Below are 56,028 nucleotides of genomic sequence, written 5' to 3' on the forward strand. Positions count from 1 at the left end.
GGCTCATACCTCGTTTCTGTTCCCTAGTTGGGATTCCCCAGAGCTACTTCCAGGGCTGATTTTAGGGCGATTTGTGAGGGAAAACAGTATGCCATCAGCCAACCCACTCCTCCTCTCTTGGAAACCACCGTCCACTTCCTTGCCCTCGCCCTCTGCGCCCAATCGACACAATCTACATGCAGACGGAATCTCAGATTGCTTGGGAAGGACCCAGGCGAGGAGAGGACATAGACAGCTGTGGGAACACCTTCAGTCTTCACAAATGGCCTCATAGGGGCAAGACCAACCGAAAAAGAGTTGCTGCCCTCATCAGGCCTCCTGTGTAAAGAAGAGTTAACTTCATCTACTTTGTGTGATTTACTGCTGGCTCGCTCATGACACCCTGACTGCTTTCCTAACCAAGATGTACTTGTGGAACATTTTGGTTTCAGTTTGGAGACACTGTCAGACAATGGCCACCTTGCATCTACTTTACTATCACTAATCTCTTTATGAGTTTTGGAGGTGGGGGGGGGGAGGGCAAAACTCAGGAGCTGAATATCTAGTTTGCCAGCTGAATGTCCCCAGTTCAATTTCTGGCACCTCGATCAAAATAGCCCCTGCTGCAGGGATGAAGGAGAAATATGATTCAGTTCGTCAAGTTAAGCCAAATTAACCAGAAGTAACATAACCCCCTGGCTAAATTTGGCATAAACAAAGCACTGATTTGAATCTGGTTTTGTATCAACAGTCTCTCTCTCTCTACAACCACCACCTCACATGTGAATGCAAGATGGAGCATTTGAGGAAATATATGGATCTTGACACTATTGTGTTTGGAATTCGTCTCTCCCCTCCGCTGGTGAAAGGTAAATCAAAGTTAAGTCAAATTGTATTAAATTATTCTCTCAGCAGGATGTAGATGATGGAGTCAAAATGAAGGTGTCTAAATTTCAGGACAGTGTCTTTGAATCCTGAAAATTTGTTTGGTTTTTGGTTTTTTTTATATATAATAATTACTGGAGAGTTTGATATGAGAGGCAAGAATACCATTTCATCATTACCCTGGGAGAAAGGAGTACCAAAAGCCCCACAAGACAGCAAGAAAACTATGTAACTGTTATCCAGTCTTCATTCTTTTTCTTGGATTGCCTGACGTTGTACCCTAAAATGTGTAAAGGTGACCTAAACCTAGAATTTCCCTGAAATATTCTCAAAGTCAGATTTGTAATGGAACTGGAACGTAATAGAAATGGTGATGTGAAAAAAGAGAGGGAAGATTACTGTTAACTAGGGTTGGGGGATTTTTTTCAGCTTGAGGGCAACATTCTGGGGGCCGCAAAGCAGTGGTGGTGGTGGGATAGAGGCAAAAGTGGGCAGAGCAGCAGATGCAGCCTACATTGCAGCCACACAGAAGTCAGAGATGCTCACATCCTTTCTTTACATCCCCACTCCATCTAGATGAGCAAGAAGCATGATCAGAGTTCAAGAACAAATTCCAGCCACGCAAAAATGCTCAAGGGCAACACAGAGCAGGGTTCATGAGGCATGTGGCCCACAGAGTGGGTGTGGCCTGGGAAGAGTCCTAAGGACCAGATAGACAGGCTTGAAGGGCTGCATTTGGCCCCAAGGCCTGAGGTTCCCCACCCCTCTTGGAGTAACTGGATGTAAGAAGGGGTTGATTTCCTTCATAAGCACAAATCACCCCCTGGATGGGCTAATCACAGGTGCAGGGTCAGTCAATCTGGTTGTTATGGTAATGGCCCAGTGCCCCGACTATATCTGTGATTAATGTATGCCAGTTTCCAGGAGTCTGCAGTTGTCTATCTGTTAGTCCGTGTTACTTATCTGGTATTACGTCTTGAATTGCTGAAGGTATTTAGAGTAATATTTGTATAAAAGGTAAAGGGACCCCTGACCATTAGGTCCAGTCGTGGCCGACTCTGGGGCGCTCATCTCGCTTTATTGGCCGAGGGAGCCAGTGTACAGCTTCTGGGTCATGTGGCCAGCATGACTAAGCCGCTTATGGCAAACCAGAGCAGCGCACGGAAACACTGTTTACCTTCCCGCTGGAGCGGGTACCTATCTATCTACTTGCACTTTGATGTGCTTTCGAACTGCTAGGTTGGCAGGAGAATATTTGTATATATCTGTATAAATCTGCATCTGCAGAAGCCTACAAGCTGTATATATATATATATCTGAGCATCTTGAGAGATGAATGCAGGGTCTGCGCTGGTTCATGTGTGGAGAGGCAGTCCTTGAGGTATTGGAATCATGAGTCCCATAAGGCTTTATAGGTTAAAACCAGCACCATGAGTCACAGAATCATAGACTTATAGAGTTATAAGATGCCCTGAGGATCTTCTAGTCCAACCTCCTGCAATGCAGAAATCTCAACTAAAGCATCCATGACAGATGGCCACCCAACCTCTGCTTAAAAACCTCCAAGGAAGGGGAGTCCACCAGCTTTCATGAAAGTCTGGTCTACTGTCGAACAGAAACTATTGAGAAGCCAGTGCAGTCATGCCAGAATTGGTGTTCTATGCTCAGACTACCTTGTCTTGGTCAACAATTTGTCCAGTTGCAGTATCTGAACTGTCTTCAGATACAGCCCAACATAGAGGTTATCTGAATGTAGGCAACAGAAGCTGTCCTATCCAGATAGGGGTACTGAAGCTGATGGATTGCACTCTGTGTTGCAGAGGCCGCTTGGGTCTTAAGCAACAATAATGGATTGAGAACTACCCACAAGCCATGTACCTGCCCCTTCAGGGGGAGGTTAACCCCATCTAGAAGAGGTTGACCCCACCTATGCAATCAAAGAAACCACTCACTAACAGTGCCTCATTCTTATCTGGGTTGAGCTTCAGCTTACTGGCTCTCCTCTGGTCCATTGCTGAGAGAAGACATTGATCTAGCACATCCACTGCCTCACCTGCAGATGTGAAGAAGATATAGAGCTGTGTGTCATCAGCATATTGCTGACAGCATACTCCAAAACTCCAGATGACTCTGCTCAGCAGTTTCATGTGGATGCTTTAACCAAATGTGTGTATACCTGGCCATACTGAGTTAATTTATTGGCCCATCTGCTTCCATTCCTGTAGCTAGCAGGTTGTGGTTTTCCAAGGTCTCAAACAGACATCTTTCCTGGTCCTGCCACTTTTAAAAACAGAGGCAAGGATTTTTAAAGGAAAAGGAAAAAAGGTTCCAAAATCTGAGATCCTCTGGATAAGGAATTCTGTTTTTGATTTACAAAATTTCACGTGTGCACAGTACAAATATGGAAGTACAAAATATATAGCCTGAGCATCATTTCCTCCGACAACAAATGAATTTTCATTGAGTTCTGGGCCATTCAGAGTATATGAGCCAAGCCTGATGATGGTTAAGAAATTATGTCTATCAGCCTGCAACAGAGTGCAATCAGTAGCCTAAAGGTCAGACATTCATAACACATACAATCCCCTGAGCCACTTAATCCTCCAAGAAGGAAGGGCTTTCTATTGGATAACGGAAGGTCTTTGCCAAAATCAGAAAGAAGCTTAAAGAATAGCTTTGAGGATATGAAGAGGGATGATAGATGATGAGGATAAAATGTGTCTGAGAAGGTCTGAGTCTAAAGAGCCATGCTACATTATCAGCACATGTTTATCTGAACTTTCTAGGCTGCAAAAGCTAGTGTAAGGTAATGGCTGAAAGTTGTTGTTCTAACAACAAATCTTAAGATCAATTCTCACTCTCACTGTGAACTCACACAATAACCTTATTATTTCGTACCAACCACGCTATCTGCAATACGTGTACAATAATATTGATCTACCTTAAAGGGTTGTAAATATTTCAGAGACATTATTATCACTGTAATATCACAATCAATGGGGAGCTCTTTGAAAGCTGAGAAAGAACAGTAGAAACCTAAAGTCAATTTGTTCCAGTATGAATCTGCTGCACAACTGAACTCGTTGAAGTTGAGTTCAGTTGCTGTTGTCTGCAAAAGTCAAGTGTCTAGCTACCTGTGAGAGGGCCTTTTCTGGGGTTGTACTCCAACTATGGAACTCCCTCCCCAAAGAGATCTGCCTGACACTTTCATTATGATCCTTTAGGCTGGGAATGAGGACCTATGGCCCTCCAGATGACATTGGACTTTCATGAGCCCCAGGCAGCATGGGCAGAAGTCAGGGACGATGGAAGTCAGATTCCAAAAACATCTTGATGGCCACAGGTCCCCCATTCTTGCTCTGCATGCCAGGCAAAGTCTGCCCTGTTCAGGCAGAGCTTCTGGAAGTTCATGGCTGCTGCTTTCATAGTTATTTATTACACTACGCTTCCAGATTTGATGTCCTTGTTTCCCTGGTTTGCTCTGTGGTTTGGGCTTAGTGTTTCTGCTGGATTTCTTAATTGCTGCTTTTAAGAATAAATAAATGCTTTTATCCTGCTTTTTGCATTTGTTTTGCAATGGTTGTTTTGTTTTTTTGAAAATGTGTTTATGCTATTTTGCTCAACCTCCTTGAAAGGCATGTGTTTGACAGAAAGGGAGCACATAAAGCCCATAAATAGACAGATAGCATTTCCATACTGTCCAACAACAAATACATCATGCGGAGCTTCCGGTGGCGTGTCTCTGCACCTGAGTCACTGCTGTGGTGAAATGGCTGTTTGTTTGTTTGTTTTGCTCCAATGAAGTCTCCACTCAACACCAAGGAAAGTGGCGATACAATTTGCCCTTACCTGTTGGATCGTTCCCTTTGTAGTGAAGAAGAAGTACAGCATATATCCTGGGATCAAGATCATAGATGACAAAGCCATGGTCCAGCCAATCCCTTGGCCCCAAGCAGGATAAACATATTTCCCTAGACTCAGGGGAGTCATTTCAAACACACTGAAGAAGAAAACGCCCTGAACAAAGAGAAGAAGAAAATGTTGCAGCTCAGCAACAGCACAGAAAGCAACAGATTTGTTTGAGGATGTTGACCTTTCTTCTAGACCGGACCATGCCAACCTGCTGTCCTCCTGATGTTTTGAACTACAACTGTCATCAGAGGTAGTCCAAATGTCTAAAGGGCACCAACGTAGCAAAAACTGGTCTAGACTCTCCATACATGACTTCTCCACTGCCCTCAGCCCAGGGAGCTACTCTTAACATGCCCCAGGGGTGGCTGTGTAATAGCACCCATCCAATCTCCTTTCAGTGTAACTTGTGCAGTTCATTAAACAAGTTCACAGAGAAAATTAGTAGTCACATTTCAGATGTAGACAAAGGAACAACTAGCTCTATCTAAAGGCTAAGGCCCCCTTCCCACACCCCATAGTTCCTAGCCAGTTCAATCACTGCTGCAGCTGTTGTTGTTTTAAAAGGAAACACAAACGAAGGACTAATGACACTGGCACTTACCATCTTGTCTAATTTGGCCCTTTAAAAAGAGACCACAGACCTGGAAATGAGATTCTTAGGTTTGACCATCTTACCAAGCAGACAAGTGGAGTGAAGAAGGCCCAGCAGATCTTCCACCATGCACAGGGCTTATAACCAATCATCTCTTCAATGTTACTGTAAAATCTATTCACACCTGAAATCAGAAATATCTGTTAAGCGGATGGAAGGAGAGGTGTACTTTGGATTCAGATGAATCCCTAAGGTGATTGTTGCCACTTTTGGCAGTACAGAAATTGCGTGAGCAGACAGACAGTCAGGCAAACAAGCTGGCCCAGCACAAAGTGCCATGGAAACCCAATTCTGACCCCTGGAGTTTGCAAAGAGGGGCCAACTTACTTACCATAACACCAAGATATGGAGATGGTCTCGAAGAAGACAAGGAAGAGCAGGCACATGCCACTGGCTGAGTAATAATCAAACAGCTTGAAAACATAGATGCCACCCTGTGGGGACACAATATGAGCCCTTAATGCACTTAGAGAGCAAGCAAAGCAAATGAAATTATAAGAATTTCATTTGAAGGGAGGTTTTTGCCTGGAGCTTTGCAATACTGTCTCATGTGCAGGTTTGACAGTTAAGAACAACATTGCAGGACAGAAGTTGTGCATGTTTTTCTTTATTTCTTTAAAAATGGAAATACTAGGCTTGTATTGCAAAATAGGAGAGCAATTAGGGCTTGGACGTCACCATGTGAGAAGGATGCCCCCAACATTGACTCCCTTGCCATGATCTTGATGAAAACCCATCCCCAAGCTTCTAATTTATTATTATTATTATTACTACTACTACTACTACTACTACTACTACTACTAAAATTTGCATACTGCCCTACACCCGCAGAAGCATGCTATGGGGAAGAAAGGGTGGAATCCCTCACTCCTTCTATGGCATGGTCTTGATCCTTGATGTGGGCTCTCCCTAGACGTGCCATTTTGTCTGGAAAAAATGAAACCCATGCAATGCAACCACACATTTCTGGTATCTTCCAGTTTTATTCCAGTCATCATGGATTTCCACAAAGACCTCTGGGATGGTAGTTTGACCAGGGTAGTGAGATTATAGGGCTGCCCACTAGCCCGAAGAAAAGGCCCATGTCTACTCTTTTACAGACATCGGCTATGGACTTCTCTTTTCCAGCTTTTTCTACATGATTACAGTATTTACTGGGATGGAGAGCTAGATACCCACTCTTTTTGCAGGGTCTTTGGCTCAACCCCTCAACCCTCCTTTCCAATTGTAGCTTTATATGTTGCTGTAACTGCAGTTGTCCCAATCAATCCCTTATGACCTTCGCCTTTCTCTTCCTCTCTCTGTTTTCTCCATTGCACTGCACTGGGAGGCCTCCCAGGAGTAACTTTGAAGCAAGCGGGAGACCAACCTGGCCCTACCATTTACCAAAGAAAGAATACCACCAGGGAGCTTCATCTCCCTCTCCCTGCCTGAAAGAGCACTGTGCTCTGACTGCCTGGTGCTGTGGGACCCTGTGTAGAAGCAATGATAAAAGCACACTCTGTCCCCATCCAAGAGTCAAAGAACAGGAGCCACCAGATGCTATTCAAGCAAAAGCTTCAGAACAGAAGGATCACTCTTGACTTGAAATGGATAACAGTTGCCTACTTAGAGCTCCCTACTTTGTTTGGGCCTTGAATAACAGATCTGTCATCAAAAAGAGACTTAGAATATTGGATGCACACCTGAATAAGCACTGAAACTAAGAGATCATCAGCATCTAATAGTAAAAGGGTATGCACCGTTTTTAATACCTGGGTGATGTTGGAGAATCCAATGAGGTAAGAGATGAAACACACCACTGCAATAAAGATTTTCTTCCTTGCTCTCAGCACATGTGGAAACTCATCCATCAGGGCTGTGATGAAGCCTTCCACCGTGCAAAACTGCAGGAAGAAATTAATAGGAATACATCAGCAACCTCCTTGTTGAACCTGTATCTCCTTAGCTTTCCACATCGGCCTTTGAATCCACACAGTAGCTTGGTTCAGACATAACATCAAACCGTGGTTTGATGCTATTAGAAAAAGCGTTCAAAGGGCCACAAATTTTTTATGCTCCCCTTCATTTCTCCTTCCATTACATTTTCATGGCAATTCCCTTCCTTGCTTCCTGGTTTAAGGCAAACCATTGTTACACACCCAGGGCAGAGAGGGAGGGGGTTATTGTTTGGTGGGGTATTTTTATTCGTGCTTTTATTGCCTATTTTGTGTTTATAGCTTGTATTTTTATGTTGTGAACCACCGTGAGATCTACAAATGAAGGGTGGTATACAAATTTAATTTAAAAAATAGCAAACTATAATTTGAATGAGGAGAATTTAGGAAACCTGCATTTTATTTTTATTTACTTATATGGAGATTTCTACCCTACACTTTTAGCATCTTTGCACCACTCAGGGCAAGCCTATAAGAATTTTAAAATCACATTGTCTTAAAATATATATATAAATATATTATAAATACAATAATTTTTTTAAATACACAACATTAAAAATACAGTGGTGACATCCAATGTTAGTCGTGCACAGAGCAGACCCATTGAACTCAATAGGCTCCAGTAACTTCATTGATTTCAGTGGGTCTGCTCTAACTTGGGGTTCATCCACACTGTCACATGATTTCTAGTCACAGGCCCAAGAAGCTTTAGTTTTGTCCCACCGCTTTCTCTGGGAAAATCTACTTTTACTGCCGAATTGCAAACAAAATGTCTGTGAGATAAATTAGCCTCGTATAGCCAACATGCTTAGGTCTAATTGAAGCATGAAGGGGTTAAGACCACAGAATAAACTGTCCTGCCAGGCTTAGCTAGGTCACTTCCCCTCACCATGGGAGGGTCACCAAATACTTTGTTCTCTCCGGTTCCACCATTACCAATAAGGAAATCTAAGATGGATGCTCCAAGCTTAGACTGTATGGCTTAAAGAAAGTTGTTTTTGTGTTTCTATACAAATAATTTAGAAATTTTTACCATTTTGGAACCTAAGTTATACTGCCTGTCTTTTCTTGCTGCTGTATGGGAAAGCACATGAATCTGACATTTGAACAGTTTGTAAGTAAACCATTTTTAACCTACAAAATGTAGGTTACCACCTATATTTAACCACCTATATTTCCATGCTTACTTTGTTGCATGTTTTGTAATTTTAAATCTCTGCTGGGGCTCTGTCACCAGAGAGTACTTGTCCCAAAACTGAACCTAGACATCCAGGAAATTCTCCTTTTATTTTACCTACACTTCCCCTTTTATCAAACACACTGAAATATACTCAGAGTCGCAAAGTGATTTCATGCTCTTTATTCAGCTCATAGTGGTGAGGAGGAATGAATGAAAGTCCCCTCAAGGTATCTGCTTTATATACATTATTTACACAATGGGCTGCACATGATTGGCTAATTCCAGAATTCTACTGTAAGCCAATCAGGTTGTGGATTCACTTCTATCTGGAGCATGATTGGGTGGTTCCTGCCAACCAATCATACTGCTGCATTGTTCTAGGACCAATCAGACTGCTGCATTCTGAATCCTATTGTTCTAGGACCAATCAGACTGCTGCCTTTTGGATCCTATTGTTCTAGGACCAATCAGACTGCTGCAGTTTGGATCCTATTCAACTCAGTACATAACACACACCAACATCTATCTGCAGAAAACGTTCCTTCTGATTCAGCAGTACATAGCAGATTTTCCCAGGGAATGCAATGGAACAAAACTAAAATCTCTCAGATTTTCAGTCATGGAACAAACAGAAGTCTGAATGAGCCCTTAGTTGGATAGCAACCAATAAAGGCAAAGAACACAGGTAAAATATGACAGAATAAAAATGTATTTTCTAATTGGTAAAAGACAGCCAGAGGAGAGACCATCCATACTTCACAGGGCACTGTATTGGGGCAGACACTGAGAAGGCCCTGTTGCTTGTTGCCACCAACTGTGCCTTCAACTTACATAAGACACAGAGAAGGGGCTCTCCATTTAAACTAAGGATTTTCCCATATGGTGTGTCTGTGTTTTACCAACAACAGATGTACAATCCACAGAGAAGATGGCATTAATTTCATTTCGCTTCCATGCTTGTTATATGAACAAATAATTTTTGCAACAATGCTTCATTTGCCCCCACCCGTTGTTTGATTGGCAAGCTGCTTGTCGGAGGAAACCCCCCCCCCTAAATTCTTAACCCGAAAGGCTTCAGGGGTAGGCCTTTGTCATGACATATGTAATACTAATGGGCCTGGTTGAGAGGGGGCAACTCCAGACAGCTCTCAGATGTCACTCTTCAAAAGGACTCTTGAACGCCGCAACCCTGTGGGCCACTTCTGTGTGCAAACTGATTAAGAAGCAACACGAAAAGTCATTAATTTTAGAAGTGTTTGAGAGCTTAGCGAGAGCTGTCACTTTAAAAGAATCCACGAGGCACCTTGGGGAAACAAGCAGCACTCGATAAAATCATGTAAAATTAAATGCTTTAAGAAAAATTGTATTTAGTGGAATAAAAAATATATATAATGAATTAAAGTAGCTGTTCAGTATAATGAATTAAAGTAGCTGTTCAGTTAGCATTTGCGTCATTTTTAAAAGGTCTCTAAATTATGAACTGGGTCAAATTCAGCTACAACTGCAGCTCCTAGGAGTATTAAATTATAAATAGCCAACACAATATATGGAAAAGAAATGGAGTTTGTGGGAAAGCAAGGACACACACACACACACACACACACACACGACTCCTCTTAAAAGGCTGGGATACAATATAAAATTGAAAGCCAATCCATTTGTCATGGATTCCATAATAGCTGCTACTATACACGCCGCAAAAGCCTACCCCATTTAATCATTCAAACTGTGCCTATAAAATTAGAATGTGGAGGAGAAGAGTTGCAAGTTAGCTAAAACAGGTAATTTTCTATATACAAGGATTCCCCCACTCCTCACAGCAGAACATTTGACAAAAGGAGTTTATCCCCCTGCCTCATCTGCAGTGTGAATTGTACAGCCCAGGAGAAGTTGCATCACATGGTTCTGCTGCATGTGTAGATAGGTTCTGAGATGCAGCTACATTTTTATATTTTATATTTCTAGTTGGTGTCTAGGGTTGATTGATTCACAGTTTATACAGGGCGAATAATCTCACCACAAAGCTATGTGAAGCAGTAGCTTGAGGTGGTAGATTCCAAAGGAAGCACCAATTTCATGCCTCCAGCCCGCATCTCTAGAGAACTCAATCTTAGCCTGTCATTGAAAAAAAATGAGTTCCTGTCCAGAGCAAGAATGGAGAGTTATCATGCACTTACATTTCAGGTACATAAGCAACTATGAAGGCCTCACTGATTTTGCATTGCTTATTTATTTTATTTGTCATCAAAGCACTGGAGCTCGAATTTCAGGCAAGCAAATTTAGGAGAAAGATCCTAAATATAAGGGTTCAGCAATGGGATGAGATGGCATGGGAATTAGCAGCAGAAGTACAGAGGTGGGCTGTTGCCGATCAAAGATTCATGATAAGGGAGGCAGGTCCTTGGGATCGGAAGCTTGTGGATTCTGACCGGAAGACCCTGTGGGCCAAAGGAGCTTGACCCATGCAAAGGGGAAGATTCCCCCCCCCCATATTTTATTCTTCCATTTTCTCATTTTACATAAATTTAAACAGAAAAACAATCTTTACATTGTGTTGTCTTCAACTTCCTTCCCCTCCTTTCTGTGATTACTTAGTCTATATCTTTTTTTACTATTGCATATCCCATTTATAAAAAATTATTAACTTCCCTTTTAATTACAGTGGTACCTCGGGTTACAGATACTTCGGGTTACAGATGCTTCAGGTTACAGACTCCACTAACCCAGAAATAGTGCTTCAGGTTAAGAACTTTGCTTCAGGATGAGAACAGAAATCGTGCAGCGGTGGCAGGGCAGCAGCAGGAGGCCCCATTAGCTAAAGTGGTGCCTCAGGTTAAGAACAGTTTCAGGTTAAGAAAGGACCTCCAGAATAAATTAAGTTCTTAACCTGAGGTACCACTGTATCTCTTGCTACACCAGTTTATGTCAACCCTGCTAAGAAGGGGATGATTATAGAGAAGGGAGGGGAATTAGTACAGTCTGTTGCTACAGAACTTCCACCTATAAAAACAGTGGTGATGGCCACCAACTTAGATGGCATAAGACAAGTCCATGGAATATAAGGCTACTCCAGGATCAGAGGCACCATGCCTCTGTTCACATAGTTGCAGGAGGGTGCTATTGCACTCATGACCTGCTTGTGGGCTTCTCAGAGGCACCCAGATGGCCTCTGCGAGAAAAGGATGCTGAACCAGAGAGGCCTTTAATCCAGCAGGGCTCTTCTTACTGCACAGCCATACATGATGTTATTTTTTAACGGGTTATCCTTACCTGGCTGTCAAGGCCAAGCATCATTAGCATTGAAAAGAAGAGGATCGACCAGAGAGGAGACATGGGCAGCTGCGTGACGACCTGCGGGTAGGCAAGGAAAGCCAATCCTGGACCTGTAACCACCAAGGACACAATGAATGGTTATAGTTTTATTTTGTGGTATGATTTAGACACAAGTCACAGCAGGGTGAGCGTGTTATTGCATCTCTTAAGCGGTCACTGAGTTATGGTCAGTTGTACTTTCCACAAGCATTTTCCCTTCTGCCAAAAGGTTCAGTGGTGTGAGATGGAATTGTCGCTTGGAGCAGGGATACTGGCAACAACATCTGGAAGTAACAGATCAGATACTTGGGCTTAACCTTAATTTGGGCTCTCTTTAAGATTTGGACTGATGGGATTCAATCTTCGATAAACATTTCATGTTGTAAACCAGGGGTCAGCAACCTTTTTCAGCCATGGGCCGGTCCACCGTCCCTCAGATCTTGTGGTGGGCCAGACTATATTTTGAGGGGGGAAATGAACGAATTCCTATGCCCCACAAATAACCCAGAGATGCATTTTAAATAAAAGGACACAATCTACTCATGTAAAAACCACGCTGATTCCCGGACCGTCCGTGGGCCGGATTGAGAAGGCGATTGGGCCGTATCCAGTCCATGGGCCTTAGGTTGCCTACCCCTGTTGTAAACTCTTTGATCGCTGCCAATATTATATTAACCAGGTGTCAAGAAAGCTGACAATACCAATTGTGAATCAATGGCTAAGTAGGGTTCTTGTCAAAGTAGATATGCTATCTGACAGTATATGAAGAAAAGATGGCCCTTATTGCATCCGTCTCAGTGCCAGGCAAATGGAGGAACCCTTTTTGTAATAACATCTTTGTAATTTGCTATGGGATCATCTGGTGTAAGTACAAATAATAAATAAATACAAATGCAGCTGCATTTCATCGAAGAAGTTCGTTTTTGCAAGCAAATGATGATAAAAAAACTCTTGCAGGGATGTGAATCTTGGAGCTCCACCAAGATTGTGCCTGATTAACAGGTATAAATATTATACAACGAAGTACCTCTGAACATGCGTATTATGGTGCAAGATGGTCCATGATGGCAAATGGAGCACTGCTTCACCAACCTCAGTCTGCCCTTAACGGACTACCCATCTCAGTTCCTTCCATCCCATCAGTCCCAATGGGAACCAACAGCCACCACTGATGCCTCATGTGCCTTTCCTTCAGCAAAGAACAACTGCAGCCATTACCCCACAAAATAGTCCATTTTTTATAGAAATGCCTGATGTTTAGTTTGTTTTCACAGTGCTGCCAAACTTATGCTCCTTGACTATACCGGCTCACATTCCCTATTGAAGAGATTGTACCTGAGGATGCCAATTCAGCTATTGACTTCTTGGTGATGTGGGCCATGAAGCCGACGATGGAGAAAATAACAAATCCTGCAAATATGCTTGTTGAAGAATTTATGCCACAAACAATTATGGAGTCTCTGGAGGGGGAGAAGAGAGAGGGAGAAAATATATGTATGTATTTTCTGCATTGCTTTTCAGCCTTAGGGTGACTTCTGGATTAAAACACAAAAATGCAATAAAAATAATGAGATGAAACCAAGCACAATATAAGTCAAATCATTAAAACAGCAGCCTGAGGGCATGAGGGCATGAGGGAAATGGGCCAGTTTACACTGCCACTTCAGCTGGTTAAAACAGATTAAAGGCATGATGGAATAGAAAAGTCTGAGGTGCTCCTAAAACATAAAAGAGAGGGAGCCAACCACTTTCAGGAGGAAGTTCTACAATCTAGGTACCTCTAGTAAGAATATCCACTCTCATGTCTTCACCAAATGGTGGAACTGTAGATAATGTTAGCATGCAGGCAGCCATGCACAGGAGGTGGTGGACTGTTAGATCCCAAACTATGTAGGTCAAAAGCAGAAACTTGAATTTGGCCCAGTAGCAAATCAGAATGCAGTGCAGGTTGAGAGAGGACTGGTGAAGAAGGACCTACAAAGCCCAATAAACAGTCTGAGGCCAACCAGTCAGAGAGCCCAGCTCAAACTCCTCTGTTCCATCACAACCTCTGAAGTAGACGAGGAACTAGCAGTATTACGTTTCCTGCCTATGTAGCACAATAAGGCAGCAAAGGTGCAGACAGAGAGGTGATCTCAGCCATGGAACATCAACTTTGGAGTGTCCTTCAATACATCAAGGCATTTTTTCTAATGAAAAAAATATGTTGCCTTTTACTGGTCTGGGACCGAGAGGATGGTTTTCATTGTTCTAGGGCATTCTGATTCCAGAAATTCTATCTATCTATCTATTTTAGTTCCAGTAATTTTTATCCCACTTTTCTGAGTTTACAAGCCAAGTGACTCTCAGATATAAAAATCTAAAACTATCATGAATCAATAAAGTCATAAACTGAACAATTATTACAGCAATACACTTATATATTTTAAAACTTGCTGGAATAATAATAATAACAAGAATAAGAATAACTAATAATAATAATAATAATAATAATAATAATAATAATAATAAAATAATAATAATAATAATAATAATAATAATAATAATAATAATAATAATAATAGCAGCCACTACTGCAAAGACCCTGTCATGGAACTCACCACTTGAATACCCTGAAAGTTATCTGTCCCAGTACTTTGGAACATGATGAAATATAGAACAAAGGGATGAATGAATAAATGAGTTCAAAAGCAGATATTATAACAAAAGAGCATTGCACAAAGAAGACAGAGTGAGATGGCAGAACAAATGAGAGCAAAGAGGAAGGCCCAGTCTGGTGTTTATGCAGCAGCTAGATTGCCACCACAAATTGTTTCTTCATGGATGGACCGCCTGAAATTCAGCTTGAGGTTTCTAAGCAAGGCCTGGGTTTCTCGTTAATGGGTTAAGAAGAGAAAACTGGGTTGAAGAGGTTTTCCGTGTGAGTGTTTGAGGCCTCTTCAGCCTCTCCTGGGAAACATATTACCTATGAATAAGCAGAGGGCAGTCTAAACCCATATCTGAAGGAACATCTGATGCTCAGTGGCCCTGAGAAAGGTTCCCCATAATGGAAAGATTGTGTCAGGGAAAAACTTAAGTGTTTGGGAGTGACTGGCACAGAGAAGACAGGACCAGATAGAAATTGTTATACAACTTTTGCTAATGAACCAAGAACAGTGATAGTGATGGCTTTTAAAACACTTACTGATATGGGAATGTTCTCATATAGCAGTCTGCTGCCCATGTTGGGCAGATTGTGTGCCACTGAACGATCATCAGTCAGGAAATACAGTCAGGGGAAATAAACCTTGGTTCAAATCTCACCTCAACCATGAGATGGCTAGGGTGGCCTTGACTAAACTACTTTATTTTACCCTCACCCTGCCTCATCTGCAATATGGGATTAAAAACAACAGCTGGGATTGCAATGAATGAATTCACGTGAAGTGCTTTCCACACCTGCAAATGTGATATTAAACGCTTTTGAAAAAGCATCATTGGAATTATTATTGAACATAAATGTATACATGACAAACCTGTAAACGTTGTTGTGAAATGTGTTATAGCTTCCCAAGGCAATCAGAGACCCCAACCCCAGACCGTAGGAAAAAAAGATCTGTGTGGCTGCATCCATCCAGACCTACAAAAGGAAGAAGATGGTTTAAAATCCTATAAGGGGAACATCGTCTAGAAAGGGATTAGATGTACCATTGTCTAGAACCTTGCAGAGTCCCTGCCTGTCAGTGTGTAGATAGTACCATGGTAGGGAACATCTAATGAAGCTGTACGTTGGGAAACAGACAAAACAAATTACTCATTCACAAAGCATGGAGTTAAACTATGCAACTGGCTCCCACGGGATGGCCACCAACGTGGAGCACTGGGACAATTTCATGGAGGAGAAGCTTATCAACAGCTACTAGCCTGGATGGCTATATTCCGCCTCCACAGTTGAAGGCAAAATGCTTCTAAATACCAGTTTCTGGAAACTGCAGAAAGCGACAGTGCTCTTGTATTTTGTTCCTGCTTGTGGGTTTCCCATAGGCATCTGGTTGGGCACTGTGAAAACAGGATGCTGAATCCAGCAAGCTCATCTCATGTTCTTAGGCAGAGCAATGGTTTAACACTTGGATGGGAGATTCCCATAGTGTTGTGTACCTGATACTTTTAATAGGAGATGCCAGCAGAGATTGGCCCTCATACCTTCTTCATGAAAAGCACATGTTCTACCACTGCACTGTGTTCCTTCCCACATAAGAAGAGCTCTGTGGGACTGGCCCAAAGATCTACATTTTGTTTCCGACAGGAGCTAAACGGAAGCCTCTGGTGAGCTCTCAAGCAGGGTACGAAGGCAACCACTGTCCCTTGTTAATGGATTGTCTGTTTTGTGATGTTGGGGCGGAGCAGCTGGCCTGCGGCAACATCTTCAGCATTCTCCACATGACAGATATCAAGCAAGAAGTGGTCCTGTGTCGTGATGCACCAGGGCATTTATAAGACATTCTTTAGGAAGCATTGATCTAAATGATTCAATTCCTATTTCCATTTTAGATTCTAGGAACTTGCCGGGAGAACAGGCTGTTTATTGTCTGCAGCGGTAATTAGTTCCCTTGTCGCACGGATCAGATGAAAATACAAACCTCAGACTTGGAGAGTTTGCTGAAATCAGGCGTGATGTAAAAGAGGATTCCCTCCTTGGCTCCTGGCAAGGTGACTCCACGAAAGAACAGGATAAAGAGCATGAAGTAAGGGTACGTGGCGGAGAAGTAGACAACCTACAGGCAAGAAGAACAGAGATAAAGGTTTTGGAAGCTGTTGTTAAATGTTAAAATTGAATCTAGTTTACCCGCACCACACTCCAAAAAAGTATCTCAAAATAAGGATGGGGGAAGAAATATGCAGACGTCAGATTCTAAAGCAGATTCAGTTGTTAGTCATCATAGGATGCAAACTGCCTGCTAACATACAGTGGCAGTTGAATATTTGACAGTATTCAATATGCAGTGTTCAGCATGTGATAATTTCTAACAGCTGACCTGCAGTAACAATAAGTATTTGACAACAGCTGATATATAGCAATATTTGAATTTTCAATATTTGAGAGTCGGTAGAAGAAGATTGGAAGAAATTTAAAGATTATCTACAGAAACACTGTAAAATTAAGGAATGTTAGAAGGATGCTGGAATGAAGTTATGTGGTTTTAGCAATAATGTTATAAAGTGGTATGTAAAAATGGATTGTTAACAGGTAAAAATGTAAAGTTACAATATATCAAGATAAAATATCAAGATAAAAGCAAAAATGGTAAGGACTTGCTGAAACAACTATTGAACTAGAATACAAAAAAGGGAGGTGTGAGGAGGTCAGGGAAACAAGCAAATGAAAGATAAGACATGGAAAGACTGATTTGTTATTTAATTGTTTTTATTTTTCTTTATTTTGTATTTTTTGTTTTTTTTTCTTCTTTTCATTTTTGTAACTTCTTTGAAACTTTAATAAATATTATTTTTTTAAAAATGAATTTTCAATATTTGAATTTAGCATGTCTCATGCTAAGAACTCAGAACTAGAATCCAACAACCCCTGGACAGGCACACACGCCCCATTTCTGCCTTAGCAATTTTAAAAGGTTAAATTTAGTCTTGAAACTACTCAGCTTGTTCAGTTTAGGGGAGTTGGGAAATGTTCCAACAAGAAACCCCTGCTCACGTTTGCTATTGTATTGTGTATTTAACTTAATTCTATCCAGTTTTAAGGTAAATGCAATAACGACAAATAAAAAATGCAAACTGCTTAGAGATTTTTTATTATATTAGGCATATATATATATGAAAAGTAACCATTGTTAAAGCTGAGGCGGTGACTGGGGAGGGTTAAGGTCAAAACTGGATTGCGCTAACACCTATTTAAGGAAGAAACCTTCATTATAGGCACTCAGGCAAAATAAATAAAAATTAAAAACCCTGGAGGATATTTCAGTTTCAAGATAAAGAAATGAATGCAGCAATCAAAGGTAGTATTGGACAGCACAAGGAGCATGAAGTACCTTTCCGGTCCACTCAACACCTTTCCATATGGAGAAATAGACCAGAACCCAGGCCAACGCCAGAGTGCCAGCCAAAGGCCAGCGGATATTACCCGGTTCCCCCAAGCCTCCGGAGATTTGGTGCATATTTCTCCTGCAAGAAAACGGGGAGAAAATAAGAACACCTGAGATCCAGAGAGACTGAATGACTAGATTCTCCAGAGGCTGAGAGTCATTTTCAAAGGTGACTGATGTCCATTGGGGTTGGTGGGTAAGGCAGCTAATGGTAAATGAAGCCAGCTGTGGGTAGAGTCAGGGGCAACAGCAGGCTGAGCTAACCCAAGACAAACTGGCATGCTTTCTTTTTAAGGGGAGAGGGAAAACAATTCAGTGGGTCTAGTTTCACATGTACCCGACTCTGTCAGATGGGATGCCAAGAGGTATGAAGGGGAGAAAACGAACACTTGGACACTGTCTGGACAAAAGTGACAGCAGCCTTTAGGATTCATTTAGGGATCCAATGAAAGACTTTTTTCCCCCTGGTCCAGAAGAGAGCAAGGGGAGCACAGAAAGACAGGCTCTCAATCCCAGACAATGTTGGATGCTGCTGCTTAACTTAGTTCCATTTCAATCCAGTTTCAAGTCTGGTTTGGAGAAGCCAGTCTAGGGATCCCCTGGAAGGGGTGCTGGTTCTCTTTTGCCCTTCACTTAGCCAGTCAAGTAAAAGAAAAATCAAAGATGGAACTCCATGCTATACAGGCAGTGCAATGGAGCAGATGCCCAAGATGACTCTGCCCTGAGCTTGTCCATTGTGGAGGTATGTTGGCAATAAGCTTGCTGGTCCCCATCAACCCAAATTGAGGGAGGGGTAACTGTGAGATCCGTCCCACCTCCACTTGCTGGCCAGGAATGAGGAACAAGACCCTGCCTTGCTCCTGGTGGGGGTTCCATCCTGCTCAGGCAGAGGTTAGCTCAGGACAACACCAAACCTTCTCCAAAGCAGAGGTTGGGGAGGGGAAGGAGAACACCAACCAAATATTAAGAAGAACAACAAAAATGTCTATATTCAGCGTTTCGATGCTCTCCTTTTTCGCAACACAAATACTGTGTTTGGATATGAGTGATGTAAGGACAGGTGCTGTAACCTTCCTACACTTTGACTTCACCCCTGAAGGCGGACTCTCCCATTGTCTCCCAAGGCAGACAGATGCCAACAACAACAACAACATAAGGGTACTTCTACAGAAGGTAAATGAGAAAGTCCCACCACCTTTTTCATCCCTCCCTCCTTCCTTCTCACCCCAGCCCCTGCACTGATGAGATGACCCCAATGATGGCAAAACCTGACTTAGGCTGGGGACGTACTCCCAGAACTCCGTCACAGCGCTGGTCAGGTTGGTGGTGTCATTGAGGGAGTAGTTGGAAAAGCATTGGTCTGTGTTCCAGGCATTTCCACAGCTCTGCCATGGCAGGTCCTGAGTGGGGAAAGGTCAGCAGAGAGGGTGAAGGTCAGCTTCATCTGTTGAATTTCTGCCTGTGGTGCTGCTGTCAGGTGCACAGGAGGCTTGAGGCTGTCAAAGGGTGGGCAACCCAATTTCCTGCCGCTTGTGCCAACAGAATGGTTCAGGAGAAGGCGGCAGGTGGGCAAACAGAGGTGCAAGAGATTCTCCCGTAATATAAGCTATTGTTCCATTGTAAAACTGTCACTACCCATTCTGGGCTCCGGAGAGGGCAAAGTCTTGATCTAAAGTTCTGTTTTGGAAATCCTCCAAAGCCCCGACAATGTAATCTGAACAAACGACTAGGCGGCATTTAAGTGACAAGAGCAGAAGTTGCAGGTGTCTGGTTTGCTCTGGGGACTATCGACATATGGCTCCGAAGTGGCTCAACAATACAAATATTTTGGCAAGATGTTTCACCGGTGTTTGTGGAACACAGTCAAACAAAAGCCCTAAAGTGGACAGAAGCCCAAGATACACACACAGCCTCTTAGCAGCTGTGTGTCTAAATAAAGTGGAATCCCAGGGCGCAATAAGCACAGATGCTTTGTATGTCTATTGATTGCATGGAGAGTCATCTTTCAAAGGAGCCTTTTACGTTGATCAGAATGGCTTCACTGCCATGAAATGCATTGTGGAGAAAGAACCCAACAAACCCTGGTCATCACCCCCCTGAAATACTTCAGAAATAAGGTGCTAGAAGTCAATATGGTTACTGTTTTGCTCTTTCCTGTTTTCTATATGTGCCATATATTTAACTCAATGTACACTACAACTAAGTCTTTTGTTCTTAACAGGTCTGTGACTGCATTACAGTGGTACCTCTGGTTACATACTTAATCCGTTCCGGAGGTCCGTTCTCAACCTGAAACTGTTCTTAACCTGAAGCACCACTTTAGCTAATGGGGCCTCCAGCTGCCACCGCACCGCCGGAGCACGATTTCTGTTCTCATCCTGAAGCAAAGTTCTTAACCCGAGGTACTATTTCTGAGTTAGCGGAGTCTGTAACCTGAAGTGTATGTAACCTGAAGCGTATTTAACTCGAGGTACCACTGTATAACATTTGCTCTAGCAATTCCTTGTTCCAAACCAGAGAATGATAGCATGGCGAGTGAGGAGTGGTGGTGGTCATACTCCCAGTATTCCCATCCACTTCACTCCTACCTTCTTGCACTGAGCCAATAAGCCTCTCCATGACCAAGAACCCCACATTACCAGGGTTCCAGATCAAGCCTCTCTGTCTGCCCCATTCCACACCACACCCATTTTCTCCAGGCAATGCCCTTCACTGCCCCAGCTTCCCACACACCCCTTGAATGTTTTTGCCCATCTGGAATGCATCCTTCAACTCTGATAATGTCCCTTATAATGCCTGGGAGGAGGACAGAGAGCGATGCATGACTGTGGAATAACTAGTGTACTGTGCAAAGGTGGAATTTGCATACATTGCTCCATCCATATGCTTCACCAAATTGAGGATGGCAGAAACTCACCACAGTGAAAGAGTTGAAGAGATAATACAGTGCCCAGGAAATAATGACAATGTAATAGATATTCAGCCAGAACGAGAGAACCACTGCAGCCAGCCCCACTCCTAAGAGACAAGAAATATAGTATATTGAGAAGCAGTCGTGTCAAAGCTGACATGGGTAAGGTGTAGGAGTGGGCAAATCTGTCGATTCTGATTTATTTCAGTTTCTATTTTTCCTAGGCTCAAGTTCAGTTCTACATTTCTACATCAAGTTGTGATTTTTTTTAAAAAAAAAAGTTTTCATGAAAATTTGTCAGCGAATCCCCCCTAACACATCCATTTTTTGACAAAGCAGTTTCTCCTAATATAATGCGTTTTGACATTATTTTCACTAATCTATGCATTTTCACACACACTTTACCCCAGTATTTGGATTTTTGTATACATTATTCGGCTAGAGAACTGCATTGCAAAATTCAGAGCAGTGCAAATTCCAAAGGATGGCTGCATTTTGATTCACATATTGTGCTGGAAAGTGTAAATTATGTAGGTTTGCCTTTAAATGTGAACTGAGTTAAATTTCTCTTCTCTTCCCCTTGTAGGGTGGTAGGGAAGAGAGCAATGGATGGCAGTGACCTGGAAGACTTGACACTGAGTTGTTGAACAGTGTCAGTTCAGGATTTTTTGTCAAAGCATAGGTGGCAGCAAATGATTAAAGGTACAAACAAAAGCCAGAGCCAACAAGAAGCAAGCCAAATAATTTGGTCCCCATCTTCCTCCGTGTTGAGTTCTATGAGAACAACATCAAGTCTAGGGAAGAGGAAGCTGACAGCCAACATTGCCAGCCCCTGGACTGGTCATCTTTGGACTGGTCATGGGTAAGAAGGCAGGCAGGCAGGCAGGGGCTGGCTGAGTTGCAGACTGAGGTTGGTGGATCAGTGCCCTATTTGTCCTAATGCACAAGTCTCTACTGACCAAATTCCATTCTTTCTGCCAGAGCTAATATATGCAGTAACTTTCAGGGTCTTATAGTCTCCAGCCTCATAGAGATGCAACAAGCTGTTTGCAGTGCCCCTCACCCAATGCTCACATCCACTGCAACTCTATGGGGAAGGGCTGTGTCTCAGTGTATGGCAACTGCTTTGCATGCAGAAGGTTCTTGGTTCAATCGCCATCATTTTCAGGTGGGTAGTCTCACCTTAGCTAGATGGGCCGATTGCATGACAAAGCAGTTTCCAATGTTCCTGTGGCCTATTTATTTTGCATCAATGCCATGAGCTCATCATACCTTTAAACATGGGCGCAAGTTTCCATACTCCAAGTCCACCGACGGAGGTGTATTGCCCAAGAGCTGTCTCCAGCAGGAAAAGCGGGATCCCAGCAAACACCAATGTCAGAAAATAGGGAATCAGGAAGGCACCTTGGAGGAAAAAGTGGAAAACATCTCACTGCATCTGCTTTATTATGGCTAGTAAACCATGTGTGCATCAAGACCTGCAAAAAAAGCTTGTTAGAAATATATATATTTCCCATTGTTAATAAGTGCTTCATTCCCTTTGGGGTAATCTGTCGGTGGTGGTCACAGCCAGAGCTAAAAATGAGTAGGGCCAGAGGTTTCCCCATCATTAGTTTATAATCTCAGGGTGGACTATTAGCAGTAGAAGCTGGTGCCCATAAGGGCTAGGAGGGTGGAAGGCAGGGAGGACAACAGTAGGTGGAGCCAGAGCCCATGAAAGGCTAAGCCAACTAATTTTGTCCCCACCATCCTCCCTTCTGAGTTCTACAAGGGCAACATGGAAATTAGAGGAGGAAACTAGCACACAGTACAACCCTCTGGACTAGTTGTAAGTAAGAAGGCAGGCAGGTTGGGGGCGGGTGGGACAGTGCCCGGTTTGCCCTGCCCCCAATGAACTAACCTCCACTGACTGTTAAAGGTAAAGGGACCCCTGACCATTAGGTCCAGTCGTGGCCGACTCTGGGGTTGTGGCGCTCATCTCGCTTTATTTGCCGAGGGAGCTGGCATACAGCTTCCGGGTCCTGTGGCCAGCATGACTAAGCCACTTCTGGCGAGCCAGAGCAGCGCACGGAAACGCCGTTTACCTTCCCACCAGCGTGGTGCCTATTTATCTACTTGCACTTTGACATGCTTTCGAACTACTAGGTTGGCAGGAGCAGGGACCGAGCAATGGGAGCTCACCCCATCATGGGGATTCAAACCGCCGACCTTCTGATCAGCAAGCCCTAGGCTCTGTGGTTTAACCCACAGCGCCACCCACGTCTCTTTTCCACTGACTGTTAGTTGTTCTTATATATATTGGCAGGATCATTGGCCAGTATGATAACATCTTATTTTGCTTAATTGCTTACAAGTTCTCTAACAATTTGCTTCCTCGCTAGAGCCTTTTACACCGCAGCTGAAACTTGCCTTTCCTTCATCTATCAGCTGGAAGCAGAATGAAAGGTGTAGCTCTGTTCTGGCACCAGCCACCAAACATGGACAAACTCTTGCTGTGATTTTGATCCAGAATGAAGTCTCATTAAACAAAGATACCTTCCAATAGTAATTAAAAGTTTTCTGCTTCCTGTTGAGTGTGGCAGTGGGATTATTTGCAAATAATCCATTAATTGCCCCTTCAATAGCTTTTCTGAATTTCACCTCCTGTTCCCTGGAAGGTGGTTTGGTTGCTTAATTCCTCTCTTCTTTCATTTCTTTTAGTGAAATAGCTCTATTTTGCTATATTAAAAAGGGGGAAAGGAGGAGAAATAAATTGACATTTAGGGACGGCAAAAGGTGAAAAATCCATAAGTATTATTCACATTTTCTGATTTCTTCCTTCTATATCCGCCTCTCTCTGTTCATTTCAACTATATGGTGCTCTCTTAACTTAATATTTCAGGCATTTAAACAGTATAAAATCATTTTATCTTTGGTTTAAGAAAATATTTGTTGTCCAGTGATGACCAAAGGATTATTGTAATGTATATATTACCTTCCCTAAATCTATAAGTATACACGAGAGATCATCATCATCATCATTAAAATTGACTCCCTCCCCTGACTTTGATATTAATAAGAATGCTATAAAATCTTCACTATCTGTTAGTTGACAGAGTCAGTTCATAGCTGTAAAGTGTTTAACAGGGCTGTAAATGTAATAAAATCCTCCTGCAAGACAAATACTCTGTTATTAACTGCAGTCCCTGAGTGCTTCCTCCAAAATTCACTCCTGCTACTTCCCACCCCTTTCAATTTTTCTTATTAGCTTTACTGCAGTGGGTGGGACAAAGACATCCCAGGAAGCTTATGGAAACTTCTCTGGTTTTTGCTTCTTCTCCTTCGAAGAAGGAAAGTGGATAAATGTCTAACATTCAGGTAGGTGGCCATGTTGGTCTGACGCAGTAGAAATATATATTAAAAAAATAAAAAAATTGTCCACTTCTTTGCATGCACATGAAAGCTCATACCAATAACAAACTTAGTTGGTCTTTAAGGTGCTACTGAACAATTTTTTTATTTTTTAAATAAATGTCTAACAGGTATTATTAATTTAGGTCACTTCCAAATGACCTCTTTACGGAGTATTCAACCTGTTTTATTTGCGGTCAGGTTAGATGATGTTGCACCAAGCAAGTGTTCTCTTTCACTTTCCAGGGCATTTCTCCAGGGGGGAGATTTCCGAGGGAAGCACGTTCCTTGCACAAAAGCTCCAACTCAGCTCCCATTATGCCACTTGAATTTGCCAGTATATGATTGGTTGCCCTCCTGAAAATGTGACAGTCTTGAATTGCCCTTCGTTTATAATTTACATCTTGATGGAAGGCTTTGTATGCCTGGAAATTCCTTCTGATTTGATTCTTTTTTTATTATCTTACCCTGTTTGGCTAGAAATGGAGGGCTCTGTGTGCCTAGCATAACAAAGATTCCCGTATGAAACTGGCCTTTGGAAGCGCTGAGGTAAGAAATTAGATCTGCAGCCGTTAATGCAAATGGTAACACAAATAATGATTCCTAATTAATACAGCGATGACTGCCAGTCTGGTTCTACTTATTGAGAAGAATATAAAAAAGGCAGATGGGGGGGTTTGCTACATTGTCTTTCCATTTCCATAGCACTACAGACTCTCAGGAACTTCACAATGTTTGCAAAAATGTGGCCATGTCCACCTTTTGAAATCTCAATCTTGTCTGTTAACTGGAAGTTCAGCTGGCCTGTTTTTGCACAACAGCCTTTATTCCCACTTAAAGATCCGTCTTTCAGCCTTGTAGCTGCATTTTCTACCCAGATTGCTATGGTAAAAAGAAATCTAGAGGGGGGAAATATAGTAAAACAGTAGATAAGAGTGCTGGAGCTGGACCAGAAAGAACTGGATTCAAATTGCTGCCCCTCTCTCTGGAAGGCACTGTGATGGGATGTTGAGCTGCTTGTGCGTAAAGTTCCTAGTCCCTCAGTGTTTGGCTAAGTCCACAAACCACTGTCTGTAACGGAGCGCCATAAGCATGGCTCCGTCAGTCGCTGGCAGAATCCGACAGTGGGCGTTTACGGAATTTCTTCCAGCATAACAGCTCCTTAACGGAAACACGTCTTCTGGACTCTCTACGTGACAATTTCCGGCGAGGAGTGGGTGTCCCTATAGGAGGTCCTGAAACCTCCTCTCTGTTCTCGCTGGAATTGTCTCTGAGCCATTCTTCTGACTCGCTTTCCCTTGGAGCTCTTTCTCGCCCCCTGCTGGTTCCCTCCTCCGCTGATAAGTCTCTCTCAACCTCTGGGAGCCCTTGCACCACCGGTTCTTCCGATGACAGTTCCCTGACATCCACCTCCCCTCCAGGGCCCCCTCCACCCCCTCCCCTCCCTTCCTCTGCTGGAGGCGAGGGAGCAAAACCCCTGAAAGAACTTCCCTCATCTTCCGAAGTCTCGAACATTTTCCTCCACCGGTTGCTGTTTCGGGTTTCTAAGTACTCATCCTCCTCGGAATCTATTCCTTCTTCCCACTCTGACCCCGTGAATCCTTCAAATTCCTCCTCCTCTTCGGTGGTGCCAAAGTACTCCCTCCGGAACCTCGCTACTGACTGAGGTTTCCTGGGGAACCTTTGATGGAACGCTTCGATCAAGACCTCGTCATTGACTTCCTCTGCCGTCACCCAGGTGTTTTCTGACTCCGGTTCCCCTTCCCACGCTACCAAATACTCCACCCGATTACCCTTCCACCTGGAGTCGAGGATTTCCGCCACATGGTTGCTGCTTTCCCTCTCTTCTAAGACTGGTCCCTGTGGGGAAACCCCTTCTTTCCCCCCCCCTATACGGTGACAGTAATGACCTGTGGAATACTGGGTGCAGTTTCATGTGGTTCGGTAACCGGAGTCTGAAAGCTACTGGGTTAACCTGTTGAATGACCTCAAATGGTCCCAATCTTTTGGGTCTCAATTTCTTGCAACCCCCCTTGAACGGCAGTCCTTGGGTGGACAGCCACACCTGATCCCCCACCCTTATAGTTTCACCTTCCCTTCTGTTCTTGTCTGCCTGCTTCTTATATTGTTCTTTGGCCCTTTCTAAGTTGAGTTGGAGTTGACGATGGATCGCTTCCATTTCTTCTACAAACAGTTCTGCGGCTGGGACGCTCCATCTCTCCCCTCCTCCCCCTGGAAATGCCCTGGGGTGGCACCCATAATTAGCCAAAAAGGGGCTCATCCCGGTGGACACATTCTCCGCATTATTGTAGGCAAATACCGCCAGTGCCAACTTTTCCACCCAATCGTTCTCTCTGTCATTGACATAACACCTCAGGTATTGTTGGAGGATACCGTTTGCTCTTTCCGCCTGCCCGTTGGTTTCTGGGTGCCGGGCAGTCGAAAAATTGACCTCCACGTGCAGTAAGCTCATGAGCTTCCTCCAGAACCTGGACGTGAATTGTTTGCCTCGGTCTGAGACCACCCTCAAGGGGGCGCCATGCAGTCTAAAAATATGTTCTACAAACAATTTAGCTGTCTCTTCCGCCGTGACTGCATGTGAGCAAGCTACAAAGTGGCCCATCTTAGTTAACAGGTCTACTACTACCAGTATGGCGGTTTTCCCCTTGGATTTCGGCAGATCAGTCATAAAATCTATCGATACCGCCTCCCATGGCCTCTCTGGTGTGGGCAACGGTTCTAACAACCCCGCCGGCGCCCGCCTTTCTCCCTTGGCTCGCTGGCATTGGTCACACCCTCTTACATACTCCCTTACATCTTCCCTCACCCTGGGCCACCAAAATTCCCTGGTAACCAACCACATGGTTTTGTGTTGCCCAAAATGCCCTGCGGTAGGGCTGTCGTGCATCTGTTTGAGTACTCTCCCTCTCAATTCCCCTTCGGGTATATATAGTGCCCCTTTGTAATACAAAGCCCCGTTTCTTTCTTCAAAACCTCCGGAGTTTTCTCCCTCCCTCCTTAGACCTTGGAGCTTATTCTGGGCGTATTCATCATTCTGCGTCTCCTCTACCAGTTCCCTTTGCCCCACCAACGCCGCCCCACACACCCAGTGGTCCTCTGGTATGATATGTCTCTCTTCGGGTGCTCCCTCCCCCTCCAAATACTCTGGTTTGCGTGAGAGAGCGTCCGCCCTGACGTTTTCTGGGCCTGGCACATAGCAAATTTCAAAATAAAATTTGGAGAACTCCTGTGCCCATCTCACTTGCCGTTGGTTGAGCACTCGTGCCGTTCTCCAGTACTCTAAATTCTTGTGGTCCGTGCATACTTGCACCTTGTGTTGTGCACCAATTAGTAAGTGTCTCCATTTCCGGAACACTTCGTGAATGGCGAGTAGTTCTCGGTCATATACCATGTAGTTCTTCTCGGATTTGTTTAACTTCCGCGAGAAGAAGGCACACGGTCTCCACTCCGACTTATCCTTCCCCGGCAGAAGAAGCACTGCCCCCACCGCCCGGTCTGATGCGTCCGTTTCCACTCTCATGGGTTTTTGTAAATCCACGTGCAGGAGCTGTTCTTCCGAAGCGAAGGCCCTTTTCAATTCTTCGAATGCTTGCTCCGCTTCTGCCGTCCAAACAAATTTATTCTTGCTGCTGAGACAGTCCGTGATGGGAGCCGTTAAATGGGCAAAGTTCTTGATGAACTTCCGATAAAAGTTCCCAAACCCTAAGAATCTTTGCACATCTTTTTTCGTTCTCGGTGTCTTCCATTCCAGTACCGCCTGGACCTTGCCTGGATCCATGGCTAATCCCTTGTCTGACAAGCGGTACCCCAGGAATTCCACCTCCTTGGTGTGAAACTGACACTTCTCCAATTTCACCCACAGCTGGTTAGCTTGCAGTTGGCTCAACACTTCCCTGACGTCCTTTACATGCTGCTCCTCATTCTCTGAATATACTAACACGTCATCTAGGAACGCCACGCAATTCTTGTAGAGCAGAGGTCCCAGGACGTGGTTCATGAACGATTGAAAACATGCTGAGCCTGCTTGTAATCCAAAGGGCATAACGCGATATTCGAAAGCCCCTAGAGGGGTGAACATCGTTGTCTTCCATTCATCCCCCTTCCTTATCCGTATCAGGTTGTATGCTCCCCTCAGGTCCAGTTTAGTAAAAATCTTTCCCTTCCTCACCCTGGTCAAAATGTCATCAATTCTGGGCATAGGGAAAGCCACTGGTTCCGACACGGCATTTAGGGCCCGGTAGTCCACGACCAATCTCGGTTTATCCGTGTTTTTTTTTGTCCACAAAAAACACTGGGCTGCCCCCCACCGCTCTGGACTCTCTGATGAAACCTCTCTTCAGGTTTTTGTCAATAAACTCCCTCAACTCCTGCATTTCCCTGTCTGACATTGCATACAGCTTGCCCACAGGGAGCTGGGCTCCAGGGACTAGATTGATCTGGCAGTCAAAGGGTCTATGCGGTGGTAGTTTGTCTGCTTCCCTTTCGCTGAAGACATTGCTCAGGTCAGCGTATTGTTTGGGCACCTTTCTTTTGTCCGTTACTTCTGTTCCTGCTAGAAAGGCCCTTGCCCCTTCTGGAGCCTTGCCCTCTTTGCAATGTTCTAGGCAATGCGCTGACCCAAAGGAGACCACTCTCTGATGCCAACCCACTAGCGGATCATGCAACGCTAGCCAGCTCATCCCCAAAATAATGGGAGCCCCTCCCAAGGTGGCCACATTGAACGCTATTCTTTCGGTGTGCCTGGCTACCCTCATTACCATTGGGACGGTCTGTAAGCTGACTTCTCCTCCCAACAGCTCTCTCCCATCGATCGTGGTTACCTGCAAGGGGTTACTTAAAGGGATGGTCTGTATCTGGTGTTCAGCTGCAAACTCCTTACTCATAAAATTACAGGAGCTGCCTGAGTCCAATAGCGCCCTTATCTTTAAGGGATGTCCATTTGGCAGCTCTAGCAACACCTCTAATCACTAGGGCTGGTCTCGGAGGTTCCGGCGTGGGCACTTTTACTGCTCCTTGGCCTGACTGCTGTGCCCTGATGGAGGCAGTCAGGCGTTGGCTTTTACTTGGTCCTGCCCTTCCTCCTCCTTTCCCCCAACAGCTCCTGCCATCCCTTGCCATTCCTTTCTTTGTGGACAGACTCTGGCAAAATGACCTGGCTGCTGGCAGAGATAACATTTCTTGGGGCTCTTCCCCTCCTTCTTCCGCCCTTCACTGGGATTTGAAACTGCCCGCGCGCGCGCTGTTCCAACTTCCATCGGCTCTCCAGGCGGGAAAGCTGGCTCCGGAATCTCTGGAATGCGGAAATCCCTCCAACGCTCCCCTTTCCCTTCCCGCTTCTCCAAGGCTCTAGCCTCCTGGCGTGCTCCAATGGTCAGCGCTGATTTGGTCAGCTGGTCCATAGACTCCGCCCTGGGCGCCCGGGAAAGTTCGTCTTTCACAGCCGAAGAAAGTCCCTCTTCGAAAAGCATTTGAATGGGTTCTGCTGACAGATCCCACCCCAATTTGTGTATCGACATAGTAAACTCAGTCCAGTACTCACGGACAGATCGGCTCCCCTGTTTACAAGCCATCAACTGTCTGGGCACCACTCCCTGTTCAATGTCGCTGGAAAACATCAGGTCCATGGCGTGAAAAAACTTCCGTGCGTCTTTCAAGACTTCATTATGCCCTGCCATCAGGGGTCTAACCCAGTCTCTCGCCCCCCCTTCGAGATGGCTAACCACAAACGCCACTCGCGATTCCTCGTCGGGAAAGTCATCAAACTGCAGATTAAGGGCATACTGCATCTCTGTCCTAAAGGCTTGATAGTTCCTGGGATCCCCCCAAACTTCTGCACCAATCCTGGCATCTTTCTTGCTTGTGGGGGGGCCTTTGCCTTTTCTGCATCCTGAGCCCTCCTCTCATCGAGCCTCGCCGTTTGCAGCGCTAGCTGGACCTCCAACACCCGGTACCTTTCTTCCAGGCTTGGACCGGCTCCAGCTCCTCCTGCATCTCCGGTTCCGGCTGGGTTGCTCATGATGCCTTCTCTGCACAAGCTGCTTTCAGGGACTGTCGGATTGCTGTGAAGGGATGTTGAGCTGCTTGTGCGTAAAGTTCCTAGTCCCTCAGTGTTTGGCTAAGTCCACAAACCACTGTCTGTAACGGAGCGCCATAAGCATGGCTCTGTCAGTCGCTGGCAGAATCCGACAGTGGGCGTTTACGGAATTTCTTCCAGCATAACAGCTCCTTAACGGAAACATGTCTTCTGGACTCTCTACGTGACAATTTCCGGCGAGGAGTGGGTGTCCCTATAGGAGGTCCTGAAACCTCCTCGCTGTTCTCGCTGGAATTGTCTCTGAGCCATTCTTCTGACTCGCTTTCCCTTGGAGCTCTTTCTCGCCCCCTGCTGGTTCCCTCCTCCGCTGATAAGTCTCTCTCAACCTCTGGGAGCCCTTGCACCACCGGTTCTTCCGATGACAGTTCCCTGACAGGCACCATGGTATTTGAGCACAGAAGCAGGTCCCAGGATTAATCCCAGACATGTCCAATTGAAAAGATCAGATAGCAGGAGACAGAAGCCTTTGCCTGAGACCCTGGAGAGTCTCTGCCAGTCAGAGTATGCAGTACTAGACTAGCTGAACAAATTAGCCTCACCTGACTTAAGGAAGCTTCCTATGTTCCTATCACAGGGTAGTTCAGTTTATACAAGATGCACCAGTTTCCCTGCTGAATTTTTGCTTTCACACAGCCATTAAAACCCACCAGAGAAGCAAAACAGCCATCTTTCAATGGCAGCCGTCTACATAGATTCAACATGTTTCTTCTGTTGGAATGCTACTCTTCGACTTGATAATTTTATGCATTTTAAAGTTTTTAAAAATATTTTTGTAAGTACCTTATGAATTTTGTCAAGTAAGCAAGATAAACACTTCTCAGAAATCATAATTCCAGCAAGAGAAGCTGTGTAGCTTCCTTATAGAAACTCTAAATCATACTCACAGCACATTGCTCAGATTTACGGCAAATCCCTCTCCATACTTGTGCATTAGCTTGTGGTAGATAAAACACTTTAAAGCCAATTTGATCAACTGCTTCAGACATGACAAGAAAACTCATGACTGCTGCAGTGTTTTCTTCTGCGCAATCACAAAAGGGAAGGGAAAGGGATGCCCTCTAGGTCGCGAATGGCTCTAGGCTGGCTAGTTATGCCATTGTTATGTACTGAGTTGAATAGGATCCAAACTGCAGCAGTCTGATTGGTCCTAGAACAATAGGATCCAAAAGGCAGCAGTCTGATTGGTCCTAGAACAATAGGATTCAGAATGCAGCAGTCTGATTGGTCCTAGAACAATGCAGCAGTATGATTGGTTGGCAGGAACCACCCAATCATGCTCCAGATAGAAGTGAATCCACAACCTGATTGGCTTACAGAAGAATTCCGGAATTAGCCAATCATGTGCAGCCCATTGTGTAAATAATGTATATAAAGCAGATGCTTTGAGGGGACATTCATTCATTCCTCCTCACCACTATGAGCTGAATAAAGAGCATGAAATCACTTTGCGACTCTGAGTATATTTCAGCCATCAACCAGAAAGAACACAAAGGAAGGTGCTGAATTGCATATGTTAATTTTGCATGTGTAGATGCAAATTCATAAATACTCACTATAGCTTGAATCGAAGCACAAAACATTTGCCGTAGTAGTGAAGAAGGTGAGCAGGTGACCTGTGTGCTTGCTCAGTCTGCTGTCTAGCTGCTAACTGTTGATGGGCAACTTCAAGGCCCCTGTCTCCTCTCCCTTCTGATGGTTCTTTCAAATGGACCGTCATATAGAGGACACCTTCAAGCAGAGGGCTGTCCTCTGTAAAGTAGGACACATGGCCACTGAATGCTGGCAACCCTAATTGGAACTGATTTAGTAACAGATGGAGAGGCAACGATATAATTAAAGTAAGTAGGCAAATTGCATTAAGAAAAATTAGGAGCAATAGAGCCTGGAACTGAGGAGACGGGTTCTTTTTCTTCAAGAGCAGCCACAGAGCCTTGCTTGAGATTTTCAGTCAGGATGGCTTGATTGCACTTTGGAAGTCTTTTGTGGCCCTTTAAGACTGCAAGCCCCTGCACACCTCTTTGGAGGCAGATCTCGCTGTCAGTGAGAGAGACTCACTTCTGAGTAAGCATATCTAGGCAAGGCCGGCTCACTCATGCGGCAAGGTGAGGCAACTGCCTCAGGCAGCAGAATGTACAGGGGCAGCAGATCCATCCTCTAAGACAGCGGTTCTCAACCTGTGGGTCCCCAGATGTCGTTGGACTACAACTCCCATCATCCCTAGCTAGCAAAGCCAGAATTCAGGGATGATGGGAGTTGTAGTCCAACAACACCTGGGGACCCACAGGTTGAGAACCGCTGCTAGAAGGAATGCATTACTTGCTGCTGCCACTGCTGTGGTGGCAGTGACAGCTGCGGTGCGCTCCTTGGAGGCAAGATCTTTCATCTCCTCAGCAGCAAGAGCTGTCCTACAGCAGCCTCTCAGTGAATAGGAGCTGTTGCTGGTCCCCTCCTAAGGAAGAAATGAGAGGGGTTGCACTTTGGGGTCTCCTCTGCACCCACCTGGCATGATTCTGAGTGCCCACACCTCCACAGTGGCCTTTGATTGCCATTTCAGCTGTTGGGTAACTTTGATTTGATTCCCCACCTTGTTCCCAACATAGATCTTTATTCCTGATATTTATTCCTGTTCCTGATGCAGATCTTCACTCATCCCTTCTTCCACTGCTGGAATAGGGAAGCATTTTGTGGTTCGCCTCAGGCGCCAACATGTCTTGGACCAGCCCTGCATTTAGGATTGGTCTGTAAACATTCTGAAACTGTGAGAGAGCATGAGGCCTAGGAACATAGGAAGCGGATCATCACCTCCACCTTCCATCAACCGTCAAGTGAAAATATATAACTGAATAATAAATTTGAGTAGGATTTATATCCTGAAATGTGGGATAGAAATGATCATAATGAGTAAACAAAGTCTTGATCAGGTCAATCTCACCTCCTCCATTCTTGCCACAGAGATATGGGAAACGCCAAACATTGCCTAAGCCAATGGCATATCCTATGCAGGAGAGCAGGAAGTCGAATTTGCCTTTCCAAGATCCTCTGTCCGGGACCTCCTTTTTCTTCTTGCTGGTGTATTTGCTTTCTGAGTCAATGGGCTCCTCCGACTCCTCTAGGGCAGCTTCCTTCATCTCAGAAGGTGAGTTCAGCTCCACGGACGTGGTGTCGATCTTTCCCATTTCTGCTTACATTTACGTCATGGAGGAAGGGGAGGGGAGACCCTCAGAAGATCAAGACGGTTGGATCACAGTGGGCAAATTCCTCAGTGGTACCTGAAAAGTATAAGAGAAGTTATCTTTGGCAGCCAGTCAAAAAGAGGGTTAGACTTCTTGAGGCACGTTGTACGTAAAAGACAAAGTGTTTTAAACAATTGCAGAGCTTTGAACTGGATGCAAAATTGTGTGTGAATACCAGCTACTGGGAATTGCAGAAAGGGGAGAGTGCTTTTGTGCACGGGCGTAGTTAGCTGCTCCAGCACCCGAAGTGGTGGGGGCGGGGCAAGCTGTGCACGGGGTGCCGTGGTGATCCGTGCTCTGCCCAGGGCGGGGGGCACTGTGGCGATCCACCCAGGAAGGATGCAAGCCCCACACTGCTGTTTCGGGCACTGCGGGGCCCCGAGCCACCGCATTACTCCTAGGAGAGACGTGTGGCTCAGGCGTGCTGCAGGCCAGGCCCTGCAATAAGTGCCACCCCCCTGTGGTATGACATTTTGTCACCCCCTCAGGGTTGACACCCGGGGCAGGCCGCACCCCCTGCACCCCCTTCCTACGCCCCTGCTCTTGTGCTTGGGTCCCGCTTGCTGGTTTCCCACTTAAGCCAATATCGGGGAGGCGGGACTTGCAGAATGTCAAAGCAATTCTGCAATGGATTGCAAATAAGGAAGGCTCCCCACAAGGTGACCCTGTTGCTGTGGTTTAGGGAATAATGTGACTGTCAAAGAGGTAAGATTATTTCCAACATACACATACCTTCCACCAAAGGTAGCCTAGGGCCATTGGGTGAACACATTGCTACATTTGAGGAAACTCTTGTTTTTTACTATTATTATTTTCACTTACAGAATTTTGCTATGGCAGACTAGAGAAGCACCATATTAGTTGAAAGAACCCAACTTGCTTAAGAACACCAAAGGAAATCACGGTCAAAGAATCTCCTCCCAAAAAAATACCCTGCGTCACATATGATTTATAGCAGGAGCTCTAGGCCTACAGCCCTGAAACCATTTACCAAGCCAGTAAATTTCATTTAAATCTCCGCCCAAGGTAATGACTCAGTAAATCTTCCAATATGTTTCTCCCCTGTCTGCCTGACTGGGTTGAAATAAGATTGCCATTTATTGGGGTTAGATGAAGACAACCTGATGAATGGTCAAATGCTGTTCTGCCAGCCCTGCTGAGCAAGAAGAGCTAGTAATAACCCATCATGTCTCAGAAATACCTTCCTCTCTACATCTAGTGACAAATACTTTCTCAAAACCTTTCTCTTATTAACTGAGAGCAGCTCACCTATCCAAACTGGGTCAAGAGTAGGGATGTTAGAAGGCATCATTTTCTGTTCTGCCCTCTAGTCATTCCATGCAGCTCTGTTTCCGTTCTGCTGCAGTTGGTCTTCCACCCAAAACGACGCTATCTATCACACTGCCTTACTTATGGTGAAATTCCATAATGTATGCAAATAACTGGGCAAGTTACATTGACATTATGTTATCCCATCCCCTTAATTTCATTTTTCAATAGGTTTGTATTGTTTTATCAGTTGTTGTTTGCTATGTAATCCAATTTTTCCCATTTGTGGACTGAAAGCAGCAACAATGGCAAATAGCAATTGTGTTTGCTGGACTGATTCCTGTTCCAGATGTGAGACAAGTAAGCAAACATCCCACTGGAGCTGACACAGTTCCTGCTATCACAGGGGGCATCTAGTGGCGCTGCTACAGCCACCAGCCTCCCCCACATGAGAACTCATGGGCCCATCTGGCTGAAATGGCACTGTAACCATCCCATTACAGTCCTACTGTTACCAGGTAAGCCTACTTGTATGTGGGGGGTGGGGACATGGTTGGTGACTGCATTCAGTATCACTGCTAGACTCCCTCCAAGTTGTGGTAGGTGCTAAGGGGGTGTCCAGTTGGATCTTGGGGGGTCACTTAGGGCAGCTTGCCCAGGTTCTCTTAAAAAATATGGGGCTGGTCCAGATTTTGCTCCTCACTGTTATTCAGAAGAGTGTGCTCACTTTCCTATCTCAGTGTGAACAGCAGAGGAATTAATGAGTGCTTATTAAATTGAAGCATTCATGAGAATTCCTCTTCTTTACTATGAGCTGAATAATTTAACTCGCATTTTAGCTTTTATGCAACATAATGGGAATGCACGTTTTGCCTCTTCCAACAATGATCTTTAATGGCTTATCTGTTTCAGAAAAGCTGCTGTTCATTGCATGAAAGTCTTAATAGTATTTTTATTATTATTATTTCTTCTCTGCTTGTTTGCATTGGGCGAACATTATCCCAGCAAATAAGACTGCCAATGCTTTTCATCTCAGCAGCATGATGTGTTTAATTTGCTGGATATAAGGAGGGACTTCAATTTGGTCTTTGAAATCAAAAGCTAACAAACCTTACAGTAAGCTAAACCTTGCATGGGAGGGCCTTCGCCACTGGTTTCTCAAGCCTACCCTCCAAGTGTCCTGATTTTCCAGGGACAGTCCTGGAATTATAATAATAATAATGAAATTTTATTTATATCCCACCCTCCCCAGCCGAAGCCGGGCTCAGAGCAGCTAACAACAGTAAAATACTACAGCAGTCTAAAATCAATTCATTATAAAATCAGTTCAAATCAAATTAATGGCAACCATTGGGCTAGAGTTCTGTAAGGATTACCAAAGGCTGTGCCTTGGCCAAAGGCCTGGTGGAACAGCTCCGTCTTGCAGGCCCTGTGGAAAGATGTCAAGTCCTGCAGGACCCTAGTCTCTTGTGACAGAGTGTTCCACCAGATCAGAGCCACAGCCAAAAAAGCCCTGGCTCTGGTTGAAGCCAGCCTAACCTCCCTGTGGCCCGGGACCTCCAATATGTTTTTGTTTGAAGACTGTAAGGTCCTCCGTGGGACATACCAGGAGAGGCAGTCCCGTAGGTATGAGGGTCCTAGGCCGTATAGAGCTTTAAAGGTTAAAACCAGCACCATAACTCTGACCCTGTACTCCACCAGGGGCCAGTGCAGCTGGTATAGCACTGGGTGAATGTAATCCCGCAGCGAGGACCCCTGTAAGGAGTCTTGCCATGGCATTCTGCACAGCTGCTGATTTGATCCTGGAATATCCCTTTTTCCTCTGCCAGTGCCAGTGCCAAGCTTGGGGAGGAGAGTGAACTGGCACTTGCCCTGAGTGGTGGCCGTGGCTATGAGAGAGCATCCCATTGCCTCTCCATGGCTGCCACTGCTGGCCTCCTCCCTTGGATGGCTCGTGGGGCTGCTGAAGAGCAGGTGAGGGCGAGAGGCTGCCATTGCCAAGACCCGACCCCCTCTGCTGGCTCTGAGGGGCAGGCAGAGGGCAGGGCCACCCTGGGTGGGGAGAAAGGGGGAGCAAAGTGGAGAGCAAGGAGTCTTGATTTTTATTTTTTAAAAATAATGCTTTGTGTGTCTCTGTCTAATGTTGCCTCTTTCTAAAATTTAGCTGTTGGTGTGTCTTTTTGTAAATCTACCAAAGTGTGTGTGTGTGTGTGTGTGTGTGTGTGTGTGTATAAATAATGGGATCAAGGGGTTTTCTCAGGATGGTGGAGAGTGTGTCCCATTGGTGTTGTGGTGGCAGCACTTGCCCTTCTTCTGATAGGAAATGCTCTGTGAAGGGGGGGGAGGACAAAAATGGGAGGTCAAGGAGGGTCAGTGGGAGGAGGCATGAGAAATGTCCCTATTTTCATCTGAGGAACGTTGGAAGGTATCCCCAAGCATTCTACCTGCTGAAGGCTGACAAACAGCACTGCTTGAACATGAGAGGTCAGGCTGGATGTATGCCTGAGAAGCTATTGTGTACGACAGAAACATATACACCAGGGATGGGGAACGAGGGAGCCAAATATTTGACCCTGGGAACCCACGCCAGGTCATGCTCCCTCACTGGTCTAGTTCTGAACCTCCTAGAGTGTTTTTGCTAGGCTGAAATGGATGCTTGCCTTGGTGCAGAATAGAGCAGGGCTTTCCCCCGAAGATTCCTGGGAACTGGAGTTCGTTCAGGGTGCTGAGAGTTGCTAGGAGAACCCTATTCCCCTTACAGAGCTACCGTTTTCAGAGTGATTTCACCATTAATTGCCCCTTCCCAGGAAAATCTGGGAACTGGAGGTTTGTGAGGGGAATAGTGTGTCCTAACAGCTCTCTGAACCCTTAACAAACTACAGCTCCCAGGGTTCTTTGCCAAAACCCACAGCTGCTTAAAGTGGTATGATAGTGCTTTAAATTTTTAGTGTAGGTGGGGCCTAAAATGCATCCAAGAGCCATTCAGAAGATTTTTTTTTAATGCCCTTTGAATAAAATAATGCTAATAATATCAAAGGCTCCTGAAACAGAAGAGATCAAAACATGTTTTTTCCCCCTCTCTCTCTCCAAAGAGAAAACATAATCACCATGTCTATGGGGGCTTTATTAGCTGGTCGCAATTCTACGCAAGTCATAATGGCCCCAGGCAAGTTGGCTGTCATTAAAATGGTGGGGACAGAAGCAGATGTCTAATTGAGTGAACAACAGCCCCAACTCTCAAATTAAATTAATTATAGAGCTACCTGTCTGGGTAAAAGAGAGAGAGAGAGAGAGAGGGAGAGAGAGAGGGAAATCATCTTGGTAGCAATTAAATATTTGCCAAAGGAACAGAAACATTTTCCCCTAACAATCCTTTGCGGCAATTTTTCTCTTTGTTCTATGTAAAACCATTTCACATTTGTGACAATTTCACCTTCCTGTGTAATCTGAATGGTTGTTTTACGCTGATCACCTCTGCAAACTGAAAGCACCTTTTCAATAGTCATTTCTCATGGTGGCTGCGGTGGAAAGTTGCAGGGGATGGGGAAGGTGTTCAGGCCTGAACCCTGTCTCAGCTCCAAGCCAAATCGGATCCAGATAGCAATGGGACTGGCTCAGGAAGCAGCGGATCCTAGTCCAGCTCAGTCCCACCCCTGCCTTGGGGTCGCCCTGTTTTAGGGCTTTCTCCTGGTCTCCACTGGTGGGGCTACACCACCTGTGAGAAGCTGGCTAAGCCAGCAGAACTGAGTGGAGGGGTAGCTCCACTCCATCCAAGCCCCTCAACCAGCCCAAGGTAAGGGGAGGACTTGGGTAGCTCTGTTTGTCTTGTACATAGGTGCTGACTGCTTTTCTAAACTGCTTTCCGTCACAGAACAACCTCCTAGAGGTTTATATATAGCAACCAAAGCAATAAAAATACATAATCCTAAAATGCAATTTAAAACCACAATAATAAAACAATTAGGATCAACAGCAATACCAAAAGAACCCAGAAATGAGAAGATGATATCTATGATATCTAAGCAAGGGCAAAAGTGTTCTGGGCTATTGGGAATGTATCTATAGAAGTGAATATTGGAGAGGGACGACGACAGGGGACATCACTGTACAGAAAAGCCTTGCTCAATGCCATATTCACCAGGTTTCCCCACAGATAGAGTTTAGACAGCAGGTTAAAACTTTGTTCGTCCATGAGATGCAAAAAGTTAGCTAATCTTCCTATTTCCTTGTACAGTACTGGTTTTTAATGTTTCATTGGTATTACTACTGCACTGTAACAGTGTTGTTATGCTGGTTTTAAATACTTTCGCTTTCATTTTTTTCAGGGTGCCCAAATTCCATCTGTTAATTCATATGTATAGATGCAAATTTAGAAATAATTGATATAATTCGGTAGTGGGGAAGACACCAGGTGACTTGCGTGCCTTCTCAGTCTGCTGACCAAGATCTGCTAACAGTTGCTGGGCAATTCCAAGGTTCCTCCTCCCTCCTTCCAGTTTTTATGGTTTCTTGTTTTTAAGCCAGATCTGGATAGGACAGCACTCAGAGGAGACCTTCAAATAGAGGACAGTCTTCTGACAGCCCTTCAAAACAGAAGGCTGCCCTCTGCAAAGTAGGTCACATAGCCATCCAAGTTGCCAATCCGTCGATCAACCAATATAAATAATTTAAATTAAGTAAGTAAATAAGCAACAAAACATGTATCTCCTATATCAGTCTCTGTACATAGGCTGCTAATGTGCTAAAGTCTGCAGCAATGGTGTCATGAAAAGGGGGAGGATGTTAGTATTTTCATTCTGCATTGCTGTTGGAGCTCATGATCCACTGTTTACATTCCTTTGTGATAGGAGTGTGGGAACAGAACTAGACACTGTACTTCCATCCTATGTGCTTTTGTATTTCTTTTTTTCATTTGTCTGTTGCTTTCAGACAGAGCAGACGTGTGAAGCTGCTGCTCACACTAGCCATGTTTGTTGCTTTGATTTGTAAATAAGGGAAACTTTCGAGATGCCAACACCTCCGCTTCTAGCTGCTACTCTGCTGATGCATTAGTGTGCCCACAGCTCCACCGGAGGTGGGTCGCTGGACACCTAAGTGCACTCCCGGACCAGGCCTTGGCTGAGGGGACTGGCACATTCACAGTAGGGGGTGTAAATCTCCAATGGTCTGACTTGATATTCAAAGGTGCACTCCTCCTGAGACAGATGGATGTCAACCATACTGTGTTCACTTAAGGCAGGGATGGGGAACCTGTGGATCTTCAGGTGTCGTGGGGCCAAGACCCATTTGCTCTAGCCAGCATGTTCAATGGTCAGTGATCATCACACTTGTAGTTCAACATCTTCTAGCTTCATGTTGTAGAGCATGTGATACGTTTCAACAGCTTGTTGGAGCAAGGGAATGTTTTGTCAGGTTCTTCACAGATATTTGTAACCAAACAGGTTTATTAATAGGGTTATATAAGGTTATTAGGGACACGGGTGGCGCTGTGGGTTAAACCACAAAGCCTAGGACTTGCCAATCAGAAGGTTGGCGGTTCGAATCCCTGTGATGTGGTGAGCTCCCGTTGCTCGGTCCCTGCTCCTGCCAACCTAGCAGTTTGAAAGCACGTCAAAGTGCAAGTAGATAAATAGGTACCGCTCCGGCGGGAAGGTAAACGGTGTTTCCGTGTGCTGCTCTGGTTCGCCAGAAGTGGCTTAGTCATGCTGGCCACATGACCCGGAAGCTGTACGCCGGCTCCCTCGGCCAATAAAGTGAGATGAGCGCCGCAACCCCAGAGTCAGCCACAACTGGACCTAACGGTCAGGGGTCCCTTTACCTTTACTTTTATAAGGTTATTGGCAGGGTTCTTAATAGAGGCCTGCAATAGGTTTTCTCTTAGGTCAAAGGTACTCTGACATTTTGTGGGGATGATTAGGGAGGCAGGAGAGGATATATTATTTAATGATATCCTTCCTAACTTGTGCTAGCAAGTTCCATATTCTAGCAGAGTTCCAAACATCCCCCTTTTTTAATTATGCAGCAACCAGCTTGTTGCTGACTCATCTGAGTCTTACTATTAAAGATTCCTTCCTGGTAAAATCCCTTCTAATCCCTCTTAAAAAGAATAAACATAATAATCTGATTAACGTTAATATAAAAGTAGTTTACTCACAGATTCATTCAGGTTCACAGACATATCTCTGAAGGCAGGCTTAGGTTACATAACAACTAGAACTATTCCATAAAGAAGTTAGTCCCAAGTGACTGCGACTAAGCAGTCGCTTCTCCAAACACACAGCAACATACAAAATGGAGAACACACACACTGATCAGAACATGGAGGCCGTGTGCTGCTCCATGCTAGTACAACAGACCACATCCTCTGCAAGTCACATGTGGTGGAAGTGTGTCCCAAAGTGGTACAAAACACCCCCTAACATGTCCACTGTAGGAATGTTGTACTTGACTGCAGTTTTACATTCCACACATTTTTCCCCTGCACCATTTGAAAACAGCCAGGGGTCTTGGTGGATCACTTCATGCTTTTTTCTGCCTGCTGTAGCAATTGCAATGCACTGTGCAGGGTGCTGTATGTTTCTTAAATTGTATTGTATTGCTTCCTTGATTTATTTATATCATATTTTGTATATTCCATAGAATTCAAATTGTAAATGTTCTCCATAGATACTCCACAAGCCACTGATGGTCATAGAATTGTAGAATTGTAGAGTTGGAAGGGACCCCAAGCGTCATCTAGTTATCTAGTCCCACCCCCTGCAATGCAGGAATAAACTATAGTTTATAGACTATAGTTTGGGGACCCCTGTCCTAGGTCAAATGAAAACAGGAGAGGCTCAAGACTGGGCTGAACTGATGGAGACAGTGTGCACCACTAACTCCCTGTCCCCAAATAATATGCAGATACATCCATTCCAGATCAATTAATCCAGAATGGGGGGAAAGTATGCTCCTGTGATTGTTCCCAGTTCACGAACAGCTGTTCTTGTTTGTGAACAAAGCTCTTTCTAGAAATCGAGTACCTCATGTTACCTTCCCACCCGCTCCTCTCTACAAAGACTTGTTTCTCCCTCAGCTCCCGTCCTCTGAGTTTCCAAACTTGAAAGCATTCCCTCCAAATCAGTTCCCCTCAGCCAGCTCCATTTGAGCTGCGCCTAAGGCTTTCACCCTGTAACTGGGTCACATCCACCTAAAGTAGCTCCAGCTGGGTTGAAGCAGGCCTGTGCCCAAGGGACGTTATATTCTGCCAAGCAGGATGTGCCCCCTGAGGGAGGGCCTCAATCCAAAAGCTATTAGAGAGCTTGTGCTACATGGAAAGCTAGCACCCATATATACTACATGTAGCTCCCAGCACCGCACATTAGGAGCCTTTGGGACACTACTGAAGGAGAAGAAGGCAATGAGTCACAGCAACAAAGCCCTGAGCTTGAGCAGTGGTTGGTGCTGCTGCCATTACCGCTGTCATCTCCTCTGCTTTCCCTGTCACAGGTGACTTGCATTCTCTCCTTATCACTGCCACTCCAGAACATCCTTTCCCTCTATTTTCAGATAGGGTGACACGTCGGATAAGTCCCATTCTACATCACTTCTTGCTACAGTGGCAGATTCCTAGGCACTTTCTTTAAGCAAGGTTGGCAGCCTCAACTACTCGCCCTCAACTGAGACAGTACATGATTCAAAAGGTTGATGGAAGAGGAGCGCTCTACTTTGGGTTTTGTTCGGTTGAACTGTTTGGCCTAAGACTCCTGTCCTGTGAAGGCTTTTTCTGGGAAGTAAGTCTGAGCCAGGACTGGCCCAAGAAGACATTTTGGTTCCTGAGGGAGAAAAACAAACCCTCTCTTCGTCTGTCCCCTGCAGGAAGCTCCTGCAGCCAATCAGAAGCTGCAAAAGCCACCCCGGACATTCAGCTTCCAAAAAGTGTTCAAAAACTGGAACACTCATTTCTGGGTTTCAATTGTTCAGGAGCCAATTTGTTTGGGAGCCAAGGCGTTTGAGATCCAAGGTACGTCTGTACTGAAGTATCCTGTGGTCCCTGGGACACCTCCTAGGGACCCAGCTTTCATGTACAAAAAAATTGGCTTTCTATGTGGTAGGAAAATGCAACATTTTGAAATGAAAGCTATTTTTTAAAATAAAAAATGGCTTTCTGCTATCAAAGTTTATTCTCTAATAGGACATACTCTTCTGCAACATCCACATTCAATTGTTGTTGAAAGAGCACTGATGTTCTTAACATCAAACAGAAAAATAATGTGATGGTTTTCTCAAATTATTTGCCTTTGCAGCTTTGGCAAATGTGGGTGACAGGCAATCTGGGCTACCTACAATAGCACAGAACTTCTAACTGCAGACTTTTTGCTTGCGAGTACAAAAACACAATGCAATACCATAAAATGGCTTCTACTGGTCCTTTCGTTTGTCTCATTTGTTTTGTCTTCAGGCATAGCTAATTATCCTGCCAGCCCTGTATTCAGTCAGTCCCCCAAAGAGATTTTCAGTATTTTACTTTCTATGCTATTGTTTTCTTAACAAACCACTCTTTCCTTTCCTGCCGCTTCGCTACTCGAAGAAAGGAATTCATTTTTTAAAAGCCAGGCTTCCAGCGGCAATTTGAATTCAGCTATCAAATCATGCCCAACAGGCTGAATATTTGGTAACAGAAGTTAATTAAAGCATGGGGCTATTTAAGCATCAATAAATGGTCTGTTCTGGCAAGAATGCCATGGCCTATTGTCAAGTGCATTCAAAATATGCCTCACCTAGAGCTCTAAATAGAATCTCCCCTCCCTCAAGAAGAGTGTCCAGGATAAAAGAGAACATAAACATGCAATATGTGTGTTGATATGGAGCTCAGAACAGCTTTTTTTAGCCTCACCACAATCATGATAGAAGGCTGACAGTGAAGTTCAATTAACACATTATCCTTTTAGAGAGGGTGGGACTGCATGTAATAATTGCCCTTCATACCTGGGTTAGTATCAAGACCAAAGGTAGCCAATGTGGTGCTGGATGACGAAGGGTCTGAAGCCCATAATTCCCATAATTCTTAGCTGGGGGTAGAAGGATCTGCCAGTTTTGGTTCTCTCGTTTTTCCAGTCTTAAATTCAGTTCTCCACATTTCTGCAGCATTTGGAGAATTCTTTTTATTTATTCATTTAAAGAAATTCTCTTGAGAGTTCACCAGCATTTTAATGCGAATTTCTCCAAGGAAACACATTTTTGTATTTCTGGTGTTTTTTGCAAACAATTTCCTCTAATATATAGCATTTTCATATGCTATTTTCATGAAAATGTTCCTTTTTAAACACACTTCTCCTCAATACATGCAGGTTTGTAAACACTGTTTGGGTGGAGTGCTGCACTGCAAAGTTCAAAGAAGTGTGAATTTCAAACGATAGCTGAGTTTCGGTTTACTTTTCTCACCTTTAAGTGAGTTCTCACCTTTAAATGAGAACTGAATCAAATTTCTCCTCTATCCCTAGTCCCAGACTTCATGGCCCAATGGTCAGAGATTATGGTAGTTGAAATCCAGCAACATCTGTAGGGCAGCATACAAAGGACTTTCACCTTCTTTCCTGTACAGTAGTACCTTGGGTTAAGTACTTAATTCGTTCCGGAGGTCCGTTCTTAACCTGAAACTGTCCTTAACGTGAAGCACCACTTTAGCTAATGGGGCCTCCTGTTGTCGCCGCGCCGCCAGAGCACAATTTCTGTTCTTATCCTGAAGCAAAGTTCTTAACCTGAAGCACTATTTCTGGGTTAGCGGAGTCTGTAACCTGAAGCGTATGTAACCTGAAGCATATGTAACCTGAGGTACCACTGTATTCATCAAATGCTAGTGTTTGCATAGGGTGTATGGGGTGGCATCTCCTTCAGAGGTAGTTTTTCCACGTTTGGTTCCCACCCTGCACTCAGCTTTCACCTGTGAGTCCTAGAAGCTGTCGGCATGTGACAGCAGCCACATCCCAGAAATGGCTTTGATTTGCCAGCTAAACCAGGTAAGGGGAGCCAATGGGTCTCAAACTGTTGCTGAGTTAGGGACTTTCCCTGCATGTGAAGACAGGCTCCAGCGGATTGACCGGACAAGACCAATAGTGGGTCCAATGGTTAAGGTTCTTCATGTGCTGCAGAGGGAAGGGAGGAGTAGCAGAGGCAGAGAAAGGTGGGTGTGGTGGGTGCAGTCTGCCCCGGGTGCCATCCCAGGGGGGTGACATCACCCCACCCCCCGATGCTTGCTGCGGGGGGATGCACCCCTGGGACACGCACCCTGCCCTCTGCTGCAGATATATGGGATTGTTACATGTCACATGTCTGTTTACATTCCAGCACGTGAGTGGAACATCCACTCTGTATTGCTTTTGTTTTCTCTCTCTCCAAGAAGAACAACAAGGAGAGAGGCCATGTTTTTCTTTGTCCTGATTTATATATAATAAATGGGTAGTTTAGTATAGTATCCATGCCTCGAGCCTGATCTGTTGTGTGTTTACTCTGCTGTGTAATGTGTGCTCCTGCTAAATAGGTGGAGTTGTGGATGCATGTCGGAGGAGGATGACTGATGGATCTCTGCACTTTGGCTGGGGCCAAGCCAGCTGGCTTTCCATCCCACGGTCCCAACAGCCCCACCCACCAGGTGCACGCCGCTCCAGGTCCCGGAGCAGCTAGCTCCGCCTCTGAGGAGCAGATGGGGTTCATCAACCTGGGAAGGTAGCCCACCTAGGAGATGAAAAACTCTATCCTTAACCTCCACTGCCTTGTGGGATATCTTTGGGAGAAGAAAAAGCTAAGGAGTAATCTCTACACAAATCTGGAGTGGAGTCGGTTGGATGGTGCCTTGTATGCCTCCTTCCGGCAACTTCTGCAGCCAAGCTGGTGCTGATTGTGTTGCTCTGCTTTCCTTTGGACCACATCAGTGAAGCTGAGAGAGGGGTCTTGTCGTCTGGGCAGCCCAGGACCTCCACACACACTGCCCAAGCTTGCGCTCTGGAGAGGTCACTTGGGTACTGCTGATGCAGCAGTTTGACTTCACCTCCGGAGGTGCACTCCATTGTCTCTTGAGACAGATGGATGCCAACAGCTGCTTTTATTGGCTGCCAATGGACAGAAACCTTATTTAAAAGGTCTCTGTCATTTGGAAGCCTGTGCAATTGGTATCCACTTACAGAGTCTGCTTCCAGACCCATCTCAGTCCCAGCAAGATTGACTGAAGAGGAGTACTTTTGAGCTTGTTCTGGGCACATTTACCTCCCTACTGAATCCAATATCTTGTTGCCCTCCTCACCTTACATCTAGGATCATGGTGTGGGTAGCTGATTGCATAGCTTTATGTCCTGATGCCTCTATTTTTTTTATATAAAAAAATAAACAATGGGCTCCACATTGTGTTTTGAACCCATGAAAGAAATAGAGCACACCGGTGTTGTGCTGGAGTGGTTGGTCATACATAAACCGCAGAGATCCAGGTTCAAATCCCCCACCTCTCTTAGAAGCTGATTGGGTAACCTTGGACCAATCACATTTTCAGCCCTGCTTACATCACAGGGTTGTTTTGAGGTAAAATGGTATCAATTCCACTCCCCAAGTAAGCCATAGAATCATAGAATCATAGAGTTGGAAGAGACCACAAGGGCCATCGGGTCCAACCCCCTGCCAAGCAGGAAACACCATCGGAGCACTCCTGACATATGGTTGTCAAGCCTCTGCTTAAAGACCTCCAAAGAAGGAGACTCCACCACACTCCTTGGCAGCAAATTCCACTGTCAAACAGCTCTTACTGTCAGGAAGTTCTTCCTAATGTTTAGGTGGAATCTTCTTTCTTGTAGTTTGGATCCATTGCTCTGTGTCCGCTTCTCTGGAGCAGCAGAAAACAACCTTTCTCCCTCCTCTATGTGACATCCTTTTATATATTTGAACATGGCTATCATATCACCCCTTAACCTCCTCTTCTCCAGGCTAAACATGCCCAGCTCCCTTAGCCGTTCCTCATAAGCTGTTCCATCCTGAGCTTCTTAGAGGAAGGATGAGAAGCAAATGAATGTGATAAATTAAACAGACTGCATGAAGAGCAGTTCCATAATCCCATGAATTAAATGCTGTAGGAACTGTCAGCAGTTTTCCCCCTGGAAGGTCTCCTGAAAAAAACCCAACAGCTGAAGCTTGCTACGCTGCTACAACTTCAAATCAGAGAAGCTTTCGCCGTTGACTCCTTGCCTGCTGTTCAGCTGCTTAAAACACAGGAGCACTGGAAGGAGAAAAAATATGCATGGACAACTGCAGTCTACAGCTATCACCCCATCAAGGGACTATACATTTTAAAAATAGGAAAATAAAAGGCAAGCACATAATATCCCTACAGCTATAGTGCACTATGGGTATGAAATTTAATTTAACAGACCCTTGCAAACTGCTGAAGAAGGTATTGACTGAGCACATACTCTGAGCTCTGTTGATGGATTTGCCCCTGTTGCATCATATCTCCATGCTGAGAATTTCCCTAGGAATTCATGCTTAGAAACCCAAAGAGGCACCTACCTCCTATCAAGGTCTTGCATAAGATCTTTTTGTGGTATCCAGGGCAGCTGGAGGGAGCATCTGGCAGAGGAAATGCATACCAAACAGCCCCAGTTGGAGAGTTTGAGCCCCCACCGCACCGTGAGCTTGTGATCCTCCTCCCCACACAGTATGTCCTTACTGATATTGACAAGCTGCTAATAAGCTCTGAACTCATGTCTGATCAATTTGTCACTTGGCTGGACTCTATTGGGGAAAAACACAACTCCACGTGTTCTTGCAGCCATGGCCTGGAGAGACGACTATTCAAGGGCACAAGAGTACATGGGGAAACCAGAGAGAGGCATTGCCAAAAAGAGGGCTGGCATGGGACTCAAGGAGCTATAGGAACTTTGAAGAACAGTTTAAGAGGAAATGTGTCAAGATCATACAATGGAATTAGAGTGGGCACTATGCACTGTGGCTGATTTTGCTACTTGATGACCCTTGATGACAGCTCAGGGGAAACCTGCTTAAGAGCCAACACTTTTGCTGGAGTAGCAGATGGATGTAATTTTTCTTTCAAGCACCATTATGGATACACTCCAAGCCAACTGTGTGTGCCCCCCCCCATTTTGCTCCCATGAAGTCGTGTGGGCTGGGTCATTGCATGGCATCGGATGTCTTAATCAGTTGAGTAGTCATGGTGGACATAATTCCAACAACCCAGCCCTCACTGAGGGCAGCCTCACACATGAATAGTCCTCATCTGATGACTGTGTGAATTAGAAATCATGGCTCAAACACCACAGAGGCAACACCCATATCACTTCAACTGTATGCTAAGGCTTTTCAGTCGCGTGGATTTGCAAGTTCAGAGACAACACACACGATCTTAAATAATCAATCGCACCACTTCAGAGTGTGATAAAATGTTGGGATATCCCCCCATGTGAAGAGCTCCCCCTTGCTAATACACTCTCATATGTCAAAGGGGATGACTCCATTAAAATGTGCAGAAAGGTTTGTGTTTTTTAATGTGGGAAAACATTCAAACAACCGCCATCTCCATGCATTCAGAAGTGTCGAATAGTCTGGCAAGAAGTGAAGAATAGTCTGGCAATTGATACATCAGGTGCAGCTGCTAATTACGTAGCTTGGCTGTCAGCTGTGATTTATAAAACCATTAGGAGTAAAGCTGTGTGAATCAGATCTGGATTGGACTGATGTACATTTGCACAACCTCTCTAATTCATTTGGGCTGAGCTGCTTGACAGTGGAACAGACTCTCTCGGAAAGCGGTGGACCATCCTTCATTCAAAGTTTTTAAGCAGTGGTTGGATGGCAATCTGCCATGGATGCTTTAGTTGAGATACCTGCATTGCAGGCTGTTGGACTGGATAAGCCTCAAGGTCCTTTCCAGCTCTACAATTCCACAATTCTATGAAAACAAATAGGATCCTCTATAAGGAAATTGAAGAGAGCTTAAAGAGACTATTGGTACTGACCTTTAAAGCCCTAAATGGCCTTGGCCCAGTATACCTGAAGGAGCGTCTCCACCCCCATCGTTCTTCCCGGATGCTGAGGTCCAGCACCGAGGGCCTTCTGGCAGTTCCCTCACTGTGAGAAGTGAGGCTACAGGGAACCAGGCAGAGGGCCTTCTCAGCAGTGGCACCCGCCCTGTGGAATGCCCTCCCTTCAGATGTCAAGGAAATAAACAACTATCTGACTTTTAGAAGACATCTGAAGGCAACCCGGTTTAGGGAAGTTTTTAATGTTTGATGTTTTATGGTTTTTTTAATATTCTGTTGGGAGCTGCCCAGAGTGGCTGGGGAAACCAGCTAGATGGCCAGGGTATTAACAACAACAACAACGTATATTATTATACATGGGAAGATGAGTCTTAGGGGGCTCTGGGTCTCAGAGAATGGGAGAAGGGCAAGTTCTGGATCTGGAGCTGCAAGGCTTGCGCGAGTGTGGTGCCCATAATAATAATAATAATAATTTATTATTTATACCCCGCCCATCTGGCTGGGCCTCCCCAGCCACTCTGGGCGGCTTCCATAGAAACCAAAAACACAGTAAAATATCACACGTTAAAAACTTCCCTGAACAGGGCTGCCTTAAGATGTCTTCTGAATGTCACGTAGTTGTTTATCGCTTTGACATCTGCTGGAAGGGCGTTCCACAGGGCGGGCGCCACTACCGAGAAGGCCCTCTGCCTGGTTCCCTGTAGCTTTGCTTCTCGCAATGAGGGGACCGCCAGAAGGCCCTCGGCGCTGGACCTCAGCGTCCGGGCAGAATGATGGGGGTGGAGACGCTCCTTCAGGTATACTGGACCGAGGCCGTTTAGGGCTTTAAAGGTCAGCACCAACACTTTGAATTGTGCTCAGAAACGTACTGGGAGCCAATGTAGGTCTTTCAAGACCGGTGTTATATGGTCTCGGCGGCCGCCCCCAGTCACCAGTCTAGCTGCTGCATTCTGGATTAGTTGTAGTTTCCGAGTCACCTTCAAAGGTAGCCCCACGTAGAGTGCATTGCAGTAGTCCAAGCGGGAGATAACCAGAGCATGCACCACTCTGGCGAGACAGTCCGCAGGCAGATAGGGTCTCAGCCTACGTACCAGATGGAGCTGGTAAACAGCTGCCCTGGACACAGATTTGACCTGTGCCTCCATGGACAGCTGTGAGTCCAAAATGACTCCCAGGCTGTGCACCTGGTCCTTCAGGGGCACAGTTACCCCATTCAGGACCAGGGAATCCTCCACACCTGCCCGCCTCCTGTCCCCCAAAAACAGTACTTCTGTCTTGTCAGGATTCAACCTCAATCTGTTAGCCGCCATCCATCCTCCAACCGCCTCCAGACACTCACACAGGACCTTCACCACCCTTCACCGCCCTCATAAGCCAAAAATATATCTCGTAGAGTACAGTTGCACTCATATTTTGCTTGTGGGTTTCCTATAGGCATCTGCTTGGCCTCTGTGAGAACATGGACTGGGTGTCTCTTCAGCTTGATCCACCAGGGCTCTTCTGATGTTCTTATAGATAAGGGCACCAAAATACTGAGGATCAGTTTAGTCTCTAAGCAGAACAACCTGTCCCCCATAGAATATGTCACATATTTAGTAGAAAGCCTATGCCACAATAAGTTTATTAGTCTTTAAGGTGGTACAGAACTCTTATCTTTTGTTGTGCGTAGCAGAGTTGAGCGAAATGCATATTTAAGAAAGAACATCAGAGTTTAATATATATGGGTGGATTTTCATCTGGACTCCAGTGCATAGGAATGGGAAGTTTAACCCATCCCCTCACAGCCGCAATCCTGACTAAAGTTCCCCTATGCTGCTGTTAGCTCTAGAAAAAAGTTCCTGTTGGTGGCACTTCATAGCAGCATAGGGACATTGTTTGTCCACATCACAGCTGGGGAGGGAAGGCTTAAACCCCTTACCTACATATGCTGCAGTCCCAATAAAAACCACCCTCCACAGTTATTATTTTTAAACCCTGATGATGTTTCTAATGACGCATTTAGTCCAGCAAGTCCGATGACACATTCCTGTCTAGTTTGACCTCAAGAGGCAGTCGCTGACAGATTTAAATTAGCAGTGCATGAAGCCAATGGGCCACTGCTTATAGATGCCCACTCAAGCCTACATTGTTGAGCAGTGTCTGTATTTGATTCAGAATATGGAAATACTCATAGTACCCACTTCAACAACACCTCCGCCAGAGAACCAAATCCAATAATGTCAGTCAAAAATAGGGATGCTCTTTTGTACTTGTAATTTAACATTCTTGTTCTTTCAGCAAGGGTCAGTGCTTCTGAGTTGCCCTCACATTGCTGAAGGCTCTTCTTCACCAGCTGTACGCTGCATTCACTAGGCCAGTACTGACTTCTTTTTGTTTAAAGCGTGTTTCCACACCCTACAATTAAAGAGGATACTGATCTATAATATGCAATCAAGTGTAACCTTTCAAGATGAGTCTTGTCAGGTTCCACACTCTTGCTTTACATATCAGGGTGTGCAGTTAAAACACACCTAAAGATATAACACATAGGGGCTTTAACAAATGATCCAGTTGATAATGGAGAGAGAAAGGGCTTATCCACACTTACCTTTTCTCCACACTTTCCAGGTATGGTTCAAACTTTAATCCTCCATGTCTGAGCTCCCCCCCCTTTTTTTTTTTTTGCTCTGGAGTTTTGCCTACGAAAACCTGCTCTTTAAAGCAGAAGCAGAACAAACGGTAATCTGTGGGAAACCCAAATTGCCATTTGCTCCAATTCAGCTCTAAGGAGTGGATTTTTGTGGGGAAAGCTCTAGAGCGAAAAAAGGGACACTTAGAAAGGAGCTTTAAAGTGCAGACTTGTGCCTGGAAAGAGCGAGGCAAAGGGATCAGCAAGGCAAAGGATAAGCCCAAATAAGAGTTGTAAGGAGCGATAAGAGGCCATTCCATCATGCTGCCCCACTGGGAAAGAAAGGGAAGCAGGGCTGCATTCCACCAGCTTTGCCAAAAGACCAGCTGTATCGGGCACTGAAATATACTCAGTCGCAAAGTGATTTCATGCTCTTTATTCAGCTCATAGTGGTGAGGAGGAATGAATGAATGTCACCTCAAGTATCTGCTTTATATACATTATTTACACAATGGGCTGCACATGATTGGCTAATTCCGGAATTCTACTGTAAGCCAATCAGGTTGTGGATTCACTTCTATCTGGAGCATGATTGGGTGGTTCCTGCCAACCAATCATACTGCTGCATTGTTCTAGGACCAATCAGACTGCTGCATTCTGAATCCTATTGTTTTAGGACCAATCAGACTGCTGCAGTTTGGATCCTATTGTTCTAGGACCAATCAGACTGCTGCAGTTTGGATCCTATTCAACTCAGTACATAACACCCCTCCCCTCTAAGTTCCAGTCCTGCCCGGGAGGTCGCATTCATAGTCCTCAAGGTACGCCGGCGGCCTACGTGTGCGTTGCGGCCTGGGGTGTTCCCTGGTCCGGGGTTCAGGTTCTGGCTCATGTTCCAAGGATGCCGGCTGTGATGGGGCTGTTTGGTCTGGCGCAACCAGCTTGCTCAGTCGTGGTTCTGGTTCCGGTGTCCTTTCGGCCTTGCGGGTCCTCTCTGTATTTACTGGTTCTGCCTCTCCTGCTGGCCCCTCCTGCTCTATGGGCCTCACTGCCCCACTGTTCCCTTGGGACTCCTCTGACCTGTCCTCCTCCTCCTGGTTTTCTCCCAGGAATCATCGCCGTATCTGGTCGCAGTGGCGGCGCCAGCATTGCCCCCCATCCGTTAGCACCTCGTACGACACGGGGCCAGTGACCCTGGTGACTGTGGCGGGTACCCATGCTGGGCCTGCCCCAAAATTCTTTGCGTACACTGGGTCCTGGGCCTCGAAGGTCCGGGGGTTCCTGCCTTCCCCCACCACTACCTCATCCTGAGCTCTATCAGGGTGAAGGCGGTCCAATCTGATTGAAGGCGCCGACCCATTAGTAGTTCAGCGGGGCTCCGGCCAGTCGTTGAGCTGGGGGTGCTGTGCTGTGCTAGAAGGAATGTGGCAAGGCGGTACTCCCAATCCCCTTGCATCATGCGGCGCAGGGTGTCCTTGGTGGTCCGCACCATGCGTTCTGCTTGGCCGTTGGTGGCAGGGTGGAATGGCGCCGAACGGATGTGGCGGATGGCGATCTGCGCTGTGAAGGTTTGGAATTCTCCTGACGTAAATGCAGTCCCGTTGTCTGAGACGAGAGTGTCAGGGAGCCCGTGGGTTGCAAACAGCCTGCGTAGTACCCGGATGGCTGCGGACGTGGAAGTGGACGGTACCAGTGCGACTTCCAGCCATTTGGTATAGGAGTCCACCACTATGAAGAATGTTTTCCCCTGAAAGGGGCCAGCGAAGTCCACATGCAGGCGTGACCATGGTGCTCGGGCAGACTCCCAGGACTGGACTGGGGCCCTTGGGCGATCTGGGCAGGATTCTTGGCAGGCCTGGCAGTGTTTGACCCAGGCCTCTATCTCTCCGTCGATCCCCGGCCACCACACATAACTCCTGGCAAGGGCCTTCATTCTTACTACCCCTGGGTGTGTCTTGTGTAGGGCTGTGAGGACCCTTTTGCGGAGGGGCTGGGGAACAACGACCCTGCTTCCCCTTAACAGGCACCCCTTGTGGGCCGACAGTTCATGTTTGTGGCTTGTGTACCCGGCAAATTCTGTCCCGGGGCTGCTGCTGGGCCATTCCCTCCACACCCAGTCCAGGACCCGGGAGATGACCCTATCTTTCTTGGAATGGTGTGCAACTTCTTGTGCCTGAATGCGGTGGTCGGGAAGCAGCTCCAGGCTCATAACCTCTTCTGCAGGTGCTGGGTCGGGGCCTGTTTCCGGTAGTGGTAGCCTGCTGAGGGCGTCCGCATGGCCCATCGCCTTCCCAAGGCGGTGAATCAGTGCATACTGGTAGCTGGCAAGGAAAATTGACCACCTGAGGACGTGAGGAGACAGCACTTGGGGGGTCTGCTTTTCGGGGGCAAACAAGCCAAGCAACGGCTTGTGGTCAGTCACCACGGTGAAGGGCCGCCCGTACAAGAAATCATGGAATTTTTTTACTCCCTTCACGATTGCCAGACCCTCCTTGTCGATTTGCGAGTAGTTCTGCTCGGTTGCGTTGAGTGTTTGGGAAAAGTATGCCACCGGTACCTCTCTTCCATCCGGGAGTTGGTGTCCCAGGATAGCGCCGATGCCATGGGGCGAGGCGTCGCATGCTAGCACCACCGGCAGCCTCTCGTCGAAGTGTGCCAAGACCGAGTTTGAGACAAGCAAGTCCTTGACTGCCTGGAATGCGGCCTCCTGGCGCTGGCCCCACACCCAAGGGGGTTGTGGATTCACTTCTATCTGGAGCATGATTGGGTGGTTCCTGCCAACCAATCATACTGCTGAATTGTTCTAGGACCAATCAGATTGCTGCATTCTGAATCCTATTGTTCTAGGACCAATCAGACTGCTGCATTTTGGATCCTATTGTTCTAGGACCAATCAGACTGCTGCAGTTTGGATCCTATTCAACTCAGTACATAACAGGCACCTCCTACCCCTGAACTGTGCTAGTCATTATAAGAACAACTGTTTGAACGTTGGCGCCTGAGATTGATCTTCCCCCTTCCCTCCCTGTCCTTTTCCCCTTGTGTGTCATTTTTTTGTTTTAGACTGTCAGCCTGCGGGCAGGGACTGTCTTGCTTTAATTGATTGTACATGGGAGCCTTTTTTGGCTGAAGGCTGGGATCCAAATGAACTAAATAAATAAATAATTGGAATGGAGTGAAAGAAAAGAAAAAAAGATAATTGTGAGAAGAGCCTGGAACGTGAAATGGATGTGAAGAGTGTCGAAACGCTAGAGCAGAGCAATGCAGGGCAGAAAACTGTGTAGCTCGAGGAATGGTGTGTGTGTGTGTGTGTGTGTGTGTGTGTGTGTAAATCCTGCAGCTTGCTTGCTCATGTGACCTGTTGGCAGGAAATGAGCATTTGTCTCTGGTGATATGATTTCATCCCCCATGGGGGAGTTATTGCTGTCAATAGAATTGGACAGCTAGAAATTGCTTTGCAGTCACTTCATAGGCCATATGTCAGCCCCTTGGCAGTATTACTGCCTGAATTACCTGTAGGTGCTGATGACACCTCTGCCTGGGGTCACTACAGAAGAGCTTCCCTCCCTCCCTCCCCACCCCTGGCCAGTTTCTTCCAACAAGAGAGGGAGACTTCCGAATGCTCTATCAAGGTTGCAAAGCATCTCTATTTATAGCGGCGAACCAAAGTCTCACATACTTGCAATGCCAACAGTGATATATTTATTCAGCAGGATCCTGTCACAACATGTACATCAGACCGGGGCAATTAAGAAATGGAAAATACAAGGACATTCATTCTCTTTCCAAGGCATTCATGCATATGTATTATTCTAGGGTGCAGAGAGCACAAGAACTTCACATACACAGATAAACATCTCATCCCATGAGTGAAGCCGATGTTTTCAGAACAAGTGCAAACCCTGCATCCCATAAGCATTGTGGTCACATACAAAACAGGACAGGATTGGCTGTACAGTGTCACCTGACTTTTCAGGACCAGGAGGATACTGGATTCTGATTAGAGCATCTTGGCTTAAGCTTTCTGTAGCTCCATTCTCCAGTGAGAAGCCCTGGGGGTACAGGAAACAGGGGGCTAACGCTTAACTCACAGGGTCCCCAATCTGAACTCCCTCAGTGCCTGATACCTTGACTCCTTTTTGTTGGCAGAAATTATCTGTACCTCTTTTAAGATGAGGAATTCATTCTCTGTTGATCTGATAGGCAGGCCACAACTTGTTTCTACAGTTAGCAGAGGGACCCCTGGGTGTTTGTCACAATGCAGGAAACTTTGATATCTTCCATGAACCAAAGGTGTTTGTAAAGAAAACTGCTTAACGTTCTGCCAAAGGTTAGGAATAGCACAATAGGAATACATTAGAGGGATACATGGGCCCCAAGATTTGCCTTGTATTTGTATATATTCAAGGCTGGTTTAGTCCATTGACTGTCTGTCTGTCTGCCTTGCTTGCTTGGATGGTGGCAGGCTGTCTGGAAAGTTGGTCGGATGGCCATTCTGAAGCAGGTTGGCATGCTTTGTGCCTGAATGGCTGGGTGTTTTGTTAGCA

At 45.4% G+C, this 56,028-nt stretch overlaps 1 protein-coding gene and 1 long non-coding RNA gene across 2 annotated transcripts; both read right to left on the reverse strand.

Annotated features, from left to right (window-relative positions):
* Window positions 1-4,617: 4,617 nt before the first annotated feature.
* Window positions 4,618-47,424, reverse strand: LOC310744078 (sodium- and chloride-dependent GABA transporter 1-like; the record flags this gene model as incomplete). Its single annotated transcript, XM_083574820.1, has 14 exons — window positions 47,384-47,424; window positions 33,286-33,622; window positions 22,121-22,252; window positions 20,855-20,955; window positions 19,228-19,337; window positions 17,884-18,016; window positions 16,477-16,611; window positions 15,373-15,476; window positions 13,193-13,317; window positions 11,816-11,928; window positions 7,183-7,314; window positions 5,760-5,862; window positions 5,452-5,552; window positions 4,618-4,881 (listed from the first exon to the last, which is right to left on the reverse strand). The coding sequence occupies exons 2-14, from the start codon at window positions 33,527-33,529 to the stop codon at window positions 4,618-4,620; spliced, it is 1,797 nt and encodes a 598-aa protein (XP_083430946.1). The 5' UTR covers window positions 33,530-33,622; window positions 47,384-47,424.
* Window positions 40,980-41,228, reverse strand: LOC310743211. The gene is made up of 2 exons (XR_014538885.1): window positions 41,164-41,228; window positions 40,980-41,121 (listed from the first exon to the last, which is right to left on the reverse strand). It is a non-coding gene; the product is annotated as an uncharacterized lncRNA (long non-coding RNA).
* Window positions 47,425-56,028: the final 8,604 nt, after the last annotated feature.

The sequence above is a fragment of the Podarcis filfolensis genome (genome assembly GCF_964270895.1).
Source record: "Podarcis filfolensis genome assembly, chromosome: 10".
In the NCBI taxonomy this organism is placed as follows: Eukaryota; Metazoa; Chordata; class Lepidosauria; order Squamata; family Lacertidae; genus Podarcis; species Podarcis filfolensis.